At 32.8% G+C, this 72,089-nt stretch overlaps 1 protein-coding gene across 2 annotated transcripts; it reads right to left on the bottom strand.

Moving 5' to 3' along the window:
• Nucleotides 1-24,225: 24,225 nt before the first annotated feature.
• Nucleotides 24,226-70,117, bottom strand: LOC129942750 (homeobox protein vnd). Of its 2 annotated transcripts, none has more exons than XM_056051808.1 (3): nt 69,652-70,117; nt 34,416-34,933; nt 24,226-25,102 (listed from the first exon to the last, which is right to left on the bottom strand). In XM_056051808.1, exons 1-3 carry the CDS (start codon nt 69,771-69,773, stop codon nt 24,360-24,362), a joined length of 1,383 nt encoding a protein of 460 aa, XP_055907783.1. In that variant the 5' UTR covers nt 69,774-70,117; the 3' UTR covers nt 24,226-24,359. The 2 variants fall into 2 exon arrangements, with proteins under 2 accessions (XP_055907783.1, XP_055907782.1); XM_056051807.1 differs by lacking the exon at nt 69,652-70,117 and adding an exon at nt 39,791-40,390.
• Nucleotides 70,118-72,089: the final 1,972 nt, after the last annotated feature.

The following is a 72,089-nucleotide window of genomic DNA, read 5'->3' as shown; positions in this document are numbered from 1 at the left end:
GTTTCCTCACTGACCACTGGGCACTCGCTTGGACCTAATGGTTTGTATCTTCATTCATATCCTTTTCGCTGACACATTGTTTTTAGTCCTGTACATATGACGATGCTTTATATGAATTTATACCTATAGTAAATATTATTTCTATATAAATCATATTAGATATCGTCCTCTCCCTCTCGCACAATCAAAAGTTATATTTTTTCTTGTGTATCTTTAGGTTTTTATCTATACTTTCCACTTAGATGGGCACACACGTACATAAGTACGTCACTATTGTGTAGGATGGGAATATAGTGTGGTCATAAATTGATACAAAGAGTTGTCAACACTAACATGTGCTATAGAGGTAAATCCATAGATTGCTTTTGAGCTCATCGAAGACCATCAGGATTTTAGGACTTTATTTGATGATCGGATCCGGAAGTATAATATTCAACCCCATATTCAACCAATAGAGCGTGAAAACATAAATCATAATTCGAAAGAGAAAGAGATTCTGGAATCGATATAAAGAGGTTAGAATGTGTGATTTGTTTTTATGGACATTAGCATCTTGACCAAATGATGTGTTAACTTTGAACATATACTTATACAGGCACTTTGAGATACCGATTTCATTGAAATTTCTATGGAACAAGATAACTTGAACGAAAAAGACCTTTAAAATTTAAAAGACCAAAGGCAAAAATGCCCTCTTGAAATGATAAGAAAACATACATATTTTGGTATAGAATTTACATTAATTATGTTAACTTTTCATACAATCTTGTATGCATTTAAAATGTCCATTGCACTAAATGGTACTCATTATCTGAGAGCAAGTTCTTGCCGTCATGTACATGATGGACTTCTACACGATACAAGATTATGACTAGGACTAAGACTAAGACTAAGACTAAGACTAAGACTAAGACTAAGACTAAGACTGAGACTGAGACTAAGACTAAGACTAAGACTAAGACTAAGACTAAGACTAAGACTAAGACTAAGACTAAGACTAAGACTAAGACTAAGACTAAGACTAAGACTAAGACTAAGACTAAGACTAAGACTAAGACTAAGACTAAGACTAAGACTAAGACTAAGACTAAGACTAAGACTAAGACTAAGACTAAGACTAAGACTAAGACTAAGACTAAGACTAAGACTAAGACTAAGACTAAGACTAAGACTAAGACTAAGACTAAGACTAAGACTAAGACTAAGACTAAGACTAAGACTAAGACTAAGACTAAGACTAAGACTAAGACTAAGACTAAGACTAAGACTAAGACTAAGACTAAGACTAAGACTAAGACTAAGACTAAGACTAAGACTAAGACTAAGACTAAGACTAAGACTAAGACTAAGACTAAGACTAAGACTAAGACTAAGACTAAGACTAAGACTAAGACTAAGACTAAGACTAAGACTAAGACTAAGACTAAGACTAAGACTAAGACTAAGACTAAGACTAAGACTAAGACTAAGACTAAGACTAAGACTAAGACTAAGACTAAGACTAAGACTAAGACTAAGACTAAGACTAAGACTAAGACTAAGACTAAGACTAAGACTAAGACTAAGACTAAGACTAAGACTAAGACTAAGACTAAGACTAAGACTAAGACTAAGACTAAGACTAAGACTAAGACTAAGACTAAGACTAAGACTAAGACTAAGACTAAGACTAAGACTAAGACTAAGACTAAGACTAAGACTAAGACTAAGACTAAGACTAAGACTAAGACTAAGACTAAGACTAAGACTAAGACTAAGACTAAGACTAAGACTAAGACTAAGACTAAGACTAAGACTAAGACTAAGACTAAGACTAAGACTAAGACTAAGACTAAGACTAAGACTAAGACTAAGACTAAGACTAAGACTAAGACTAAGACTAAGACTAAGACTAAGACTAAGACTAAGACTAAGACTAAGACTAAGACTAAGACTAAGACTAAGACTAAGACTAAGACTAAGACTAAGACTAAGACTAAGACTAAGACTAAGACTAAGACTAAGACTAAGACTAAGACTAAGACTAAGACTAAGACTAAGACTAAGACTAAGACTAAGACTAAGACTAAGACTAAGACTAAGACTAAGACTAAGACTAAGAATAAGACTAAGACTAAGACTAAGACTAAGAAATTTATTTATTTTATGTCTAATTTTTGGAAAAAATATTGAATTTAAAAAAAATAACATTATTTCATAAATCCAAATAAAAAATGTTGCATTTTTGATCATCAAATATTATTCAGACTATATAAGAGCTTGTGCATAAAATTATTATAATTTGTTCTTAAGTCCCTGAAAAAATGTAAAAACAAAATAAGGGTTCTATGGAGTCGTCGTTGACCTTAAGAAAATTAAAAAAAAAGACTAATGCAAATCAGCTTCGGCCACCAATTTTTTGGACTTCTTTAACATCGTAATATTGTGTTAGATTAAAATCTAGAGTTCGAAATTTTGTATAATTGGAAAACTTGCAATACACAGTGATGGACAAAATAACAACAACATTCGCATTTAGAGGAGTGCTTCGGGTCATGATCCTGTATGAACTCCCATTTAATTGGCACCTCCTCTTCAGGTAATAGTAGCATAACTGAATTTTAGATGTGGGCATAATTTACAGCGCACATCTTATCTGAGGCTGAAAAGTGAGAATTGCAATTAAAGAAAAAAATTAAAAAAATATACAAACAATTTTATTTTAACTTTTTATAAAAACTTGAGTTTTTTTATGCACCAGCACATTGAGAGGTCCCTTGATTTTTACTTTTTTGTACTGCCTAGAAGCTAAAATGGAAGACGTAATTGCAATGAAACTTGACCGAGAAAAAACGGAAATGCAAAATGTCTGCATCTTGTGTTTTCACATTGTTTTCTTAATATTGAGCTTAAGGTTTTGATAGATAACATTTAGCTTTGCATATGAATGCTTTTTTTAAGGAGTGTGCACATCCACTACACTAGCTGTCACTGGTCAGTTTTATTCATATTTGAGTTTAGTTTATCTTTTTCTTTACTTTATTTTTTCTTTTGAGCTTGAATGTAGAGCTTTATTTTCTTTTTCTTCGGTCAGTTAAAGGTTTTTGCAACTTCAACCATCATTTTTTCAGCTTGTTTAAGTTGTTTCAACACTTTGCGTTTAAAATGAGTATAATGTTATCCAAGACCCATATTTATTAAAATTATAGATAACTTAAAAATCTGATTTAATATCGAATATAAAACATCTGAGAAACAAACAAACTTAAAACGCCTATTTGCATCCAAAAAAGTTGATCAATATACGTTAGAATAATAGTTAAAGAAGCTTGTTTCTATTATTTTTTACAGGTGAAATCTTCATTACCCGTGTTTTGTTGGAAAAACTATCAATAGTATAGTAAGATTTACATGAATAACAAACAACCGCAGTACGAAAACTACCGATAAAAGTTAAAGTAGAATCTTACTACGGATGGGTTTTTGACATTTTTACGAGTCTCGAATGGATCTTATGTGTTTTCGTTTTTAAATGTTAGTAAGATTGATATTGCATTTGTATCTCGATGGCTATGTTAGTTAAGCAGTTGTGCATTTGGAATCATGTATTTTCCAGTAGAAAATTATTATAATTAAGTTTTGCTATTTTTCCACTAAAGGTTTATCTCAGTTTAGATTCTATAAATCTTTTTGGTTTCACCGCACAAGAAGATTTAAATATGATTAAGTTTGACAGCACTTTCTAAAATGCAAATGGTGTTTTAATGTTTTAGTGCGAGTGAGATAGTTTGATTCGTGTTAAACAATGAAGAACTGGTTAGTTCAGCACCATATAAAAATATGTTACCGACTCTGATCCCCGACCGGAATCGAGTAGAATCAAGCTCATTCCAACTCGATTCAGGTATATAAAGAATTGTCTACTAACAAACATCCTTGAAGCAATTCTTAAATTAACTTTTTTTTTTTATAGAATCTCAACTTCCTGATGTTTTCTTACCATTTCTTCTTGAAAACTGTCTTCTTTCAGTGGTACCAATTTTTAAATACGAAAGTGTGGCTACTGCCGATGGTTTTTTGGAATTTTCTACTATACTATTAATGGAATGCCAAAAAAACACGGTTATTGCCTCAATCTTTTAATCGTAAATTGAAGACAAAAAGTTGTTTTTTGTTGAGAGAATTTTTGTGAAAATCCTTTTCCGAAATATGTCGCAAGTAAAACATAAATTGTTCAGACAAAACAACTTTCAATGCCCTCATCGGTAGCAGGTATTATAATAGTTTGTTTGGCCTACAGAGCATAAGCAAATAAAAACAATTAGTTGCTTCTTTCATATTGTGTTTTCTTTTTTGGCATGAAGCTAAAAATAAAATATTTCCTTTTAACCCTCATACTCAGCACATGCTCCAGCTACAGCTACAGCTCCACTGCCAGCACCCAGACAAGGGCCAACAAAGAAATCAAATAATCTTTTTCAACTCGCATCCGTACACCAACCTATATTACGGTACGACATCATGCATCTGAATGTACACTGATGATTTCCATGGACAAGGCACAAGGATTCAGACCATTAAATTCCGGAAGCGTCTAGAAAAACTTCAGTTATTTTCGTTTGTGTGTCCATAACAACAATTTTAACGTACTCACAAATAACAAGATTTCCATAGAGCAATGACATGGTCGTTTGCCTTAACCGATGTCAAAACGGGCAAGCAGCCATCATCAACCCTTCCGCCCAATAAATTAACGATTTTAACAAACTGTTTATTTTTTAACTTTAAAATTTACGTTATCCCACCCACAGCCGCATATAATCTGGGGTTTTTTCAAGTGCGCCCTAATTTTCTTGGCTTCCGTTTGTCATTTATTCGATTTTGTCATCCACCCCTTTCTCCAACTGCTAAAAAGTTCTAAGTTGGTTTTGAAATATTTAAAATTCCGGAACTCACGAATCGGATGATGGGCAATTTAAAATCGTTGATTTTAAAATTTTGCGTGCGAGTATTGTGATTTCCGATGGGCTCTTGAATCCTTTTTTTCTATTGAAAATTTCATTAACTAAAGTGATGGTTGGCAGAGGGTTTATCATGTTATTTTTATTTTATTTTTTACCATTCAAATGGAGGGTGATTGTTCTCCTTTTTATTCTTGTCAATTGATTCTGATTTCTTACAGAAGGGGATTAATATGGGATGAGCCATCATAGGAGGAGATATCGTTCGATATCTTTGGAATATTCAATCTTCCGCACCAAAGGATTTTGCTGTCGTCAAAAATCCAGTTTGCAAATTGTTGGTACGTTTTCTTTGTGATTTATTGAATTAAGAATACAAAAAAACACATGAAAAGCATTTTTATTTGCATGAATATTTATGTGCGGGTACATATGTTTTCAGATGTACTTTGTTCTTTTAAATGACTAATTAGATTAAAAATTCAAAGTAAATTGAATTGATACGTACATGAAAATTATGCAATAAAAATGTGCTGACGAATGTATTGGTTTTTTATAAAACGAGGGATTTTCAAAAGCTATTGGAAATTAAAGAAGAGGCTGGGATGCGACCCACACTGATTACTTCCCATCCCGTCTGTCGATTTGAATTGCTTAAAAAGTTTGTAGTTTTTCGTGTTGTGTTAAAAAAGTTATCAGTTGAATTTTTCTTAAAGATTTTTTAAATTATCAACAATATTTTTCATATATAGAAATAGTTTAGTTTCAAAATCTAGTTTTGTTAAATAGATTTTTAGACAAAAACAAATGTTTACCAATTTTAGTAGCATTTCTAAACCTTTTTAATTTTTTATGAATGAAATTAATTTGAGAGATATCAAGAACCGAACATCAATTTTTACCAAATTTTGGTACTATTTTTTGTACATTTTATTTTTTTTTATACAAAACCGGACTGTTCGATTTTATTTAAACAATATTTCTTAGAAGATAAAATTAGTTTGAAGCCAAAAAAACTCAAAGTTTTGAAAAGATATTTAACCTCAAAATGTTACCACATGTTAAATCCGTTATTTTTCGTTCTACAAAGCTATTTTGGGGATGAAATTATTTTGTATTTGTAAAATTTTCGAGTTTTTTTGATTTGGAAGTCAATATGTATAAGTTCAAACCATTAATGAGTTGATGAAGAACTTCACTTGAGCGTAGACAAGACGATACGTCGTTAATAGACAGTATGAATATAAAAGGGCCAAGATGGCTTCCTTAAAATTTAAATTAAATTATTCCGTGGCTAAGTTGGTCAAAGGCTTTAGAAAAGTCAGTGTATACACAGTCATATTCATAACCTTGTTTTGAAGCGTATGTTTGTAATACAAGAAAGCTTTGCAATGGGCCTGTAGTTTGTCATATCCACCCTGTTACCTTTCTTGAAAATTTGTGTTAGAAATTACTTCTTCCATACACTGGGAAATTTGCTTGTTATTAGAGAAAGTTTGAATAAGAACGTAAGTGGTTCAAGTAAGGCATTCTTACACTTTTTTTATACTATCGGGAGAATACCTTCGGGACTGGCTGAACTGATCACTCAACGCGGATAAAAGATCAAGGACCGTACCTACTCTGTAGCACAGGGATGTGACAACAGCTAGTTTGCTAAAATGAGATGTTCGTGCCCACGAAAATTTATCGCCTGTTATAGTGGGAAAAAAGTAAATATGTAGAAGCTTAAACTCGAGTCTTAGCATTTTCAAGATGTTCAAGATGCATTCTTTGTCCTGTTGAACTTGTTAAAACGACGAAGATTCCTTTTTTATTTGTCGCTTCCGTGTCTCTATTACTTCAGAATTTGTCGTTGGTTCCTTTGGAAGTCTTCGTAGCTTGTTGTAGTGTCTCACTACTTGAAATTACAATTTCTTTATCGTTATCGCTACGATGTTCAATTGTGCCCGTTGGTGTTTCATCGGAAAAGTCGTTAAAGTTGCAGTGTTCGTCAATGAATTGCGGATGATCAGTGGCCGGAGGATACTCTATAATAAAAGTAATATCTACAACTGAAAACACGGCATCACTATCTATACAAATTTTACCAAAAGCAACATGATATAACAATTTTTGACTATATGTCTGTATAAAATATACATACACATATGTTTTTCACTCATTTTTTCCAAAACTGTCAACTGTAAGAAAAAAGGTAATCTTTTTTGTGAAAAATAACATGACCAATAAAGTGTGAATCCAACTTAAAAAAACGGTGCTCCAAACCTCTAAATTTATAAATAAGATCTCAGATAAATGTTGACTGTCGGAATTTCTTCGAAATTAATTATTTTCCTGGCCTATAGAAAAAACTTTGTGGTTGGATTAAAAAAAAAAAGTAGATCAAATCTAATATTGACAATAGTACGCTTTGCAACTTAAGTGACACTTTCGTTTGTTTTTTAATTTATTTTATTTGGCTACAGAAACAACACCTTTTGATAATTTTCAAAATACGTTTCCAACGTATCTGTAACAATGGTTTGAGAACCAAAAATGGCTGAAGTTTGTTCAAGATTCTAAAGACATACATATGTATGTACATACATACATGTGTACATACATATGTACATAAATTATATTTCAGAACGAATTTCACTGCAAAATTCTTAAACGACACTTAGATGGCTAAAATCTTCTTTTCCTAAAAGCTCCTATTTCCAGACCATAAGTAAACGGTGATTTTTTAAGAGCTTGAAAACTTAAAAAAAAAAAACGCATAAAATTTGCAAAATCTCATCGATTCTTTATTTGAAACTTTAGATTGGTCCATGACATTTATTTTTTGAAGATAATTTCATTTAAATGTTGACCGCGGCTGCGTCTTAGGTGGTCCATTCGGAAAGTCCAATTTTGGGTAACTTTTTCGAGCATTTCGGCTGGAATAGCCCGAATTTCTTCGGAAATGTTGTCTTCCAAAGCTGGAATAGTTGCTGGCTTATTTGTGTAGACTTTAGACTTGACGTAGCCCCACAAAAAATAGTCTAAAGGCGTCAAATCGCATGATCTTGGTGGCCAACTTACCGGTCCATTCCTTGAGATGAATTGTTCTCCGAAGTTTTCCCTCAAAATGGCCATAGAATCGCGAGCTGTGTGGCATGTAGCGCCATCTTGTTGAAACCACATGTCAACCAAGTTCAGTTCTTCCATTTTTGGCAACAAAAAGTTTGTTAGCATTGAACGATAGCGATCGCCATTCACCGTAACGTTGCATCCAACAGCATCTTTGAAAAAATACGGTCCAATGATTCCACCAGCGTACAAACCACACCAAACAGTGCATTTTTCGGGATGCATGGGCAGTTCTTGAACGGCTTCTGGTTGCTCTTCACTCCAAATGCGGCAATTTTGCTTATTTACGTAGCCATTCAACCAGAAATGAGCCTCATCGCTGAACAAAATTTGTCGATAAAAAAGCGGATTTTCTGCCAACTTTTCTAGGGCCCATTCACTGAAAATTCGACGTTGTGGCAGATCGTTCGGCTTCAGTTCTTGCACGAGCTGTATTTTATACGGTTTTACACCAAGATCTTTGCGTAAAATCTTCCATGTGATCGAATAACACAAACCCAATTGCTGCGAACGGCGACGAATTGACATTTCACGGTCTTCAGCAACACTCTCAGAAACAGACGCAATATTCTCTTCTGTACGCACTGTACGCATCCGTGTGGTTGGTTTCATGTCCAATAAAGTAAACTGAGTGCGAAACTTGGTCACAATCGCATTAATTGTTTGCTCACTTGGTCGATTATGTAGACCATAAATCGGACGTAAAGCGCGAACCGAACACTGATTTTGGTAATAAAATTCAATGATTTGCAAGCGTTGCTCGTTAGTAAGTCTATTCATGATGAAATGTCAAAGCATACTGAGCATCTTTCTCTTTGACACCATGTCTGAAATCCCGCGTGATCTGTCAAATACTAATGCATGAAAATCCTAACCTCAAAAAAATCACCCTTTATATACGCCATTTTAAAATACGTTGTGAAATAATTCCTTGTACAGAATTTAAATCTTAATTTTAAGCACATTTTTATTTACAATTTTGAATTTCATATTATATTTTTTTTCAGACTTAAGGCAGCTTTTCATTTGAATGGGGACCTTTACCAAAGTGATTACATACATATGTTTAGATCCGTTCAACTTTTATTAATATTGAATGGAACAGATTTTCATTAATTTGAGCGTTAACCATTTACCTGCGGTGAGTTACATATTTTAAAGTTTTGTTATTGTTGATTTGACGGATAGATTTCTAAAACGTTTGGTTTTCAATCTGGCAATACTTTTTTAGTGTTATCCTTTTTGACAGCTGTCACCTAATTTATACATACTTTGGTTTGCAATTTCGTAATAAATGGACTTTCTCCCAAACAACGTTTGCAATTGATGCATCAAAGTGGTCGAAAAGATGGCAATCGGTTGGGATATATTCGAGCCAACTGCAAAATCATAATGTAAAACCTTTATCTTTATAATGAAGCTAAATTCTTGGCGATAACATTAAACTATATGCAATTTATTTCTCCTTATTAGTAACACATCTACAAAAATAAACATTTATTTCATGTGAGAAAATGTGGTTGAACCAAAAAAAGGGCTGTGAAAGACTTCAAAACACACACATGCTTAAAGTATTTAAGCAGTTTTCATAGCTGCTATCAATGAAGTTTTATTTTGTTAACTTTTGACATTTCTCGACGTTTCAAGGTCCCTAGAGGCGAAATAAAAGATTTTTACAAAGATGTCTGTGCGTGCGTGTGTACGTACGTTCGTACTTTCATACGTTCGCAACGTTTTTTCGTCGTCTATAGCTCAAGAACCAGTAGAAATATCGACTTCAGATAAATTTTGTTATACAGATAATAAGACAGAAAGATGCAGAAGGGGCTCTCCAAAAAATTGCGTGGGTGGTTTTTTTTTTTTAAATATCTCACGAACCAACGACGCTACAGACTTTCATTAAATTTTACATAACATATTGAATGTTATACCAAAACAGTATATTTTTGAAAAAAATCCAATTAATGTTTTTTTATAAATCAACAAAAACTAAAAAAAAATTGTCACCTCGAAAATTTTACGGATAAAAAATGATTTCATCTCCAAAACAATTTTGTAAAAAAAATACCAAAGTTGGTAAAAATTGAGTTTCGACTCAAATATCTTTTCAAAAACTTGAGATTATGGTTTCAAACTTATATTTATTTTATCTTATAAGAAATATTGTTTTCAACATTCGGTACAATTTTGAGAAAAATCTAATTGACAGTTTTCTTACAAATAAAAACTTGAAAGAAAATTTAACAAAAGTTGGTAAAAATTGATTTACGACTTAAAAGGAAATAAAATCTACAAGAAAAAGTACGCAAATTTGGTATAAATTGATATCCGGTTCTTGATATCTCTCAAATTAATTTTATTCATCCAATTTGTGAAAATTTAAGGAATGCTTCTAAAATTGGTAAAAATTTGTTTTCGACTAAAAATCTATTTAAAAAACTAGATTTTTAAACTAAATTATTTCTTTTATTTTTGTTATTAATTTAAATTTTTTTTAAGAATAATTCAACTGGCAATTTTCTTAACACAACACGAAAACCTAAAAACTTTTAAGCAAGACAAATTGACAGACGGGATGGAAAGTTATCAGTGTGGGTCGCATCACGGCCTCGTTTTTTAAATTAAATTCATGATGATTTTCCAAAACTACAATAACTTATTTTAATATTCCTTTTAAATATTTTTTAGTTTCTTATTTATTTTTCAAAAAATCCTAAAATAATATTGTAAGTCTTCACCTGTCCTACATAAACTACGCAGGTTTTTAACATAAAAATGCAAAATGGTATAATAGCAACAGTTGTTCTTAATTTGAATTCTTAATCCTAAGGTTAACCCTCTGTGGTCACACGGGTGCAAATCGGCCAGGCCAAAAAAATTAAAACACAAGCACTCTAAACACAAGCACTTAAGCCTGGTTTTTACTTTTTAAAAATATGCATATTTCAAAAAATAGTAAAATTGCCCTAATCAAAAAAACCTTTTTCTCATTTTTTTCTACAACTTTTTAACTGCAAAAAAACCAAATTTTAAAGCCCTATATATATGCATATATTTTTTGTATGCTTATATTCGTAAAACGAGATCATAAAATGAATTTTTAGAATATTCTGCTTTGAACCATTGGATTCCTGAGAAAATTTCCCATGAAAAACACTGGTTTTTAATCAAAATAAATTAAAATGAATAGGAGTTATAAAATGCCAAAAGTACGGGATCCCAATTTGCACCCGTGTGACATTTAAGTTTTTGGAAGGAGGTGTGACCACAGAGGGTTAATATCACCAAGTTTTTGAAATACAAATTGAACGAAATATAAAAAATTTGTTGAAAACGGGTATTTTAGAATTTGAGGACGACGTTTAGTATCAAGAGTTTGGATTGGGAACTATTCAAAAAAATGCAAGGTTTTTCAAAACTTTAGAAACGATATAAATCTAGATGATACTTGTACTTTGCAAATTTAGTATTCATCTTATTGTTAAAGGATATGTTGTGTTTTAACTTAATCTTAAAATATCCGTTTTTGATACTTTTTTAGCATTTTGCCAACAAAAAGTTTAAAGGCAAAATTCTAATTTATGACATGTACATCCTTTAAAGAGGTACTACTTTGTTTGGGTAACATTAAAATAGAAAACAAAACTTTGTTGACCAGTGCAATATTTAAATAACCTTTTACATTTGATAGTGTGGCAACCCTGAGTTCTTCTAAGTACCATGTTTGAATTTGCCTTCTTTTCTTTTGTTTTGAGAATTGTTATTGTATTTACATTTCTTAGCTCGAAAGTCTTATTTTTAAGTTCTGATATTAAACACAGTCTGTTTAAAATCAAGTCTTATTCATTTTATTATTTTTGTACCCATCTTCCATCACTTCCCATCGCTTGTACTTTTTTGCCTTTTTATTAATATAATGAAAAAAAAAAACATCAAACACTCTTAATTTGCTGACTTAAGTCCTTTAGACCCATACCACTATCATCATAGGACATAAAACACATTTATATAGTTACAACAAAAAAAGATAGAATTGATTTTGAAAGATTTATTACCCTTTAGGGCTAATTCCGTGCGATGATGACCATATCCTCCGTACAAACACACAACGAGAGGTTAATCGTCTTTGCGCAGTAAAATATTTTATTTTTTGTTTGTATATTCTTCCAGTATGCTGGCAATCCTCGCCCCATCGATTGTATAGATACTCTAGTCCAAAAGATACACTGCAACTATCTTCCCATAAGAGTTCCTTTATTGTGTATGCCATATTACTCGAAGATACAATAGAGCTTGGGATGTCATTGATTGACTTTGAGCCTAGTTGTCGTATCATGTACATACGAATATCCTTCGTATGGCAGCAGAGCATCAGAGTCAATGTCCAAGGAAAGGAGTCATCAGTAGAACGGAGGAGCGGCGATGGTGGTGGCGGAAAAGCAAGAAAAGTAAAACTCTTATTATAGTTACATTTGTTAGGATTTTCTTTTTTTTTTATTTCCACTTCCTTTATTCCATTGTAAATAATTTTATATAGATATTTATTTTCTTTTTTATAAAAATTCTGGTACCGGAAAATCATCAAACAATAACGAAAGGAATAATTCGATTCTTCTTTTTAAGAGTTGTTGTTATTTTTTGTCGGTCAGCTAGATCCGGAAGTTGTAAATAAATTTTGTATGTTATGAGAAAATGGTAATAAAAAAATCAACTTACGCTATTGCGTTATTGTATGTAAGAATAACTTAAATCAGACTAAAAGGCTGCTTGTCAAAGTGTACATGAGACGATGAAGTTTCGTTTGTCTTGTTTTTTTTTTGAGAGGATTTGACGTTTTGACGTTTTCTTGGTGAAAGGCAAACAAGGAACTTATAATGCTGAAAGGAAACAATCAGGCACCTGAGGGATTAAATTCAATAAAGTTGTTATTTGTATGTTTTTGTGTGTTTCGATAAAGTTAAGGTTAGGTTTTGAGCTACCAGCTATGCGGACATGTTTCTTATTTTAAGTTAAGATTTGAACCAATTTGAATAAAGAAACCGATAATGAATCTTGATATCATCAACTTTATCAATCTTTTCATAATACATATGTGTTTTCTCATTTTCGGCCAAATTCCATTTAAATTAAAAATTCCATTTAAATCCAAAAAGAATTTTGGAAAATTTGGGCCAAGAACAAAATTAAATATTTTTCAGGTACATGGTTAGGCGTAATAAAAAGCATTAACATAAGCAATATATGTAAATGCACTGAGATAGCCAAAATTTCTGTACATATTTTCGAGCATATCACAAATATTGTTTTTAAGATGATGAAGAGTTTTTAGACGATCCATGAATACCAAACATTTGAGGCAGCTTCAAAGAAAAAATCAAACTAGGATAAATCTGGCGATCGTGCTGGCCATTGACTTTAAAAGAAATGAGCCATTCGAGGAAGTGTTAACGCAAGAGATTCATTGACCTCCTTGTCGTATGAGACGTGGCCGTGGCGCCATGCCATCCTGTTTAAGGCCACTCCGTGCAGTCATTTCTTTGAGTTTGGGCACAAAAAGGTTCTCTATCATGCCGATGAAACGGTCATGTCCTGGCGTCCTAATTTGGAAGTCTAAATCAAACAAACGCAGTGCCGATTCCTGCTCATAATCTCAGGGTCAGCTACAATTTTCTAGAAGTTGAACATAAGTTTTCATAATAATAATATGAGTACTAATTCATTTTACTCATTTCTGCAGTTCGCCCTAAACTTACATCGATAAACGCAGCAAATTAATGTAAGACAAAGCTCTAGCTGTCTGATTCTATCGGAAATGTGATCGCCTAAAACGGCAGCAATAGTGTTAATGAAATTATTTTAAGTAGCCATTGAAAACCTTTGAAAAACTGTTGCCATTGTAAGGTGTTGTGATAAGTGATTAAATTCACATTGTTTCAGTAAATTCAGTAGTTCAATATTATTGCCTCGGCTTAATGATAAACTTCATGTTACATTTAATAGAAGTATTAAAACCGCCTGATATTTTTTTAAGTGAATGTAATGTTAGAAACTTAAAGCTTCGTCTTTCCTAGTCTGATCAAAGGTAGCTAGTTTAATTACATATTACAAATGGGAGGCGCTTAGCTTGTGTTTTCTTTGAAGTGTGGTTAGAGTGTTTATATTGTTTACATCCGAGGAACTCCATTCGGAAAAGAAGTAAACAAGACCAACAAAACAATTTCTTTTTATTCTCTCGACCAAATAGCTGTTGGTAATATTTTATATTAAATATTGATTTGCGCTAAAGGTTCAAGTATATTCTCTGTTTTGATTTTAGATCTGTAGGACGCCCATTATTAACTATATTAATAATTTCTCCGAAAACAATATTGCTCAAAATGTTTTTACAAAAAATTCTTCAATTATCGTCTTTGCTTGAGAAGCATTGCAGATTCCATTTTAATACCTACCAAAATAAAAGTAACTATTGTTAGACCAAGATCATGAAAATAAAGTATCTATTTTTAAGCAAACAAAGAAGTCTCTGTTAACAAAGACTTATCTCATAGCCTAAAACCTAATTCTTAGCTGGTCATAGAATTATGCAGTTCCAAGACTTCGAAGTTAAATTGAAAAAAAGAATATAAAGTTGTTATGTTTTTTTTTGCTCTGGTAGCTTTCAGTTTTTTTAGAATTAATAATTATAACGACTTCTGAATGAAAAAATATATCAACTTTATAAATTTTTTGAAAAATAACACTTCAAACTGATTTTTTGATCAAATATTTGTTTTTTTCGAATTATTTATAATTTAATTTTTATTTTTTGGAAATACCTTTTTTTGTGAGTTACGAAGATCGAACAGCTGAAATAAAAGTAGGCCTCCACGGCAAAACGTGCTTTTGAATGCACCATGCAACAGACATGGCCCTCATACGGCCAATGATCGTTTATGGTTGTCCTGTGTGGTTCAACGTTGCCCCTTCCCAGATGGAGAAGTTTCGGGTGTTCGAACGGCAGTGTTTACGACGCTGTACAGGCTTATATCGAACAGCCGAGTCTTCTTATGTGCATTACTTTTCATCGAGGTCCTATTCAACGGGGCTCGAATCAACAGAATTGACAATTTCGTGATAAAACTCGTTCGAGGTCACATTGCAAGAGCTTTGTCTTCGACCAACAATTTAATTTTCGGGGCTTTCTATCCGAACGACTAGTATTTTGAAAGTGCACGCTTGAGCGGCTTCATTCCACCAGAGGCATTCCTCTTTTTAGACAAATGCGGTCTGATACAGGATAGATTGGCAGTTCCGTTAATCTACCACGTCAGACGAAGAACCGTGGATAGGACTCCTGTACAATCGGGATGTCATGGCACAAGGCGGAGCAGAGCTCCTTCGGTTCAGTAGGGCTGTGTCCGAACGGGACCGAACTGATAGGGTGAAGCAGGAGAACCAGTTTTGGTGGCTTCAATCGGCACTTAATAGTGGGTAGTCGGGATGGGCCTTAAGCCTTGGCCGGCTTACATACTTGTTTATAGTTTTAAGGTTTAGTTTTAAGTAGAATAGGCATGGTGGCACTAAAAAAAAAATACAAAAATAAAAATAATAAAAAACTAAAGAAATTAAAAAAAAAAAAAAACAAAAAAAAAAGTGGCACCATGCAACAGCATTCTATTATTAACAACCCCTCATTAATGAAAGTTTCAGATAAAAAAGTAACCACGCCCACCTTGTACTTACTCGACTGGAATCACAGTGGACATTATGTCAATTCTATTTTCCAACACTGTGCCTCAAGTGTTACTTCGATGATATTATCTTCAGTGCTTGAATGAGTGCTTGAACAATGGTACCTCACAGTCAAGATTGCAATAGTGTCAAATCGTAACTCTTAGGCAGTCAATTGATATTGCCAAGAAGACTGGTTTCACGATTTGGTCGAACCTCTAATATAAATGTTGGTACAATTGTTGGTAGTATACCAAGGTTCGTAAAGTATGATACGTATTTTGCTGCTTACGCCTTGCACTGTTTTCTGCATTTTTTTAAGATTTTATGTTTTATCTGTAACCAAATTAACGTGAAAGAGGTGCATTTTGTATCATGTTGATGTCATAGAAAGCTGTGTAATCTCTCCTAAGCCAACGAGTTTGCAAACGACAACATAAGGGATTTTCCTCTCTTAATTTGACTTACCCATGGTTTCATGAGTGTTCGCACGCTAACGCAACAAAAATGCATGTTTTCCATTTTTATACCAACTGAAGTACGTCAATCTTTCAGAATACAGCTTAAAAAGGCACCTTGAGGTACGAAAATTCAAATCTCACTTCTCATTCTGGTTTTCATCGTCTTAGCTTAAGACATATAAGCTGTAATATTTGTTTGTTATTTTGCAAAAAGTTAGTGTCAACAAATATAGCGCCATCTGTTCTACGCGAAGATATACATACGCTCTGAAAGACCATAATCTACGAACGAACCCCTTTCCTTCAGTTCTTATTTTATTCAGCTTCAATTTACACAATCAAAAAACATGAAAACCAAATTAAATACAAATTATTCCTGATATTTTTCTAACATATCCTCTTGAAAATCTGTCGTTTTTTTAAATTTCTTAGTTGTGGTCTGAATTTCGCTAAATTTTGTAATTAATTATTCTGACAAACGTTCAATTGTTTCAACTTTCAAATATAAAAGTCGAACTACCGCGGATTGTTTTTTTGGCAATTCTCACTGTAAATATATTGAATCCCAAAAAAAAAACACTTTTGTCGTCAGAGAAGATAATTCTTTTCACAATTCTTTGTCTAATTCAACCGAATAATCCGAGATCATCATGAATTAAGTCTTACATTCCCGTCTATATCACCCAAATTTTCGACGGCTGAGACGAAGACTAACAGATCTCAAATTGTAGACGAAGGATCTCGCAAACTAACACTTTGTCGGATTCAAAGCGAAGTCTAACACGATTTTATTTAGTCAAAATATTCATTTACCTCAAATAAAAATCAAGCGATTTATAAATCATTTCGTAATCTGTTAGTTTTTGACTAGAAATGTAAAATATAATAGTTTTTGTCTCGAAAGCGAAATCTGGTAGTCTTCGTCTTAAAATTGAAATCTGTCAGTTTTCTTCTTTTGTTCCTCACCACACTCAATATTTCCCAATGCATTGAAGCTTACAGCTACTCATTTCGTCCCGAAAAGGTATGATAATGAGCTTCTATCAAGATTTAAAGAGTGGAGGCACATTTTATGGCATAACCTAAAGCCCATGTTAATTCAAATTTGAGTTACTTCCAAACTATATAGACAAATTTTGAAAAAAGAAACAGTTAAGTCCCTATTTAGTACTCAAGAAGGTAATATCAATCGTACTGATAAGGCAAGTTACCAAATTTCTTTCCTCATCGCTAAATCGGGGAAAAGTCATACCATGGTAGAGAATTTAATCAAACCATCAACATCAACATTTTTTTTTAAAAAAAATGACAAAGACGTTCAAAATTTGCGACCAAATAACAATACTGTTTGCAGAAGAATAGACGCAATGAGTGAGGTTATTGAAATGCAACTCGTTGAAAAACTAAAAACAAGAAGTTTGTCGTTGCAAATGGATGAATCCACTCTAAGATAGAGTGAGGCTGTACTTTCTACTTATGTAAGATATGTTGACAAATGTGATTTTCATGAAGAAATGCTGTTCTGCAAATCTTTAGAAAGCGCCACTACTGCCAAAGATACATTTAGTGGGCTTAAACATTACTTAGAATTCAATAATATACCGTTGAAAAATATATCATTTTACGCTCATGATGGTGCTCCTAATATGATGGGAAAGAAAAATGGTTGCTTGAACTTGATGAAAGATGAGAACCCAAAAATGCTTTATGTCCATTGTGTTACTCACAGGGAAAACTTGACCAAAAACATTTCGCCTGTTCTGAATGAAGTTCTAAATTCTGTTATAAAGTGCATCAATTCTATTAAAGCTAGTGCTTAAACTTTTTTGTAAAGAACAAAATGAGGATTATGTAAGACTTATACTTAACACTGAAGTAAAAGATTTATGGAACTTTTTGATACTCTAAGTGATTTTTTAAGCGACAAACCAGAAATGAAATATCTGATGACGATTGATGGTAAAGCATTTGTGAGTTATAAAGCTGATATATTCGAAAACTTTAATACATTAAATAAGCAACTTCAAGAAAAAAATAGAACTCTCGTTGAAGCAAAAACAAAGATATTTGGGTTCGTTACCTTTATTGAATTCTGTTTGACACATATTTACAACAAAAATTTTATAAAGTTTCCTTGGCTCCAAAAATGTGAAATAACCGATACCGCTAAAAATGTAAGTGTCGATCATCTGAAAAATGTATCGGCTGATTTAAAAGAAAGATTTTTTGATTTGAAAGAAATTGATTTCCCAACTTAGATGATGCAACCAATGTTAGTGAATCTTTCTGATATTCCAAATGCACAATATCGAAAAGAACTCCCTGAAATACAAAATGATGAGTCAAGTAAACCTTTATTCGACATAAAAGGAGCCATGGCATGGCTTTCTAAAGAAACCGAAATTAATTACCCAAATACAACCAAATATGCAAGAGACCTGTGATTACCTTTTCCATCTTCATATTTATCAGAATGCAGATTTAGTGCAATAAATGTCTTGATGATAAAAAAGTAAGAAATCGTCTTGATATAACAAAACGAGGAGACTTGAGACTGAAGCTGTCTAAACTTGAACCTAATATAAAATCCATTTGCAGGAGGCATGAAGCGCAATGATATCACTAAATTTAAACAATACATTGCTATTAAATTATTTTTTACAACTTGAATTTCATATTTAGATTATATGTTTTGAAAACAATCTTACTGTATTTACTTATTTTCTATGAATTTTGGAAAAGTTCCGGTGGTACATAGCAGACAAAATTTTGGGAAACACTGCTCTATATCAATGCGTAAATCATCTCTAATAGTTTTATTTATCCAAGTGCACAAACTTATGACGTCTTATTCAACTGGTTCCCATTTTTATCATCAAACCAAATTCAAAGACTCCTCCCATTCAAATTGAATCTATGCCCTACCCATTTCCAGATATCTTCGAATTGATTATTATCAAGACATATTTCTTGAGGTACTCCAATAATAAAGAAACAATCACTTAAGTGGGTTGGGTATGTACCTACTTAAAATATAAAAAATAAAACAAAACATTTTTATAGAACACAATCAATATAAAAATGAGCATTATCAAGCAACCTGCAGAAGTACCCAGATAGAGCCATAAGATACAAATTAATCAGATAACGATTGTTATCGACTTGTAATAGCTATTTGTTTATTAAAGCCTACATACATATCCTTTTGATAACCTAATATATCATTATTAATGATAAATGAGTATTATTTCGTATGAGATATGCAACTCAACACGGCTGGAATAAAATATCATTGATTTATTTCTAGCTCTTTCAAAACATAGTTAAATTATATTCATATTTAATTCCAAAAACTCAGTAGATTTAAGCATTTTAAGGCATAAATATGTACTTGTTTTGTAAAGTTATTGTTTTCTTTATTTTTATTTACTGTGCACTTAAAAATTTATGAGTACATTATATTGAATATTTTATAAGTATATCACGTTTTAAGATCATAATATTTCACATGTGATACCAATAAATTGTATTCGTCACTTTATTGAATGAAGTTCAAAGTTTAGTAGATATAATCTGAAAAATGATTTTGTCGATATTTTTAATATCAGTTAATTGATTCTATTTTTGTTTAAGTCTGCGAGATAGAAAAAATTATCAATAATATCTTTTTAATTAAAACCATTTATACGTTTGAATTTAAACAAAATTTAAAAATAAATGTGATGATGCTCGTCGATTTTCTTGATTTCCCTTGGCATGAAAGCTGAAAATTTTAGATACCAAAACTCGGTTTTGATGTAATCCCATCGAACAAGTTGGTGATTCTATGGGACCAATTTTTTTATAGCATTCGTAATTTCAACATATTATACTCCTCAGGTCTCGTTCCGAGCAGTTGGAAAACCGCATTTTTCCTGTTCCCAAAAAAGGCGAATCTTCATCACTGTCTAACAACCGACGGATTGCACTTACGTCCCTTCTTTCCAAGGTCATGGAAACGCTGATTAATTATCAACTCAAAAAATATCACAAAGATCGAAAGCTTCTTAATGACAGACAATACGGCTTTCGTAGCAAAAGGTGCACTGGTAATCTCATAGTTCATCTCACCGAACAGTATAGCAAATCTTTACATCGTTTTGAAAAAAGTAAGATTATTACACTTGATATTTCAAAGGCGTTTAGTAGAATTTGGCACCAAGTTCTCTTATCGAAAATGCGTACTTCCGGTTTTCATGATTCCCTCCTTAATTGGATTAGTAATTACCTTTCGAATCGTTCAATACAAGTTGTACTGGATGGATTCAAGTCTGAAAAACGCAAAATAAATGCTGGTGTGCCCCAGGGATCTGTTTTATCCCCAACACATTTTCTCATTTTTGTTTATGATCTCTTGTTTGCAACTTCTAATCTAATACATTGTTTCGCTGAAGATAGTACTCTTAGCTTTTCATATTCGTTTTCAGATCTAAAAGGTTGTTGCGACTGATGGAGCTGCTTAATTGTTTTTGCATTATCCTTTCACAGACTTTAGATAGAAAAGAAAGTATTGAAATCTGTCTAAATTCAATACAATGCGAGTTTTTGGGGACAGGAATTATTTTTGCTTTTTTCCATTGATGCAGGAAAATGCCAGTGGTAAGGATTGTATTTACTACATGTGTAAAGTAGGGTAGAAGCAATGGACGAATAGCTTTAATGAAAATTTGATTTAAATCATCAGCACCAGTGGCATTGGACTTTATACTCATGCAACTTTCAACTATGTCTAAGAAATTCACACAATCAAAACTGAACAAAGTGCCTGTAGAAGATGGTGGTATGGTATTGAGAGATACATGATCTTTTGGAGTTATTAAAGGTGTAGAAGCAAATTTACTGTTTACCTCATTTATATTCATTGCAGCTGGAAAATTATTTCTTTGTTTACCTATTGCTAGCTGGCGGCGGTTGTTTCATAGTTTACGACCATCGTATCTTAAATCTAGATGGTTAGAGTAGAATTGTACTTTTGCGTGTTTAACCTCTTGAACTACTTTATTTCGTAATGATTTGTACAACTCACTGAGCTCATTAACACAAAAACGTTTCCAGCGTCGACCTGCTTGATCACGAGGATTTATAAGGTCTTAAATTCTACTAGTAAACCATCGTTTATTTTTGCGAATCCTAGTTTGTGTTTGCAATGGAACGTGCTGATTCAATAAAATACTAAGTTTGAGTTTAAAAACTCGACTTGGTCATCTGATGAGGGCGTAAGGAAAATATCATTCCATGGAATCATATTTAAATCATTTTCAAGATGTCTTTTATTAATAAATCTCTAAACTGAATTCTATAAATCACTTAGATGTGGTTTTCCTACCTATTTGAATTTTAAAAAAAGGAGGACTTTGATTTAATTTTTTTTTTCGAAAAAATTGCCACTACGTGCAACGAAGGTTACCTGCAACTTTAATATCAACTAGTTTCCTTTCACGTCAAAAATTTGCCCTCAGCAGCTAACGGTTTAGCATTATATTGTTTGATGTTCTAACCTTATTTTCATTTTGGTTTCTCCGATAAAAATTGATTCTTTAAGAAGAACAGTATTCTTAAATTGACCATACATTACAAAAACATAAATATCTTTAGGTAAATGGATCAAACAAGTCTTAAGCGTTCCTAGAACTAAATCCAAACATTAAACTATGCTTCAAAATGGCGTAGTCAATGTGGTAAGAAAAAGAGATTTTTAAATTCAAGATCGCATCCAAATTATTTTTCATTTTAAAAACAGCATACTATGACATTTGGAAACATTCAAAGGTAGATTGTTATTAGTACATCACACAAATAAGCTTTGAAAATCTTTCTGCAGGTTAGTGCATTTCGAAAAAGTTTTTATACGTAAGAAAAGTTTTAAAACTATTATTAATAGCACTCGGAATATCATCGATAAATAAGATTCAAAGAAGAGGTCCTAGATGACTTCCTTGTGTAACCCCGAAGGTTTCCACAACCGGGTTCGAAAGGTGTCAATTTGGATGTGTTGACTTCTAACACACTAAGATAGGATTTTGATGTTTTAAGATTCTGAACAGTGATAATATTTATTTTCAATACATCAAACATATAAATTAGTAGATACAACTTGATAACGTTAAAATAAACTAAGTATTTAAAAACAAAGTATCAAATCTCAACTTTCAACAGATTTCAATCTTAAAACCCTGTCATACGCTTTAAAAAAGTTAGCGTATATAACAACACATTGATGCCCTTGTTTAAGTGCACCTAATACAAAAATGCTTAGAATCATAAGATTGGTCGAGGTTATATCATTTCTGAGAAAACAAGCTTAATAATAATTATTTTTTTAAATAGTCTATTAATAACATACATTTTACAAATGGAGCGATAGTTTGTAACTTTGTTTTTACATAATAGCAATCCCTGCCGAAACGTTGGAAAAGTTAATGTAACTTAACTGTTTCATTGCAAAAATTAAAACGACCAAAAAAGCCAACGGAAAACTATATTTCCACTAATCACAATTTATTTTTACATCTATATTTAAAAACAATTTGATTGTTTTAAGAAATAACCAACTCTACGACTCACGAAAGAACTCTAAGCATATAGTTAAATTCCCAACCATATAGAATAAGGTATTTATTACACCAGTCTTTCAAAAAGAGTTCCAACTCTTGCATTAGTATAAGTACAGATCTTTATACTGCCTTGTATTCCGAAGCTTTTCGAACAAGTTATTTGTAATAATTAATATTTTAACTGCAAGAATTAAATATGTAATCAAAAAAATAGTCTTATGCGAAAATGCCCAACAATACCCTAGAATTCGGTCAAGATTATTTTAAAGATTTTGGTCAACTTTTTCATGATATCATTACATTTAAGCTAAAGACAACCCAATTGTCTATTGTCCTCCTCAATTCATCACATATACATATGTCTTATCAAGTAAAAGTTTTAGAAGCTCTTTCTCCAACCCTTTTATTGCCATATCAGGACTTCTCAAGGGTAGCCATTTAGGACCACTACTCATTATCTTAGCTATTAATGATATACCCCTTTGTGTAGGAAACATTAACACCTTGAGCTCTTCAAATGATATGAAAATTTTCAAAACTATAAAATCTCTAAACGATAGGCTACAACTCCCAGAGGATATTAACAGTTTTGTTATTTGGCCTTACCCTAATTCGATTTAATGCCAGGCAATGACTTTTTCTAAGAAACGTACCCAAAGTTCGATTGAATATAAAATATCAGAGCACATTGTAAATTGCTGTTTTTTAATCTCGATATCCGTCGTCGGTAAAACAGTGTAAGTACAAGAAAATAAACGTGTTCCTTGTTTTTTTTTTAACTCTTTCCGAAAATAATAAAACGATTTTTGTATTTTTTTAAAATAAATTATCTATAGCTCATTTTTATTAATTTTAAATTTCCTTTTACACAATTTTCAATTACTAATTAGTTATATAATATTTTATTAGTCTAATTTTATTAAATTGGTGGTTTTTGTCTTTGAAAATAATAATTTTTACATTCTTTGTACAATTATAAATATAAAATAAAAAAAGAAACTAAATATTTTAGTTTACAAAAAACCATAATTTTGTTTTTAATTTGTACAATCTAAACCTATAAATTATTTTATTTATTAAGTTTTTTTTTATGAATATGAACAAATTTATTATTTTTATTTACAAAATAGATGTTTTATTTGTGTTTTGTTGAATTACATTAGAGACTTGGTAAATATTTACAAAAGACAACAATTTTAGAATTAATAAATATATTTATATATTTTTGTTTTTTTTTGTAGGAAGTTTATGTACTTTTAAGTTTGTGTCTATAATTTTTGGAGCCTAACCAGCGGCTTCCATCATATTTGCAGTGCATTTAGGAGCGTTTTTTGTTTTTTTATTTTTTAGCTTTGATTTGTATTATTTTTATTTTAATCTACTTTATTGCACCAAATTCACAAATCATTTTGGATTTCTGTTTTTTTGTTTTGTTTTTCTATTTAACTTTATTGTCCAATATTCGAGTCGCACTACTTGTGTACTGTGTTTTAGCTTTGTCTGTTTTTTCCGCAATCGATGAAACGATTGTTCTAGAACCATTAAGGCCACCATCCGCGATTTGGGTGACCCGGCGGCGGAAGGAGACCATGTTGGTAGGCGCCATTTGCAGAAAGGACCAAATGATGATGGGATTGCATGGAAGAGCTTATGCAGTCCTGTGGCTTGCCATCGAGGCATGATTTTCCATTCCTTACCAGCACGGGAACAGCAACTCGTCGCGGAGATGGAAGCGCCGACGGATGATGCGGATGAGGGTGCATTGAGCCGTTCATGTCATACACACCCTTCTCATTTTGGGCGCGTTTTGTCTTGTATCGATGATTTTGAAACCAGATTTTCACCTGTGTTGGAGTTAATCGTATCAAGCTGGCCAAGTGTTCCCGCTCGGGAGCAGTGAGGTACTTTTGCTGTCGGAATCTTCGCTCCAACTCATAGGTTTGTGATTTGGTAAATAGAACTCTACGTTTTCGTTTTTTATGGGGTATCGATGGATCTTGGCCGGTACCTCCTGAAGAATCCTGATCGTTCTCATCGTCGATTATTTCCTCATCAATTCCGTCTTCAATGATACTATCGTCGCTGTTGTTCTTATTGATTGAAGCGTTCGGATTGGAGAGGTTTTGAAGTTGATCCGCAGACTCGTCCGCCGATCGACTGTAGGTTTTATAGTCCGATGAGAGCGCTGGTGATGTTTGGCAGTTGGAATTGGAACCGATATAGGTGTAGGAGACCTCCGAAGTGACTGGTGATGTGCTGTCTGGACTGGCTGTTTGTTGTATACCTAAAGTTAAAAAAGAAGAGTTTATTATCAATTGTATACAAAAACATTATGAAAATAAGAAATTAGTTAGAAGAAAAACAAATTAACTAAAGAAGCGATAGATGATGAGGAGCTATTAAAGGCTATAGCCCCTCTTCGTAATTAAAGCTGTGTAGAATAACAGGAAAACGACCTTTGATTTCTTGTAGAACTTTAAGCACATTTTGTATTCATGGGGATAAACTTATTAAGGACATTACAGTATAGACTCTTATACATTTAGATGATAACGTTTATGATCGCTGAAGAAATTGATTTAGGGTTAACTTCAAGTAGAAGTAAGAATCTACATTTGTCTTAAATTTCTACACAGATGGTGTAAAGAAAATCAGATGAAGGATTTTTAAATATTGGGATACCGAAATAATACCAAAGTTAAAAATTTCCAAAAACAAAATCTCCACACTTTAAAAAATTCACAAATTCATTATCCCCAAGTACGCCGTAAATGACTGTTGGTTGGTTGGGGATTTTTCGTTGGGGCTAGGGTACCCAACCCGTAAATATTATCTATGTTAAGGATGCTTTTTGAAACGTGGGTGGCTCCATCAGGGAGGCCCAATTTTCGACCACATTTTGCAGCATTTATGGCTGTATGTGAGCAAAAACACGTTCAATATTTTCTTCTAAATCGAATCTTCAATCGTCTCGGGCTTATTTGGATAGACAAGCGAGCTCACAAAGCACCCAAAAAATAGTCCAGTGGTGCTTAAACGCACAATCTTGGACGCCACGCAGAGATAAAGCACTCCCAAATCATTGTTTTGGTAATAAAGACTTGCAAACTATATTCAGGATTAAGTCTGTTATCTATGAAATGTCAAACCAAAATCAAGTGACAGCTGTCAAAAGGACAAACTCCGAAAAAAGTATTGCCAGATTCAAAACAATGCGCCCAGCGAGCGTTTGCTTTCTAGCGTTTCTAAAACTGTATGATTTGGACACTGACATTTGTTACTATTCTTTGTTCTTAAAAAAGATCTCAATGTAGAGAATTCTACCACATGCTCTATGTTTCGTTCAATGTGTGTTCTGTTTTCTTAGCCACATACCAAACGAATGTGAAAAGTGTCAGCTAGCCTAATGAGTTATTTTGTTTTTCACTCTTAATTTTTGCTGAGGGAGTCTTTATTCAGTTACAGTCTATTTATTTATTCCTGCCAAGACACAAGATACAAATCTCATTCCAATAAAAGGTTTTAATTTGAATGCTCCCCTTTTTGATCAATTTTCACTTTTGATGCTGTCATCTTTTGACAGTTTAATCCCATTCCGCCATTTTATCGAAAGCGACGTTTTTAATAAAAAAAGAATACCAAACTATCAATATTTTCTAAGAACTCATGAAGCTTTTGCGTCTTTTGTCATTTAAGAACTTTCAATATTGACCGACCTTAGGAGAAAGTGTTTTCATGGACCCGCGGTAACTTTTTAATTTGTCATTTAGGATAAATTTTATTTTGGCCCCGACGATAATTTGAAAGAAAAGGCCTCGACGTTTCAATTAAAAAATACGCCATTAGGTTCTAAATGTTAAAAGGACGAATAAAGCTAATTTCTTAACAATCATATTCTCGAGAACCACAACCAAGTCCACAATACTTTTTAATCTGTGACTAACCGTTTAAGGTAAATCACCATTAAAAAAAACGTCTAATGACAAAAGTGTCGATTTAATTTACTGCGATTTTAAGTTTTATATGAAAAACTAAATTGTTGTTTTAAAACGCAACTACTTACTCACATTAATAAAACAAAAATTAGGTATTTAAGAAAGAAAATTTTTATTGGAGGGTTGTTTTAAATTACCGTTATATTTCGTTAAACGTTGTCAATTATTGTCGTTGAGGTATCTATATGATACAGAGGTACAGCACCTACCCGATATTATAATAAATCTTAACATTACCCATATCCATACCCATACGACCCATACCCATAAAAGAAACAACAAACTCTAGACCGGAAGGATGGCATATTAGATCACACCTCTATTTGAGGTTGACACCAGAGGGGTTCGTCCGGAATGCCATATAGATACATGGTATTGTGTCATTGTTATTTCATTGTATCATATCGTGTTGTGTCCTTGTACCCTAAACGAGATCGAGGGTTGTTCTTATGCTGCTATTATTATTATTTTAACTGCTGTGTTTTCGAACCAGAGTTATACAATTCAAAGGTAAACGAAAGTGACAAATCACAATGTAAAGAACAACACACAAACAAAAAAAAAATACACGCACGCAACGGTTTCCACTCTCATTCGCATCAACAATGCGACGCAAACAAAAAGAAATATCGAATTGGAAAATTAGGGATGAAAAGCATTTTAACAACATTTAAAGGTGTAAACGGAAACATCCCAGAAACAAAATTTGCTTTTTGGCCTCAAATTATACGACCTATCTATTTTTTGACATACGATAGAAAAATAGGAAATAAATCGAGTCTTTATAAATCGTTAAATGATTGAGGAATAATTTTATAAGGGTGTGTATACCTTAACCGAACGAGGAGGAACAAAACCCCAAAACAATTTTCCATATTAACCCATACCGGGACGTTTGTCTGTTCATCTCATTAATCGTCAGTTAAAAAGTTATAAAGGAGTGAAATATTTGTTTGGTTTTGGTATCGATCTGATTTGTTGTATGAATGAAGGCTTGAGTTGATATTGAGCAGATGTTATGTTTTTTTTTGTTTTAATGTTGGTATCCTTGCGATTTTTTAAGGCATTTTTGTCATTTAACTTTGTAATAAATAAATAATTATGATGAAAATATTAAGATTTTTGCTTTTGGTATGTAAAAATGATTAAGCACCTTTTTTGAGATGAAACTTTTTCAAGTAGGATATATGGCATTATTTTTATTGAAAAAGTAAAAGAACGATTTAATAAGATTTCGAAAATTAGCGCGTTTATATAATCGGAGATAGACAAACTCGGTTTCGACAGTTTGGTCGGTTAGTTGTGTACATTTCTGTACTATTTAGTGAAAAGATCGGTAAAGTTAAATTCGCGAGTAGGTTAGGTTAGGTTAGGTTAGGTTAAAATGGCAGTCCATGATGGAAACGGACACACTTGGGACAGTTTAATGGCCCATTATGATACCACATGAATCTTGAGGCTTCCATCTAAGCTCAATGGAACCAGTTTGAGTCCCTTTAGAAACGTGAGAGGCTGATTATGCTAATATGGTTTAGATCATTAAAGAAGAATTCTCCTAAGTAATTCTTGCGTTTTTGAGCTAAAGCAGGGCATGTACAGCGAAGGTGAAAAACTGCAATAGTCATTTGAGAATAAGCTTAACCGCGTGGCGTGCTATCCTATAGTGTCCGGTTATGACACCTATTATGGAGCTTATATGATCTGCTTAGAGATAGCAAGCACCTTGTACGTTTTAAATCTAGTGTTGGCCAGAGGTTTTTTGTGACCTGACACGTGGTGATGTTGTTCCACTTGGTGTTTGCCTTCTTTATAACGTCTTGCCTAAGCAACAATTTACAAGTAGCGATAGGTAGGCCAGTGTGTGCCAAACGTGGTAGGATGGGCTGCACTGTACCGTTCCAGGCTATCTGAGAAAATACGGGTATCAGATGTTGATATCACGTTTTCTTTAAGCCAGGACATAACTTCTTTTATCGCCAAAAGTTTCGCCTGGAACACGCTACAATGATTGGGAAGGCGGAATGAGAGACTTAATTTCAGTCGTTCATAGTACACATCTCCACCGACCGGACCCCTTGTTTTGGTTTTGACCATCTGTATAAAAATGGATTGACACGTCTTCCAGGAAGGCCCTATATTATTATATATTTGTCGCGGTTAATTCGAGACTTAGTTAGACTAACATATGAACTATAGACTTCAACTTTCCACAATTTATTTTCTTTAATTTAATTTCCTGAGTTACAAGTCAACGGAAAAAGTTGTAGAGAATAATTTTTTGACTTTAGGCCTGGGAAGTCATTCCGTAATTTTCAAAACGATTATCATTAACGATATTGTCAGCAAATTTTCTTCATATAACTTTGTCACTATTATCTCGTCTATCATTTTCAGTATAAGATAATTGGAATGTCAAAATAAACTCAACGAAACATAATGCTTGTTCGATAACTTGAAAATGTTATTAAACTTGGTTTTTGTCTCTGGGAAGTTATACAAATTTGCAACAAATTGCTTTTAACCAAATTTACCAACTATTTTGTGGTGTTTATTGTTACTGTTGCTGTTTTTATTTTTTGCCACTGACGATGTGAGTATTATTTCAACATCTAAGTTATTTATGTCTGATATTATTGAAATTATAAAGGCTTGTTTTGAAAAATGTTGAACAAAACTATAATGGTTTAGATTATTTTACAACAAGTGAGAAAGAAAAGACAAAATTGGTGGGAAGAAAAAAGGGTCTGATTTATCTCTTAATTCTCTGAGTTTTCACTTTGTAACAAAAATCAATTATCTAAGCCGAAACATTTTTATTCCAATTTGCTTAGTCAGTTTTTCAATGACAGACGATGCCTGTTTAGCAATCGAGCATACGCCATCGTTTTGGCGATATCACTTTCATGATTATCATCTTACGTGAAGTGAGACTATCGTCAAAACGCTATCATTTGACGATAATTGTTTTACGGAATGACCCCCCTGAATTAAAGTCATGGAACTGTTAACAAAGTCCTAATTGAACTTCAGAACTTAATATCAAACCAGATATGCAATTTTTCTGAATTATTGTCTTAAGACTTAACTGATACGATAGTTAACAGTTTTGCTAGACTATAGTTGTTAAAAAACAAAATCCTTTACAAAGGCGAAAACTAAAATACAATTTTTTGGCTTAAGATCTTTTGAACTATCGCCAAAGAATTATAAAAACAGGTGTTTGGGTGTGTTTCAAAAGAAATAAAAGGTGTGGTTTTTTTCTGGCAAAACACACACTTTTTACTGCAGATAAAAGTAAATGTAGGATGTAGGATGTGGTACCCGTGGCATGATGGTTAGTGCGTTGGACTGTCATGCTAGAGGTCTTGGGTTCAATTTCTGCCTATGCCATCTAAAGTCTTTTCACGGGTACTGCTTCTTGCGAGGAATTGACAAATTCTCCAAGAGTAACTATTGTCATGAAAAAGTGCTTTCTCAAAATTAGCCGTTCGGAGTCGGCATATAAACTGTAGGTCCCCTCCATTCCTGATCCTGACAACATTACTCGCACACAGGAATGGTTGAGAGTTGTAAGTCACTAGGCCTTGGTTCTCAATGGACTGTCGCGCCACCCAATTTATTTATTTATTTTTAGGATGCAACTACGAATAGAATTTAAGTTTGATGTTTGTTGGAATCTCGAATATAAATTTTGGTTTGATTGATAACTCTTGTGCATCTCAAAGGCTTGTTTGTAGAGCATTTTTCCCTAGAAAGCTTACTCCTTTTACTGTTTGTTGCACTTTTTGAGATTTCATTTTTTATTTGCATCCAAACATGACTAAAACCAAACAGGAGACAAAATTAAAAACTCTATCTACAGGCTTTTTATAAGAAAAAAAGTGCGTTTTGTATTGTTTTGGTGTCGTAGAAAGTTGTGTAATCTCTCCAAGATTTTGAAGCAACAACATACGGTCCCTAAGCTGTCTAGTTTCAGTAACCCATGTTTTCATCAATAAGGCGACAAAAATGCACATTTTCAAACATTTCATACATTTACAAAATTGAGTGCTGAATCAGTATCACGTGTATGTGTAATAGGCTGCATTTTAGATTAAAAAAATAATCTCTGTTGTAATCTAAATAAAAATATAGTTTTGTTTTTGAAAGCTTGTTTTATTGTTCGGAAATAGACATAAGCTGATGTAATATGTGTTTGTTATTTTGCAAAACGTTAGCGCAACTAAATATAGCGCCATCTATTCTGAGCGAAAATCTTAACATAGTTAGACCATAATATACGAGCGAACGCCTTTTTTTCAGTTCTTATTTCATTTAGCTTCAATTTATAAAATGAAAAAACGTAAACAAAACGAATTAAACATAAATTAATCCTTTTATTTTCTTAACATACCCTCCTTTAAATTATGCGTATTATAAAATTAAAATTAGTTTTGGTGTGAATTTCGCTATAATTTTGTTACAATTTTTGAATAAACTTTTCTGACAAATGTTAAATAGAAAACTTTCAAATACATCCAAAAACCAGACGACTGCGGATCGTTTTATTGGCAGTTTTTCACTTTACTATCTTGAAAAGTTTTAAAATGAGTCAATTATCATATCCGACATCAGTTTTTTTGTCGTATACATCTTTTTGATTATAAATCGATTTTTTTTTTAAATAACTTATTTCATTTATAAACTAAAGATACTATGTATATCAGCAATAAAAGAATTTACTTAGATCTGATTACTTCAGTTTTCACTATTATGATTTATGATGTGTTTGTTTTTATTTAAAGAATAATGATCTATTTACAATGAATTCAAAACAATGGGAATTACCTACAGCTTATTTTCAAAGATTGAAAAAGTTATCTAAGTATTTAAAATTTGTGGAGTTCTTATGTTTGTGAAATCTAAAAAAGTTAGATATTAAAATTGATATTTACAATTATCTATTCTATGTTTTAATTGTTTGTACCTTTGGACCGATTTTAGAATTATGTATCTTGAATAATAAAGCTAAGATAATTTTATATCAATCAATGACGATTATCATTAAAGAGATTTTATTGGATTAAGGTTAATTAATTAAAAAAATACGAATTTGCGAATTTTCGGCATACATATAAACTACCTATACAAATTTTAACTGTTTAAATTGTATTATTCTATTATTTATCTTGCAAAGAAACTTCTTTCTAAGTTTCAGATAAGTGAATAATCTCATAAATCTTTAATTTAATGTGAAAAAACTTTTAGACATGTTGATTCGCTTGCTTAGTTTTTGTTACATAAAAAGTAAGGATGGAAAGATTTGATTACTACTTAATTACGTATTTATTGCAGCGAGTTTTTTAAGGTTTAAATTTGTTTGAAATGTCAAAAATGTCAACAGTTCAGTGGTTTCCTATAATATTATCTATCTCCTCTTGTACGGGCTTTTTAAACTATTTTTTGTCACTAAACTCTTGCATTTCTTCTATGACATTTCAGAAATGATGGGACCTAAAGAAAATAAAACAATTGTAAATTTTTAAGGGAAATAATTTTTCTACAAAAAGAAGCCCAAGGGCCTGATTATGGGATTCTCGGCGAATCGTTTTGCTAGCGACTTTGCCATTTTTCAATTATTGCTTTCGCTTTCGACTTCTTCGTTTTGAATTCGACCAAATAACGAATTCGAATGCGAATTTGAAATGTCATAATGTTTGTTGGTGAGTTGAAATCCAAAACCTTTTTTTTTGCGGATTCACTGACGGAAGAATATTTATTATTATTCACTCTTCGATTTCGTGGATTCTTTTTTCATTTTAATTATATTAAAATGTGTGCAAGCCTTATTTAAATTTGCTTTTAATTTATCCACAATTAAATATAAAATTTTAAAATTCATTCAAGGAACAATAAAAACAAGCAAACAAATCGACATCAATTTTTGGCTCCCGTCGACCGATGAGTGCAATGGGAGCACTCATCGGTCCTAAATATCGGGTTAAAACAAGTTTAGTATTAAATATTTAATACTGTTTTTTGAATAAATCACCGCAAATTTCACAAATTCAATAAAAACAAAATGAAATTTGAGGAAAACTGTCAAAACACTAGAATATTGGAAGAAAAGTCAAACCAAAAGTGTCAAATCACTGGAATATGCTAAGGACTATTTTCGCTTCGAGTCGAATTTGAAAGTTCGAATTAAAACGATCCGCCGCGAACCTCATAATCAGGCCTCTGAGCTACATACCGGTAAAATGTATAGTTTTCGAGATGTTAGCCGTTGTAGTTTTAGTTTATAGATATAGTTCGAAAATGTTTAGAAGTTCAATGCTTCTCAAACTTCAACAACTTAATATCTCGTACGCTATAAATCTTAGAGTATGGTCCTGGAGAAATCCTTTGTAGGAAATTGTATTTTCCTTGTTAAATTATTTTCATTTTCTAGCACTTAAACTTCTTGTTTCAATAATGTTCCAGTAGTTAAAAATCCTTAACGAAAAAAAATTGGTACAAATATTCATTCCTAACAATAAAACAAAAATGGGGCTTGTAAAAACGATAAACTCTGACCTCAATTTAAAAAATAAATACTAGCCGTGTTTGATCCCCGACCGGAATCAAGTTGAATCAAGCTCATTTCAACTCGATTCAGGTATTTAAAGAACAGAGACGAACTTCAAGTTCGCTTTAACACCACATGTTGATGTAGTAGTCTACGAACAAACCCCATTCTTAAAGTTTTTATTTTATGTCAAAGCTGTAATTGTTAAATGAACTTTTTTTTTATAGAATCTCAATTTCCAGATGTTTTCTTACAATTTCTTCTTGAAAATTGTCCATTTTATTAGTTTTTTTTGCTGAAGTTAATTTTGACTCTTGATTTTCACAAAACGTTCTTCTATTTGTGTTTTTTTTTTTAAATTATGATTCTCACAGGATTTCTTTCATTTGTACCAAATTTTAAATACAAAAATCTGGCTACTGTCGATGGGGTTTCATATGAATTTTCTACTATGCTTTTTATAGAATGCCAAAAAACACGGGTATTTTCGCCAATAATTCAAATTTACAAATCTAGAAATGTTCGTCGTCTAACTTCGGTCTTATTTTAAAACAATTTTGGATAGGGAACTAGCTATTGTAGATAGGAAAACAAAGTTTCTGCAATTTGAAAGCAATTAAAAAAAGAATATACTGACTAAACTTATTTTGTTGTTATTACTTAAAACATTGTCCACTAACTTCAGACTTATGAATATTAGTGAAATAAAATGAATTCTGCTTTGCTCAAGAAAAAAGCTACAGCTTTGCGTTTATTTCAAAAATGGTCAAAAGTTGTTTTCTCCTTTCAAAGACGAGAGGGCCAACATCTGAATTTGACAACCGGGTGTATCCACTTAAGGTGAAGTGCCGAAAGGCGTTCGCATTTTAAACTATTCCAAGCCTCCAACCCCTAACTCTAAATATTTGTATTCCAATCTTATACTTTATACGTATATCTTCTGCTAGGTTAAGTTACTAAAGAAAAATTGACACAAAATATTTTGCTTTCAAAACGCTTACAATATCAAGAATGTTAAGACTATAAAACTTATGTGAACATTTGTATGAACTTACCATAAAGATCATTTTCCTTCATCCACGGTCGCCCCGGATGCAGCATTGGATGAGTCATAGGATACGCTGCCATATCCTCATTGAAACTCCCACTACCCGTAAGGTATTGTCCGGCAACATTATGACCGCCACTGGCTCCGATCAAATGCGCAGCAGCCGCCGCAACCGCTGCCCCATGAATCTGATGAGTGCTTCCGTTCACCTCATGGCTGATGCCGTCGGTATTGGTCTTATTGTTGTTATTGTTATTATTGCTTTGCGTGTCGGCGGAATCACTGCCATCCGTGGAATTTTGATTCAAACTGTTATTGTTATTGCTCGTACTATTATTATTGTTATTATTTACAATTACGGGGGCTGGGATGGGTTCGGTTGGCTGCGCTGCTGCAACAACACCTGCCGCTTCACTTACGGTGCCTCCGCCGTTAACTTTCAGATCAGCACCGTCCAAATTCAAAATATCCGATATGTGAAATCCGGATGAACGCTGCGAAGGTGGTACTTTAGCATCAAAGAGGCTGTAAATGTAGAAAATAAATAAAATTTAAAATTTAATAGATAATAGGGAAATACATAGAGTACGATTGTATAAAAAGACTCAAAGCCACTTAAATTATTTTCCAGATGTGCTTTGCGAGCGATCTGGTGTTTGCAAAAGGGAATTCCCATATCGTTCTCATCGCCTTATCGTCCAAGTGCACAATAAACAAAATAGAAAAAAAAGAATGCGTGAGCATTTTCTAACTCTGGGCGATGGCTTCCAAGAAGCCAAACATTCTTGAGATCAATTTCTTTACAGGATTTTCGCGTTTATCTTCATAAAAACAAATAAATTTTGTGGATGATATGGCGGCAGTTCGGCACAACCTGGCGATCTGAAACTGGGGAATTCTAGAATTTCCAACAGACACAGAAATCCTCGATGGAAAATTGACTGAAAAACCCGCAGCAATCTAAAACATGTGTTTTGTATTTCACGCATTCTATGCGGCCGGCAACGATGTGTATCTTTTATCTATATGATGAGGTGCAAAAGGTGTCAATGTCCAGGTATAACTACATTATGCGATGAGCATAAATGTATCTTTTTCTATAATATCCTTATTTGAGGATTTTCCCATATATACTATATCTACATATGTAAGGTATTTACCTATTTGTATATATAGATTTTTTTTAATTAAATTTTTGTATGTTTAAAGGTTTGAGGTCGGATTTTAAGGGGATTACTCGCACTTGATGCCTTGGAGATTGCAAAACAAAAAATAGGAAAATGTTATGTTATCCTTAACTGACAAACATTTAAGATGATCTTATGATTTACATAAACAAACGAAATAAATCTTACAGAAGTTAATTTCAATTATATTTAAGATGAAGGTATTTGGTATGGCTTTTCACAGGTTTTGACAAATTTAATCGGATCGAAATAAGGAAACTTATTAAATGTTTCCGGATGTAGATAATATTGTTTTTGAGAAAAAAATTAAACATGACGTAGGGTATTCGGAAATGTTTTTGAAAAAGATATAGCTTACAATTTTGTAGGGTTTTATGTTTTCAAATTTGTTCTTAAGAAGGAAGGGACGAAATAAGTTCATCGGCTGAAGATATTTTAATTAGGTGCGTTTGAAATACTTGTTTGTTCGGCTGCCAGTAGACGACTTTGATATAAACCGAATTTTTAGTTGCCAATAACAAACCTAAGTATAGTAGCCGTGGCATGATGGTTGTGCGTTGGACTCTCATGCCAGAGGTGTTAGGTTCGATTAATGCCTATGCCATCTAAAAGTTTTTTTTAACTGCCTTTTGCGAAGAATTGACAAATTCTCCAAGAGTAATTCTTGTCATGAACAGAGCTTTCTCAAGTTAGCTGTTCGGATTCGGCATATAAACTGTAGGCCCCTTCAATCCCTGACAACAGTACTTGCACGCAGGAATGATTAAGAGTTATTATTATTTATTAATAAGAAACCTAAAATAAGTATTTTCTTTACTCTTGTAAGGTTTTCTGTGATTTTTTTTGTATGCTGTCCAATCATGTATTCAAATACTGCGATTAGTAGTTTATTTTGTTTATGAATTTGAAATTTTCAAATTTTGTCAAATTCTAGCAACAAACATTTCCGGAAAGTTTTGCAGAATTAATTTCAAAAAAACGAATGCAATTGGAAAAACAGTCAGTATTTCATATGTCATATTAATAATAAAAAGAACTATCAAAAATTATTACAAATAACTTCAGTTACAATTACTTGTAATTGAAATCTCCATACCTTTTTTTTTAATTACTTTAAAGTGTAATTGAAGAATTTCAATTACTAATTACATGTAGTTGAAAAGAATCAATTACTTGCAGTTAAATTATATTAATTTAAAGTCATTTTAAAGTAATGATTCGAAAAACAATAATGATTACTTTGTCGTAATCGTAATCGTTACAAACAAACGTAATTTCATATTATTTTAGCCGAAAACATTTAAAGCGATATTGCAAAATGAATTCCTGAAATTCTGATTTCTTTCATGTGTGTTGTTTTGAATTGTTAAATAAGGAAATCAATTACATTAACTTAAATAAACAATTTTCCATTACATGTAATTAGTAAGTACATTATTTCAATTACAATCAAAAGTAATTGAAATGCATGTTTTTTTAATTACAATTAGAAATAATTAAAATATATATTTTTTCAAATAGAATTACTTGTTATTTTAATGAAAAAAATGAACAGTTAATATTAATTACGAAAAGTAACCATTATTTCCCAACACTGATACGGTCTAACTTTCCTATAACGAAAATCTCTCTTTTACGAATTGATATTGAGTACACATCTTTTTGGTTACCTTTTTGGTGTGTTTTGATCTCCTTATAACGAATTTCCATAAAGCGAATTTTTCTGTACAACGAACAAATTTTGTTGCTGGAAATCCAAATCTCATACGTTTTTGTTTCCACATAACGAAATTTTTCAAACAATTTTCTGTTAAAAACAACAGCATGCAAAGAAAGAATAAAACCTTTGTAGGAGGGTTTCCCCAAGATTTTAAATCCAAGCATTCTATGTCCAGGCATCAGTGAATAAAATTGAAAATGTCTCAAAGTAGCATTTCTCTTGAGAAAAAGTTGTTGATAATTAACAAAATTGCAAAACGATTGACTCAAAAAACAGATATTGCTATTGACGTGTTTCAAACCTTTCTGGAGATGAAGAGTAAGGTACCGACTAATTCATTTGAATCTCTCAATTTATTAGACGATTTTGTTAAAAAAGAAAAATTGAAGAATGTTATCCAAACTAAAATCACGGACTTCTTTAAATAAAAGTAAAAACAAAACTTTTCTGTATAACGAATTTTCTCTAGAACGAAATAATTTCCTCCTCTTGTGCAAATTTGCTATAGGGACGTTTGACTGTATATAGTTTCAACGTATTCAAAAATCTTAAATAAAATTGAGAATTCATTTTAAGAATATTATTTGTATTCCTTAGTTAGTCTGATAATCTGTGTACCTAGATTGGTATTGATAAAAACTATTCACCCATGTTTAAACAAATTGGAAATATTAAATACCAAAGCTTTCAATATACTTCAAGCCTTAATATTCGAGTTCTAAAATGTAATTTTTGTTCTCTCATTTGGCGGGTTTTGCTGTGATGATTTTGAATTCTTAAAGCTTCTTAATCACGTTTTAGTAAATATGGAGTTCGGACGGATTTGAATTCAGAGTATCTTAAACCTCTATAAGGATTTATGGTTCACATATTTTTGTGATGAGACTGGTTAAAGTCACCTCTTTACTTTTAGTCTAGTAAAATACGGGTTTTACCTCTGATTGAAAGATAGTAAGCCGAAAATTTTGCTTACACCATTCTATAGGTGTATTTAATATTGTGTAAGAAGTCTCATTAAAACTCGTGTTCGCGTCGTAAGTTACAGGCCGTCGCGAAAACCTTAATATACCAATGTCAAAATTATCAAGCATACAATTGTTTTATTTGTTTGTTACTACCATTTTTTCAAACACTAAAAATGCGGACCGCTAAGCATAAAGTTAGAGCGCAAGAAAAGAACTATTTCTTTAAAATGCGTAAGATTAATCTGAACCGATTTAGAAGTCCAGTGATGGAGCTAGGTGCTTAAGAACTGATTTCTGGAGCCAATTACAAAAATGTTAATAAAATCTCAAAAATATTATTAAAACCTTAATATGAATTACTTAAAATAATTTCGTGTAATTCGAATAATACTTGTGGTAACGCTGTGGTTGTAGAAAAAATGCGTTGCAATGGACATTTGACCTTTAGGAATTCGTTGTGAAGCAATCCCAACTGTTCCTGAGGGTCCAAATCATTTCCTCACCATTCATGTTTTGAAAAATTGAAACGCTGATATAAAATATTTATTTTATGCTGTACTTTTTGTAGATAAAAGCTTAGATAAAAGAAAATATATTAATTTTTCATAAACTTTAATTTTTTACGAAGATTTTCATTTAAAAAAGTGTTGAATTTTTGAATATTGAGGTCGTTTTAACCTCTTCCTCTGAAGTGGTTGAGGGAAACATAGAAGAACACTGTGTGCTTTACAATTTTTTAAAGGGTGGCGACTAAAACCATTGAACATATAGAAATGGAAATGATCACCAAAAAGCTCGAAAATAGCGGTCTTTGACTTACGATACGGGGACATTGGACTTTGAGAGACTTTTTACACAATGTTTTGAACACTAAAAAAAAGGTTAACACACATTTTCGGCTAACTGTCTCTCATACCGAGTTTGACCTCTTTTTTATTTTACTGGGCTATTAAAAAATATCGGTGTATTTATATTTATTTGATTGAAACTGAAAAAATCTATTATTTTCGAGTCAAAAGCATATTTCAGTTGCTTTATTTCCTGCAATCAAGGACAACACAAAAGTTGGATGTACTTTGCTGAATTGTCGCCCTGTATTTCTTCAAAAATTACACCAGAACGGAAGCTGGAATGGAGCGAAAGACGGACAAGACTTCACTTGAAAATATAGCACTTGGTATCAAATTATTTTAGCCAACATTTCTATCTATGCTCTTTGATCGTTAAGTCTTTAGCTTGAAGTAAGCGTTTATTCCTTCGATTCGGAGAAGAAATGTGTACTTAAAAAAAGTGTGTTTGGATGACCTTATTCCATTTAACTCATTTCCACAATCCACATCGTTAATGTGATATTAAAAAACAGGATGCTGACTACAGCATCAGATATAGGTAAAAAAATCGTCTTTAAGAATTACTCGATAACAAGATCTAAGTTTCGTATATTTTGCACATTACATAAAAGTATCCAAAAGTTTTTAAAAATGTTTAGATATAGTGGTGTGTGCCTTACCCTGGTAAAGCATTCCTCAGTGCGGCTGGGTAAAAAGCTGCTGGCAGCAAAGCATGTCCCCACGGAGGCAGCAATATAGGTGACCAGGTTAGAAATGGAGCTGCTGCTGCTGCAGCTGCCGCAGGATGATGATGCATAAGACTTCCCATAGCGTGTCCAAACGACGGTATTCTTAGCTCTTCCTTAACACTGATTGTCTCGATCGGCGACCTTGAAGTCGACGGAGACCTTTTACGTTTCTCAGCCACTTTGAATGTTGCAATATACTCGTACAAATTCCAATTCAAAAATCACATTCACTGTTGCAACAACGTATCCTTTTGATGCAACCCAATTAGGCAAAATGTTGTGGTGTGTCACTTTCAAATAAAAACTGTTTGTAGTTTTATAGATAAGCAGGATATCTATGTTAAGGTGTGTAAATTATTTCACCGGAAATCCAAAAAACATAAAATTTAAGATATTTGAATTTTACGCGAATGAACGGAATAATTTATATAATTTATTGCGTGATGATGCTCAACGAACTCGCCCGACGACGCACGGCACGAGAAGATAAATATTTTCCGCTTTCAAACGATCTGAAGTGTCATCAAGAACTAAAACAGTCCACGTTAAGTGGCTTCTTCTCATGTCCTCTTGGCGGCCTCTCGAATGTCCTCCTCTTAACACTAACACACACATATTTAACCATCATGGCATACACTCATATAAAACATTATTTATTTTTTGTGTTGAGTATTATACGAGTCTTCAATAGCATAACATAGCAAAGCATAGCATAGAACTCGAATCGACTCGACTCAACCCTCAAACCCTCAACGATGAGCAGGCCACTTATGACGACGGTGGAAAGTGGAAAGTGGTTAGCCTCTCATACGAACAAGGACGATGGAACAGAGCCAGCAGGCAAAGCGACTGACAATAATAACAGACTCATATATATTTAGTTAGCTAACCAGCCAACCAACAGAACATAGCATAACCTCCGTCCCCGGTCATTGTCTGGAGGCCTGTTTAGGTACTCAGGGATTACAAGGGAAGATGAGCCCTGAGCCAATCACAGTGGTCCGCTCTGAAGTGGTGTGTGAAGAGGTTTTTTCGTTTGAGTGTATTCGTATCGTAGGCAAGCGCATAAATGAACTTGAGTGCGAAGCGATACTTTTGAAGAGTCCTTTTTCCCTCTATACAGAATACAGATACACAGAAGACACGCGAAATAAGCGAAAAGCTACCAGAGGCTAGAGTCTTGATATACTTGAGTGAGGTGAGGTGAGTATTGAGTTGAGGGTTGGTTTGGTTTGGTTTGGTTATGGTTGTAGAATGTAGATTTTGTAGAGTTTGAGGCCATTGTTACATAAGAAGGTACTTTCGGCACTTCACAGACCTAGCGATGTGGGCACGCCCCTTATTCTGAAATCCTGTATCCTGTGATTTTGTTTTTTTTTTACTCTGATGCTTGGTACTTGTTGTAGTTGTTGTTTGTGTTGAATTGTGTTTTATATTATTTTGTATAGATGGCATTATAGGCTCCAGCTTTATTATTATTATTGCTGGAGTGAATCCTTTTATTTCTGCTGCTGCCGGTTCCGTGTAGAAGGACGTTTTTTTATTGTTATTAAGGAGGGTTATCTATCGAATGAGCAGATGTAGTTGTTGGATACTTTTATTCTTTTCAATGGCAGAAATAAATTTAATCCTTAGAGTTGGTATATACCTACGAATCGGAGGTTTCTAATATGGGAAATGGAAGAGGAATGTAATTTATTTATTCCTAAAGCACGAGTGCTATTCGAAATAGTTAGTGGTTCGGTTATTATTATCATTCTTATTTTTGTTGTATCCTGCCTTTCGCTCTCTTCTCTAGCACTATAGCAAACTCAAGCACGACTTTTTTAAGTATCTCAGGTAAAGTAGGTAAGGGTGTCTAGAGACAGAGTGGGTCTATAGGAGGTAGACGGCGTATAGAACTTAATAAACAGTAATTTGTGTGTAATGCATGCATTTTGTTGACAGGGTGTGTGGGTTTTTGTCTTTAGAGTAGCAGTGATTAGGATTAGATATTGGAAGATTGCTGTTGGACACGATATACATTTTTGTACAAAGCCTGTTATCGATGTTTGGGTATTTAAATTCAGAAAAAAAAAACAAAAAAACATAAACAGATAGCATTGGACAAAGATTATGATATTGACATAATCTAGTTATCAGTTTGTATATAGGTAGATGATAGAGACATCAATGTGACTTACTAAGAAGGTACCTTTTATGAAACAGGATCTTAGGATAACCTACACAATTTGTACTAAACTCCTCTTGAACTTTGAAGTAGGTATAATTTATATGTTGTAATTGAATTAGTTTAACAAAAAAAATACTTGTAAAAAAAGGGTATTAGAAGATCCAGCTTGGTCTACTTTCCTGGCCTATTTTGTCAAACTGAGTGGCTTTATGACAGTTATAAGATCTATTAGTAGATAGGCAAATGGTATTTTTTTTTTAACTTTCATAAAGTTTTTTCACGGAATTAATATATTCCTTTGGTCTGAAGTTCATTTAAATTATTAAAACGTAATAATTATCAATGCGTCAATAAATTCCTATAAAGTTAAAGTAAGAATGGTTTCGATTAAATTTTGGTTTTGTAAGTTTTAACAAGCCTTTAAGAAAATGGCATTTTGTGTGATAGTTTTGTAGTCCTTTTTTCGGAGTTGGCTTTTTGACAATTGAAACTTGATTTATGCTCTGTTTGGTTTGCCATTTCATAATTACTCCTGATGAAATACATTTGCTGCGCATAAGGCGCGCTGTGTCCAACATACGCCCTGAAAATCTTCAGTCCGGGCCGAACCTGGGCCTCAACCAACATGCGTCTCCAACCAGCTCGCAAATTGTCCCTAACTAGCTGTCTCCAGTTTCGCACGCCAAGTTGGTTGATGTCTTCACCCACCTGAGTCGCGGTCTTCCTCTGTCGCTGTACAGCCCGTACAGTTCGTCGTTATATCTTCTCCTCCATTCTCCATCTCTCGAACCATCCTAAGACGGTCTCATCTTTCTTTGAGAGGTCCAGGCCTCAGCGCCATAAATGAGACCCGGGATAATGAGTGTCTTATAGATGGTAATTGTTCTTGCCTCATTGACCACTAAACCCATCTCCTTCGCTACCGTCGCAATGCTCAAAAACGCTCCACTGACATCACCCTTTGATCTTCCAATTATGTCAATGTCATATGCGTATCCAAGTAATTGGATGGACCCTTGAAAGATTGTGCCTCTGATTTTGACGGTTGAGTTTAGCCCAATTCTTTCCAGAACGATATTAAACCTTTTTTGACATCAAATGTATCGGTGAGCTCTTTTCCAGCCTTGATAGAGCAGCGTGCATTCTCCATCGTCATTCTGCACAAAAGGATGAGTTTGACAGGGATGCAAAAACTAGACATTGCTCTTTAGAGCTTTATCCTATAAATACTGTCATACGTGGCTTTAAAATTGATAAAATATAGGTGGGTATCGATTTAAAGTTCCTGGTTTCTTTTTTAAGATATGCCGTAGTGAGAATGTTTGGTCGATAGTGGATTTACCTGGTCTGAAGCCACACTGATAAGGACCAATCAGGTTGTTGACGAATGGCTTCAGACGTTCACATAATACTGCAGAGAAGATCTTATATGCAATTTTAAGGAGACTGATGCCTCTGTACTTGGAGCAATTTAGATGGTCTCCTTTTTTTGTATCGCGCAAACTATACTGAGATTCCACTTATCGGGCATGCTTTCTTCCAACCATATTTTTCAGTAAGTTTGCATGTTTGTGTACACAAAATATAGTTTTGTTTTAATCAAAAAAAAAATCATATTCTTATATGATGCTGAACTAATCAGTTCTTCATTTTTTAACACGATTCAAACTATCTCACTTGCACTTCATAAGAAACATCGAAACACCATTTGCATTTTAGAAAGTGCTGTCAAACTAAATCATTTTTAAATCTTCTTGTGCAGTGGAACAGATTTATTAAATCTAAACTGAGATAAACCTTTGGTGGAAACATACCAACACTTAGTTATCTTTTCTATTGTTTTCTTTTGCAAAATAAACCCAGTTAGTCCATTTTCATTAACAAAACTAAATAATATCAAGAGTACCAGATTGATTTTGCTCCCCAATGGAAAACACATGATTCCAAATGCACAACTGCTCAAAGAACACAGCAATATCAATCGTACCAACATTTGAGAACGAAATCACTAAGATCCATTCAAGACTCGTATAAATGTCAAAATCCCATCCGTAGTAAGATTCTACTTTGACTTTTATCGGTAGTGTTTGTTTTGATAAAATATTGTTTTGAATGCTTTATCGGCTTCCTCAGATACTGCACCATTTTTCGTAACAGGTCTATTTCGAAAACTAGCTAAGCTTCATTTTCTATGATTGTAATCATTTCTTTTGTCAAAATCAAATCACAACGACTTAATGTATGCAAATTGAAATCTCTTGTAAATCGCAAATATCGAAATCTAATACACGGAAATTCACTTCATTTTAACTTCGAAAAAAAGTGAATTTAAAACTACTATTTTAATATTAAATGGGCTTCAGTTTAATTTCGCTTGAAATCGAAACTAAAATGCAAAACGTAAAAAGGTTTTATAATGAAAAGGGTATTTTTTCACTTCTTACCAGAGCTCTGTCGTTAAAATCCTACTCACTATCCACGTTGAACAGTTTTTGTAAATAATTATAAATACTAATTAATAGATAACATTTGATTTTAAAATTATTCAAATCCATCGGAGTTATCATAATTATGAATAAATTGATAATAATATGAGATTGACTTTATCTTTCCGTAATTTTATATGATAATTAAAATAATAATTAATATGCAAATTCAAATTTTTAACAATCTTTATTAAAAGATAGAAGTCTCACACAATGCTATCTGCAGTATAGAATCATTTAAATGTTTTATTGAAAAGTATACAAAAATTAAATAAAATGGAACATATTCATAGTCATATTTTAAACCCGAGTTTTGCAGCTTTGTTTAGTTAGAAAAAACTTTAAGGAAGACTGAAAGATCATTTGCGCCCCAAAAAAAGATTCTTACAATTCTTCTAGGGAAATAAAAAACAAACTATACCTTTCAATAACTTCCAAAATTGTTCGTAGAAGACTTGTTGAAGCTAACTTGTTGAGAAGGATCGCAAGAATGGTGCACTTTCTAAGGAAAAAAATTCATATTCAAAAATTTTGCTTTACGGTTAAAAATCTTCATTTTTTATTGAATCCTTGTACCAATTTGATTTGAGAGATTTTGGATATTGAACTAGTTTTAGTACACTGGTACACTTTTAGGTCTTATACGGACATATCTTTATTTTGGAACATATTTGTATGAATCTTTAGAACAATTTGATCTGATTGATTGTGCGTATACAAATATTGTTTTAATGTGGGTTTTGTAAAAGGGGGGCTGGGGATATTTTTTTGAATATAGAGTCGGAATCTAAAAGGCCTTTTGGTTTTGCTGAAAGAATACGGCTTTGGCTTAACATTTAAATCCTTTCAAGGGGGGGCACTATTTATTTATTTTTTTATTCGCCTTCAGGTATATTTTCCAATAGTTTAAGACGAAATTTGGACACGAATTGGGGGAAATTTAACTTGGAGCATTTTTGGAATTCTTGATTTCTCAAAAAGGAGAGCTAAAAAAATGTTTACAAAATAAAACGACATCGAGATTATTTCTGAAAGTTAGATAATTAGCGTAAATAATAGTTTATAAGACAAGTTTTGGTTCCTGTACAAGTGCTTATTCATGTTTAATTAAAATATAGGCTTTAAAAAAAAGAGACGTATTTTGCATTAAAAAAAAAATCGGGGGATATATCTTTTAAAATACACATTTCACGACTTTTAGTTTTTGGAACAATGGTAATAACACTTTTTAGAATCTAAAAAAATATACTACATATCGCCTTTTTAAAAAAAAAATTAAAGTTAACAAAACTTTTTGGAATTTTTTTAAATTTCGAAAAATGTAGTGCTAACTTGACAGTCGTTATCAATTTTCAAATCCAAAATAGCTTTGCATTTAATTTAATTTCTTTAAATCTGTGTATCTATTTGAATGTGTACGAAATTTGTTTCTTTTTTTACATTAACGAATTTTAAATATTTTAAACTATAATTTTATTATAAATAATAGATAATTTTAGTTTTAAAGAAAAAAATAAGAAAATAAAGAGCAACTTAAAAAAAAATGTTTTTTTTTAATTTTTAAAACACTGTTTGGTGTTTCTATTTTAATGTAATGCTTAAGTCTTTTGATATTTTAATTTTTTAATTAATTTTTTTTTCATTTACAAATAATATGCCTCCTAACGTAATTTTCTCAATCATTTTGTTAATTTTTACAGTTTTATAGATTTAAAAAAAGGTTAAAGAATGGTTCCGTCGTGTTTACTTTCTTAAACTAACAGAAACTAACGTTTAGTTAAGCAAAGACAAAATCAGAAATTATCAAAAAACTATAAATATGGCCCAATGTCATTTGTTCACAAAACGGAAATAAATTTTTTCATAGTACGTTCAGCCATTTTTTAGTAATTTTTGTTTTAATCCAGTAAACTTAAATGAAATAATATTACACGACCTTTAATCGTTAACGAATTAGAAACATTGCCAAATCGAGTTCTAATAACCTAGGCTTCCAAATTTGAGAGTATAATAAACTACTTCTAATGCATGACAACTTGATGAAGAAATGGGTTACAACTTAATCGAGTTTTAATTTTTCAATTAATCTCGTTTTAGGGACTAGAACTTTGTCAGGAATTCGTTTGAAGATTTTTGTTTAAAAGACGAATTCGTTCCAAAAACATACTTTTTTAATTTGTCCATATCGTTTTGAAGAGTTAAGTGAGTTAGAAACATTTATTATTTTAAACATTTTTAACTTCATATATTTCAGATACTTTTGTTTATAACATCGTTAAAACGTAGCGTCTTTTTATTTCAGACATGAAGAATTTTACTGAACGTTGAAAATATTATTTATGAGTGACTTCAAAAACAAAACTAAGGTAGAGCTAAGCGACGAAGTTTATTTCATATGAAAGAGGTCTTCACATTAATTTTACGTTAGACTATACTGAATCAATATTGATAACGTGGATATAACCTTAGTTTCGACATCCAATATGGTATACACGGAAACTGGCCTCTTACTTGGTAAGTAGCATAAAGCAAATTTTTTTAAAGAAACAAATGTGTTCATTTTGTAAAACGTATGCCGCGACTTAAAACACAGCTAAATTACAACCGATTTCGATAACATTTGCAAACCTGTTTTTTATAAGTACTCTAAGTTAAATTAAATTAAATTATAATCTTTTTCATATCCGACAAAAAAAACTATCAAGAGCAAATGCTTGAAAGAATGTAATCTTTTATGAGTTCAATACAAAGATTGCATTCATTGATTTCATGCAATCAAATAATTGCATCACTTGAAGTCTTTGCATTCTTAACATTCTTAAGTGAAATTGCTCTTCAAAGAATATTTTAAAGTTGTCCATTCACCTCGATCACCAATTTTCGGTGTCAAGAGATTAAAATCCAAAATTAAAAGGTGTGTAGTAAAATTTAAGTTAAGAATACAAGTGATTGCAAAGACTTGAAGTGAATGAAAAGACTTCAAGTGAATGTAAAGAATACATATGTTTGCAATTAATGCTGTCAATTGATTGCAGTCAAATGATTGATGTGAAATTAATAAATGCAATCTTAATTCAATAAGTGAATGTATAATAATTGCATTTCCAAAAGATTGAATTCTCTTACAATCCTGAACGAGAACCACAACAAAAAAGGGCTTTTCTTGTACTTTCGCTTTAGTTTTTGCATTATTTACAACAAACTAACTATGTTTCTACTATACAATACAGACTTAAATAAGTTGGGTTCGATATCAAGCATATTAAAAATCCCGATCAATAACAATTCCACTTTTTAATATCCCGTAAAATTCAGACAATCCCGTTTTTGCTTAATACGTGCATTAAATTTAATAACAATAAGAGTCAAAGGCTTGAATGTTAACCTACTTACTTCAAAAAATCGATATTTTAGAAGACGGGATTTTAAATTTTTTTTAGGGATTTTTTAAAAACGGGTTTTTAAAAAGCGGAATTCCGATAAGCTCCCGACTTAAATATAAAAGGGTTTTCAATTGGGGCTGGAAAATTTGGGTGCTCAGTTGCTGCCATTTTTTTTGGTGACATCTGTCAAATCTTTTGTTTATTATTCAGTTGTTTATACCAATTAATCTTTGCAAGTCACACGATTGAACAGCACGTTCAAATGATAAAAAAACTTTATTATCAAGATGAGTGTTTGTTAACGCAACGTTGCGCGCATTGCGCCCTTCAAAATCGACTCTTTAACGTTTGGTGGACAAATTTGAGACGACCGGTTCACTGAACAATCAGCCAACACCCGTACTTTCAAGGAACACAAGAACGGCGGAGAACATCGCCGCGGTCCGTGAAAGTGTACAGCAGAACCCGGGGCAGTCTATTCCTCGGTGCACAAGAACTCGGCGTTTCGCAGACTTTAACTTGGCCAATTTTGCATCGGGACTTGGGCCTACACCCGACCTGTACAAGACCATAGACTTCACTCTTTGTTCGCTGACTGGGCTTCGAATCGTTTTGCAGAGGACCCCAATTCTGTCTGAAAAATTATTGCCGTATATGGGAGGACACCAACCCACGTGACGTTCATCAGGTGATAATGCATCCTCAAAAAGTTACCGTTTGGTGTGGATTTTTGGCATTCAGCGTAATTGGTCCGTACTTTTTTGAAAACGCCGTTAATGAGGCGGTCACCGTCAACAACTAATAAAAATAACAATAACTAATTTCCTATGGCCCAAATTGAACCAAATGGACCTAGACGAAATGTGGTTCCAGCAGGACGGTGCTACGTGCCACACATCTACTTGCCCTTATTGAAAAACCCTTTATATTTTCAAAGAATAATTTAAGGCTTATTTATAGAATTTAAGGTCAATCAATGTAAACAATCAATCTTTTGCACCTACATATGTAAGTACCTATATATCTCAAGAACCAAGTTTATCATAAAAGTCCCATAAGTACTATAATAAAGTTAGCGATTTAGATCAAAACCTCTCTGATGATGATGATTTATACGAGTACACCAAACTGGGAAAACTCTTACGAAATCAAACTGGGCAATACCTATACACCTATAGAATACTGTACATATTTTCTGACAAGAGTTTGTTTTGTGTTTTATGATATTTGCGATAAGATTTATTCAGGAAAAAATAAATCAACAATTACACCATACCTTACTCTTGTTAAAAAGTCTCGATTATAATAATATTTATATTTATACTTATGATTTTGAGTAGACTTATCTACTCTGGAATACAAAACAAACAAAAGAAAAATTGAAAAATTAGTAAGAGGTTTGACCAATTGTTTTAATTAAGCTCTTATCTCGTTATCGATTAATTGAAAAAATATAACATTTAACTATTTTTATGTTGATTTAATAAATACGTACGATCTCGAGTGTTATCAAATAAATATACAAAAAAGAAACAAGTATTTCCCTAGAGAGATTAGTAATACGTTTTTTTTGTATTCAAAAACTTTATAATTCCTTCGATTAAACCATGTAGGTTGTTGTTTTTTTGTTGATTATAACTTTTGTTTTGATCATAAATATAACTTTAAAGAAGAAGGCAAAAGTATGGAAACACATACTTTTATAGGTTTAAATAAAATGACCATGAACTACACTTAAGGGTCATTATTTTTCGTTTTGAAACTATCGCAAAATTTATTGATTAATCAACATTTCCTAAACAATTATGATTTTTTCGATTAACCCTTTCAAAAGTTGTTTTAATCAATCAGCAGTTTGCTTTGGGAGATTCTGGGAATATTTTTGCGAATATTCTGAAATGTAATGATTTGCCATCAAGTCATTAAAAACAGTACTAAAAATTTAAGAATTATTGGTTTTTACTGACGCAATTCAAAATTGGGTTATCTACAAAGTTTTGCCAATTTTAGCCAAACTGATAATTACCAACGAAGATTTTCTATTCTTTTTAAATTAAGTTAAAAATGTTATAGGTAACAAAATAAAGAATTATCTTAACTAGGTAGCATGAAGCGTTGTACTGACTTATCATAAACGTCACTTTTTTATATCATTGCCTTTTGTAGAATTCGACTATGATAAAAAATATATCAGCAAAACCGGTGGGAGAATGTTTTTTTTTATTCTACAGTGAGTTACAGCTTATCTAAAACACTTGTTTGTGCTGTGCCAAAAACTTTATTATGATTTCAAATTCTCTCCTTTTGCGGTGAAACTTCTGCACTCATACTTACCTAATCGACAACAATTATCATTAAATCTGACAACTTCATTTCTGACAGTCCCAGCAGGGATCCCTCAGGGTTCTATTCTTGGACCTCTATTATTTTCACTTAACGTTAATGAGCTTGCTCGACTGGTTAAACCGGGTATTCAACAACGAAGAAATACCAAAGAATTTCAAAGATCCTAATCTCCCAGAGGTACCTCTGTTCTCAATTCACTACGAAAACTGTTTACTTAGATGCTATATCTTAGACTTGTATTTTGGGTTGAAAGAAACAAGAAAATAAGTTGTTTTCAGGCTGGGTTTCAAGCCAACCTCTCTACAGTTAATCACATTTTTACTCTAACTAATGTCGCTACCATTTTTTTTGGATAAGAAAACTAATCTCTATGCTTTTTTTTGTAGATTTTTAAGCTGCCTTTGAAACTATAAACAGAAAACTATTACTTTTCAAACTAGCAGGTGTTGGATTATCAAAACATTTTTTAAGAATATATGAGGAACTTCTTTCAAATACAACAGCGCAGCAATTTAAGACAGAAGTGGGTGTCCCGCAAGGTTGCATTTTGAGTCCTTTGCTCTTCTCACTTTTCATTAAAGACATTGGAGACAGTGTCCCAAGGGGTGTATATCATGGTGATTTGCTTATTAAGGTGAGAATGATATGCGGATGACCTTGTCATTCTTACTGATAATCCGGTAACTCTACAACTGCAAATTAACAAACTTAACCAGTATTGTAACTCTTGGGATCTTTAAATAAATACTTCAAAGTCGAAGATTATGGTTTTTAGATCTCATAATCATAATGTCAAAAACGATCGTTCTTGGAAACTTAATGGTGAAAGAACAGAGGTAGTTAAAACATTTAAATACTTAGGTTTTACAATAATACAAAATTTGAACATCTGACCTCATAAAAGATTAAAAATCAGTTGTGAAATCAGCCATTAACTGCATTTGGTCAAGTTGTTTTTAATAATGTATCGAACCGATGGTAAAATTCAAAGTATTTGATGCAACAACTAAAAGTTGACTCTGTTATGCTAATGAAGTGTATGGTTACGAATTATGTGATAAGTATTTTCAGTTATCCAAGATATTTCCTTAAACGAAAGATTTATTCGACATTGGCATCCACAAAAAAGGAAGCTGGTCTGAAATGTGGAACTATCGAGGAATATTCTTTTTAAATTTTTGTAATAAAATATTTACAGTTGTTCTTCAAACACGGCTCAATAAATTATTTGAAGAAAATAAGCTGTTGGAAGAATCTCAGGCAGGCTTTAGATCCGGTTCCTCAACAATCGATCATATCTTTGTTCTGAAAAGCATTGCGGATTCATTTATAAGAAGAAGTTATACGCGTTTTTCGTGGACTTGAAGTCTGCATTTGACACGACGAATAGGCAAGCTCTTTTCTATAAGCTCTTTGGTATGGGAATGTCGTTAAAATTTGGAGAGTCCTGTAAAACCTGTGTGTGGATACTAATGCAGTAGTTTGGAATGTTACAGAAAGGTCGGATTGGTTTAGAACTGAATCAGTCGTTAGATTAGTTTGTACGATGAGTCCAATTAGTAAAAAATGAAACTACAATGGTGAAATATAGAGATTGCCAAAGAGTTAAAATACCTTGGAGTGATTTTGACAACAAATTTAAATATGGAAAAGCATCTGAGAGGAAAGCTTACAAGTGCAAAAGCCGCCATCAGCGTATCTTGAAGTAGGTGTTTCTGAAACAGAAATATATAATAAGCTCAAGTGTGGGGAGCAAAGCAATATGAAGATGTGGAAAAATTGTTACGATTCTACGTTAAAAGGATCTTCCGGCTGCCAACAAATACACTGAACTGTATAGTTATGTTGGAAACAGGACTGCAGCCACTCTTTGTACGAACACTTCGAAAACAGATTGATTATGTGCTCAAAATATCATAAATATCAATAATTACCGGTTCCCGAAGATAGTGGCACTTTAAACGATTCGAGAGGTCGGGTGGTATGCAGAATGGATGAAACTTGATAGAGAGAGTGACATGGATCTTAACATAAATAACTTTGATTTGAATCAATGGAAAGAATCACTGTACCACCTAATTGCAAAATTGGATGATATGTTATGGGAGAAATGCCTTAATGAAGCAACTGGGTCTCAATCACAATTTGGAGGCGAAGAACTATTTTCGGGATGAATACAGCGTAGATAAAATTTCGATGATAGTAAAGTTGCGTGGTGAGCTCGTACCTCTTAACTTAACCAATATTATGCTCCTAATGTAATCTACAAGTGAGAGAAGATGTATTTCACTTCATGGGTAAATGTCCAATTCTTAAAGACATCAGAAGAAATGTACTTGGAACGGGTTTTTTAACGAAAATAAAATTGTATCATTGTTCAACAAAGTCGACGTAAGAAAACTGTATATGTACTGCAAACTGGCTCTAAATTATAGGGGGAGAATTGTTAATGAAAGTTTCTGAAGATAATATTTAATTTCAATAGTAAAATATTCAAAAAAAAAACTTTTTAAATCATGTACCTAATTCCTTTATTTATAAATTATATTTCATAAAAAATAAGTTTTCAATTTATGTTTTGTCAACTAGGCAGACGGCACAATGCCATGTTTTTTTTATTTTTGTAAACAGTGTAAATTATTAAAGACCAGCAATAAAAATGTTTTTATCTATTTCTTGAAACGTGTTTTTTAGGTCCCTTTAAATACACCTAACAATGCAATATATGTCGTATCTACCTCCAGTTTTCTTATAAGAAAACCTTGAGACAAATGCGGACTATATTGTCAAAGTTTAAAGGAGATGTGATAATAAACGTCAAAGAAAAGTACTCATGATTGCATTCCACCGTTGTTACACGTCGTTCAAAGATTGGAAAGCAGTGGCGGCTAAATATAATACGACATTGATAGTTCATGGAAGGATAAATTCTATGACTGCATCTCAGCAATTGACGAAAACATATTTCAAAATTCCTGAACCGCGCTAAAGAGTCGATGTCAAGGACGATATAGAGCAATCTGAATCACTCTTTGGCGGAATCTAAATACTTTCGAAAAGAATTCACAGTTAACGAGATGAGTTTAATATTTAAGATCCTAACTGAAATGCAGAACTTATAGGGTTTATATAAATCATAACTATAATCTTTGGAACCTTAATCAAATCGAAAACGTTTATCACTTCCTAGCAAGATATACAATACTCCGAGAAATTTCTAAACGGACTGTTGCGCCACCCAATTTATTTAAGTTACACGAACGAGCAACGTCCGAAAATTTTAAAAAGTGTCTACCAAAATTCGGAGTCGCTGAACACAACTTTAAGAGTGTTAACTCCAGTTTTCGGTTGTAATATCTGCTTTAGTAAACAGGCAATAACAAGTTTAATGGACAGAATTTAAGTTGATCAAAGCGTTTAAATGTCAGATCTCATTATGGCGTAATTGCGTAAAGATCAAGCTGACGCCAGAATTGAACTACTCGTATTTGAGAAAATGCTCTAAGAAGATGAATATTATCGGAAAATTATCTTCATTCAAGAAACATATTTTTAGCTCAATTGTTTCTACAATTAACAAAATCTTCGTTATTGGTTGGATGAAAATCCATATTTGTCAAGAATCAACAAATCATCCACGAAAATAAATGTTTCGTGTGGTTATTTGGAAATATTTTTCGCCTACAATAACGATAGTCATGTTCCTGTGAACTGCTATCAGCGTTATCGCGTCTGATTGCTGACTTGGATGACATGTGGTTTCAACAACAAGGGAAAGTTAAATGATGAGCGTGTTATCTCAAGAAATTGAGTGGCCGCCTCATTTGTTCGACTTAGCGCTTCTTTACTATTTTCTTTGCAACCACGTTAAGTCATTGGTTTATTCCAACAAGCATACATGTTTTGATTGTACTTTAGCTATTAGTAAAGTTTTTAAAATATTTCAAATGTTTTGCGTTTTATTTTAAAAAAATGTGACGTCTCTATTTTCCAAGACGTTCACTTGTGTATTTATGTTTCTGGCTTTTTATCCCGGTGGTGCTACAGTCCGGGGCGTACATGTGCCTCAAACGGCATCCGTCTCCAACCAGCTCGCTCACTAAGAACCTCTCTCTACTTTATCTGCGTGCGCCACCTAAGTCGCGTTCTTCCTCTACTGCACCATCTCTCTGGATTTAAAGAATTTCAAGGCTGAAGCGCTCTAAATGACTCAACGATATGAGTTTTATAAGTGTCGTAGTCTGTCGTTGTATATTTTTCTCCCCTCTCCATCTATGCAAAAGCGACTACAAATTTTCTCTCGACGCATCCTAGGACGCTCTCATCTTGCCTTAACAAGGTTCAAGTCTCAAGAGACATTAATAAGTTGATTTAGAGAGGACTTTATTACTCGATTGTCAAGAGTAAAGAAGCAGCGATTATCAAGAGATATTTTCGGTTTGATTTCAGCGCTATTATTGTTGTTTAAATAAATATCTTTACCTGTAGACAAAGACCTCAACTACCTTAAAGATATAGCTGTCAATTTTGACGTTTTGTCTTAGATGTGTCGTTCAATGTCTTTTCATGATAATAGCATATATACTTGGTCTTATCCTCATTGACCCATCTTCTACAATTCAATATAGCAATACTCCAAAACGCGTCTCTGCCATCAAGCTTTGATCTTCCAATTATGTCAATATTATCGACTTATCCGAGTGATTGGACGAGTCTTTTAAAGATGAAAAAGTGTTGACGATTGAGTTCTACACTGTTATTTAAAGAACGATGTTAAAGAGGTGGCACGACTGCCTTAAACACTTTTCGACAACAAAACCATTGTTGAGATCATTTGCGACCTTGATAGATGAATGTTAATTAACTACCAGATTGGCTTCAGAACAGGAAAGTCCGCCATTGAAGAAATATTCACATTACGACAGATCTTGGCAAAACCCACCAACTTCAAATCTGTGCCCACTATCTGTTCATCTATTAGATTTCAAGGACGCGTATACGGCAGTAGCTATAGAGAAAGACCTAAGAGAGTAATGTGTTTTGGCATCAATGTCAAACTTGTCCGTTTGTGCAGAAGGACGCTGGACAGTTGTCATCAGCATAGTGAATAGAACTCGGTTCATCCGATGTGGGATATGAAAGAGAGAAATCATACAAAAAGATATTAAACAAAAGTGGGCCTAAGCTAGACCCTTTAGCGACGCCTGTATTAATGCGAGAAAAAAGGGTGTGTTCAGAACCTATGTATTTGTATATATATTGCAGAAGTTCTGTTCGTGAAAAAGTTTTATTTCAACTTAATGAGCCAATTCGGAAAATTCAGTAGGATGAGTTTAATAATTAGACCAAAGTGCCAAAGCAAATCGAACGTTTTTTCAAGGTCAATATTCAAGCACACTGTACACGTTTTATTCCTAAGATTGTGAACTACTTTATCTTGGAAAAGAAGCAATGCATCTTCAGTGAATTTACCTTCTTTAAAACCAAATTGGTTTCTTGAAGTGATGTCTTTATCTTCACAGAACGTGTTTAAGGGATAAGCCAGCACCCGTTTAAAAAGCTTACCGATGTTTGAGAGAAGCGAGATCTGTCGAAAGCTGTCAATCTCTCGACTTACCTTTATCTTTGATATTGGTAAGATATTTGCCTGTTTCCATGATTTCGGAAAGTAACCATTATTAATGCACTTGTTAAAAACAATTGGCAACACAGTGTCCAGAGAGAACGGGCATTTTTTAAAAATAAAATTGAAAATATTATCATTGCCTGATGACTTTTTCCAGAAGAACGAGCGATGATATTTGATGAAAATGTTGTCTAAGTTTCAGAATTGGTTTCTCTAAAAAAAAAAAAAGGTGGAGATCACTAAATTTTCAAAATAAGGTCATCTGTTGCTATTTCGGAATAATTAGTGGTGTAAAAGTCCTTAAATGCACTTAACTTGGACTGTGTGTCGACAAGTTCTTCCCCTTTGTATAGAAGATTCTGATATCTATCCCGAAAAATTGGCGACCCTTTCAATTTCTTTAAGTTTAAGTTTACATTTTCCTTAATAATTTTACTTATGCACTGGATATTTGACTGGAGTTCACAATATTCAGTATACCCTCTATTGAGATAACGATGGTAAAGTCTTTTGAGTTGTCTAAGCCATAATTTAGGTAGATCAATAAGTTTCCTTGTAAGTTCTTAAATACATTCAAATTTATGGTTATTGGTGTTTATTAGTTGAGAACGACACTTGACATAATTGTTGCATTTAGAGTGTTGATAATAGAGTCAATCTCTAAATTTGATACGGTTTGCTCGTTTGGCAGAATGAGAGAAGACAGTGAGTCGCGTGAAGACTAATTTGGACTAACTTGGTCTGCAATTAAGGTAGAAGCTAGTTCTTCTAATTATACTCGCACTTATTCTGCACTTCATAATTATACTGCATTGCTTTTTATACATTTAACAAACAAAAAAAAGCTAACTATAACATTCCATTTGAGAGTGCTCTTTATTGAGAAGTGCGGTAGCATGTTACTAAGAAGTACCACCACTTGAACCGGATACAAAACCATTTCGAAGTCAAACACTTTTCCTGATGAGTAACCCTTATTGCCATTTATAGGCATGAACGTAAACGTAAACGTGAACTTGTATATATAAAATAAAAGAAGAGCTAAATTTGTATTTGAATGTTTGTTGTTATATTATTGAACAAATATCAATTTTCGCTTCTTATGATTTTTATGCGCCGATGTCACGATAACCACTCAAAAAAAATTTACTTTATAAGACCCCAAAATTGTCCTTCCACGAGTGCTTCTATATCGCAGGTTTGCATGTTTGTGGCGCATCTTGATTTTTTTAACGTGTTTCCCCCCAAAAGAAAAAAAATCGAAAAATCATGCCATTGCCATTTGCAAAAGTTCCCATCATTTGAAGTACACATCGCATCGACTTCAGTACTGTGCCACCATAACCCCCACTACTATCGCCACCTGCTTTATCGGAACGACTACTGCCACCATATTTGGGTTTATAAAAGCCACTAACAAAAAAATTATGCTGACTTCTTCATATTCATATATCAACTCACAACTTTCAAATATAACCAAGACGAAGAAGACCCCTTAATGATAGTAACTGGAGCGGGTGAAAGAGTCACTTTAACTATAGAAGCACTATACTCGTCCTCCGTCCTCGTACTACTTGTAAACGGCAATAAAAATAATAAACATAAAAAGAAAAGAAATTAGTTGGATATATACCTGCTGCGGTCTCCCAGGATCTTCCTGGTTTAGCCCAGGCTGCAGCGGTGCTATATCTTCTATACCTTCTCCTCTTTTGTCGCGCCTTGCTTCCGTCGCTCGCTCGAACCGTACCACCAGGAGTTAAACACGGAAATTCCCTTCTTCAACCAAAACATATGTGAGCTAAGAGCTCGTTCTATATTGTGTGTGTTTTCCATCAAACAAAAACACAGCTTAAGAGTATTTCTATAATTGACATCCTATTTTTGCAAAACAGCTCAGCTCAGTCTCAAACTCAGGTATTTTTGCACCTTGTCTGATATTTTGATAATGGGTAATTTTTTCCTCAACGAAACGAAAAAAAGTGGGAAAACATTTTCGTAAATTCCATTATGGAAACTGTATTAGATGAGGATTATCCGAGGGTATGATTTGAAACCAATTACAAGCGATCGATTGTTTGTGAGACCGTTTTGTGGATGATCCACCTTTTTTGGTCTTTGGTGTTTTGGTGTTTGATCCGAATTTGTATACATTTGTTCCTACCTACCTTCCTACCTTCTAGATGCAACTGATCCTTATCCTCATCTTTATCCTTATCCATAAGCAAATTGGAAAGAATGCCAAAAGGTGACAGAGTGGAAATAATTTTTCCTTCTCTCAATTTATTTTTATCAATGAACTCTTAAAGAAATGCTGACGGTGAGGGGTCATCAGCATCACATCACCTCAGAGCGGTAACGATTAATGCGTGTGCGGCTTTGACATTATATTGAATGGAGAAAATTAAATTTTGACAAAAGTGAACACAATTCTGATGAATTGAAGTAAAAAGTAGTTTTGACAAGTTCTTACAATTATTATATTTTGTTTGGTAGTTTTTTGAATTGTAAGTTGATGTTTATTCAGGATTTTGTAATTAAGGATTATTATTGGTGTGTATTATTTTGCAAACCCAAAATTAAATTAGTCGTATTTGAAGATTCAGTGATTGAAAATTGCATGAATGGAGGCTTAAGGTAACAAAGAACAACAACCTGCAAAAATACTCCAATACTCAATACTCATTTTAACATTTTGAAAAATTTGTGATTTTGGAACATTTGAGAATTTGTTATGCTGGTGTATATTGTAAAAACAAATAGGCTTTGATTTTTTTGTTAAAACGACCTTTTCGTCACATTATCTTATAACCATACATTAATTTACCAATGAAAAAATGAGACCAGGAATTATAAAGTAGTGTCAGTACAGAATTTTTACGTTTTTGGCGAGATTTCACCCTTCAGATGCCGTGATTCTTCTGATATTTAAGCAACTGTTAATCGACGATTTTGGAGCAACAATTCTTTGAACATTTCGGAAACAGAAAATTCAATCCATACACGAAGTTGAATGGAACAGGAACTGTACTTAAAAATCTGTGTTCAAAAAATATAATGAATCATTAGACTTTTAATAAGGCTCATAATTCATTAATTTCCATACGAATGTGCATATCAGGACTTGGATATTTTATTTAATTGTAATCGGTCCGATTTGTCGAATTGAACATTTTTACATTTCTAGATTTTTGAAGTTTTCTTTTTTCCTATTGTCGAAATAAATTTTTTGTAGAGAGATGTCCGTGCGTACGTGCTTACGTACGTAAACCAGTTGAGATATCGACTTCAAATAAATTTTGTTATAAATATAATACAAAAAGATGCAGAAAGGACTCTCAAAAAAATTTAGTGAGTGTTTTTTTTTACCATAGCAGTTTTAAAAAAAGGTGAAAATTTTTGGCTAACTCTAAATTTTTGGTTATCTAAAGAGCTAGAGACTTGAATTAAATTTTATATTATATATTGTAACGCAGTACCAAACGAATATGTTTTTGGAAATAATTCCAATTAACGGTATTTTCTAAAATATTTGTCACCTAGAAGATTTTATAAACTAAAAACGAATTCACATCCGAAACAATTTTGTGCCACAAATAATAACGTTTTTAACATCTGGTAAAATTTTGAGAAAAATCGAATTGACAGGCTTTTTTTTATGAAAAATAAAACTTAAAAACGCAATACTAAAACTTGGTAAAAATTACTTTCGACTCAAATAGCTTTTCAAAAATTAAAAATATTAGCCTCAAACACATTTACCTCACATAATATATTTTTGTTGACAATCAGTAAAGTTTTTATAAAATACCAATAGTCCGTTTTTTCATAAAGTAAAAAAAGTACTCAAATTTGATAAAAATTGATTCCTTTTTTTATTTTGTCTAAGAAATGCTACTCAAATTGGTAAAAATTGTTTCTCGACTAAAAACCTCGTTAATAAAATAGATTTCGATATGCAAAATATTTATTATATGCAAAATTTTATTGGTAATTTTAAAATTTTTAAGAATAATTCAACTGACAACTTTTTAAAAAAACACGAAAACCTACAAAACTTTTAAGCGATTCAAATCGACAGAAGGGATAGGAAGTTATCAGTGTGGGTCGCATCCCAGCCCCTTTTTTTTTGAAATTTGAATTCTCTTGTATACATGCATTCCGATACATTTGCTTTTTTGTACTACATAAGAAAAAAATTGTTGAAAGGTTCTGGACGTTAAAAAATTTCATTTTTGTTTGGCAATTACATTTTGTTTATTACATATTTTTTTAAAAGTCAAGAACTAAAAAAATCTTTAATATTCGGGTTAGGTTGACTTTTGGTTACAAAAAACATCTTTTATTTATTATATAAAGTTTAAGTTCTAAAGGCTTTTCCAATAGGTTTGGGTTAATTTGACAGCTAGTGGCCGTATTGCTTTTTTTATTTTTTGTCAAAATATCTTCTTTTAATCAATCACGTTCGCGTTCGTTGCGCCCTTTGGTGACCAAATTGGAGTCCATGTCAGCATGTCAGCGAAACGCTCGATCTGCCAGAAAAATGCATATCCGAGGCACTCAATTTCGCGTCGCTTACAAGAACTTGGCCTTTCGCAGACCACAACTTGGCGAATTTTTCGTCGTAACTTGGGCCTGCCATACAAAATCTAACTGATCTAGGAGCTGAAACCAAACGACATCGTTTGTTTGTAAAGTGGATTTTGGGGCGTTTGGAATAAGTTGATCCCAAATTTAGACAAAAAATTATCTTTAGTGACGGTGCCCATTTTTGGTGAAAAGGGTACTTGAATAAGCAAAATTGTTGGATTTGGGATGACACTAATCTACGCGCGATTCAGGAAGTGCAAATGGATCCAAATATAGTTACTGTTTGACGTGAATAATAGGCTCGAGATATCATCGGCCCGTACTTCTTTAAAAAATTGTGCTGGCCAGGGCATATTCCTCAACGACAATCGCTTTAAGTCGCTGATCAACTTCTTTCATATTCTGCGCGAGCGGTTTCATGGCATAAATTGGCTACCGAAATCGTGCGGTTTGATAACTATAGACGGCCTTCAAAGACATCATAATCGACGCCATGGTCAAATTCACAAAGCAAATAACCTACTGACAGAATAGTAAATAAATGATTAATGGTGAGATAAGTCGCTTAAACATACTTGTCAAAACCAAATTATCGATACGTGGAAAATCTCTTCTATGTATATGACGACAAGTCGCCGACTTGGTTATACAACAATGCATTATGCATATAAAGGGAGATTTTTGAGTTATTATCTTTTTGGCAACACTAGTTTAAACCGCTGACGCATGTTTTATTTCACTGTCAAACATCTATAGTTTGGTCTAATGTTAAACCATGGATCGTCTTACAAACGAACAACTCTTGCAAATTATTGAATTTTATTATCAAAATCCGTGCTCTGTTAAGAAAGCTCATAGCGCTTCTTTCATTTTATGGTCATTTTAATCGAACACTGAAGCGGCTATTCGGGCTATAGTGACTAGATTTAGCACCAAATTTACATTGTTGGTCATTAAACCACCAACACGCTTATACGACGAGTGCGAGCTGAAAAAATATCGCAGCTGTATCGGCCAGTGTTAATGATGGCCATCCATTATCGATTTGTCGCCGTTCTCAGCAATTAGGCCTCTGTTACTCAACATCGTGGAAAATTTCGAGGAAGGATTTAGGTGTGATGCCTTTCAAAATACAGCTGGTGCAAGCCAAACGAACTACTGCAACGTAAAATTTTTGGTGAATGTGCTCTTAGAAATTTGGCTGAAGATCCACTTCTTTACCGAAAAAATGTGTTCAGCGACGAAGCTCATTTTTGTTTCAATAGGTACATAAATAACCAGAAGTATTGCAAGAGCTACCAATTCATCCAGAAAAGTGACAGTTTGGTGCGGTTTATGAGCTGGTAGCATCATTTGACCGTAATTCTTCAAAGATGATGCGAATCGTAACGTAACTGTGAATGGTGAGCGCTACCGTAAGATAATATCCAATTTTTGGTGACACATGACACAGCACGCGCAACAATGGACTTATTGAGAGGCGAGATCGATGAACATTTAATTTCACGTTCGGGACCGGTCAATTGGCCGCCTAGATCGTGCGATTTAACTCCTTTAAAGTATATTGTGTGGGTCTATGTTAAAACTGATGTCTATATAGACAAGCCCGCTTTAACTGACGCATTTGAAGACAACATTGTAGCATTTATTTGTGAGATACCAGCCGAAGTGTTCGAAAGAGTATGCCAAAATTGGACTAAGCGGATGGACCATTTAAGGCGCAGTCAAGGTCAATATTTGCATGAAAAAATCTTCAAATATTAAATTATATGGACCGTACTATGGATTCAAATAAAGTTTCTATGCATTTTTCTGAATTGTATGTAGCTTTTTAAAATCGCCTTTTGCTTTTTACTTGAATGAAAAAAAAAATCAAAACGGCTCTGACAAGGCTTATAAAATTTAATTATCGATAGCACACGAAATTATCATCATCCGTGTAAGATTCCTTGCTTCAAAATTTCAATACGGCCTTTTCTCCCGTCTATAAATCGTAGTCTATCTCCAATATCTTGAGTGATTTACATTTTCATAAATGTAGCCTCCAAACAATTCTGCCACAATACTTGCAGTTCCAGGATCGCCCATAAGTTTATCCTAAGATCATTTTTAGACGTATGGTCTATTTTTTTTATTCTACTCTCGACCTCCTATCATTTTAATTTTAAAAACTTTAAGACCAAAGTGCATCGGTTTTTGCTCTTAAATCTTTTCCTATTTACCTAAAGCTCGCACTGTGTTTAAACTTTAGAGCGTGGTATTTTCTTTCTTCCTTAAAGGGAATATGATATTTTTGCTGACGCTTTTTAGAACAACGCCACTCGAACTCAAAAATTCAGTTCTTATTAGCTCTTCAAGAAAGGCGTTCATTGCGGTTTAGAACAATTCATAAGGTATCCGCTCTTCGCCCGGCGGCGGTTTTCGTTAGAACGATCTATGATTCTGGATACTAGTAATTTGGAGACTTGTTGGTCGAAAATACATTTGGCTATGTATGGTTCTGCCGATTAATTGTCTATTGAAGATATTTGTAAAGTACTAGAATATCATCAAGTATGTGACAGCAAATTGTTTTTAAAATGATAGAACTCTGTTATCTGTCCTTAACTCTTTACTATGGTAATTGGTTTTAAGTACCGTATTCTTCCATTATAATTTTTAATCTCATCAAACCTGTTTCAATGAATACATTTTTGAAATTTGCTTTTCTAAAATTTGTTTTTCTTTCTCTCCAATTTTATTTGCCAAGCTAATTCCCACCACCAAAAACCATACCATCCCACTGCACTCTGCGAACATCCCCTCAATTCCTTTGGTGCCTGATGCGTTATGAAAACATTTATATACCTATGTACAATGCATTGTAAAAGGTGTCAAGGGTATAATATAATGAAATTAGGAAAAACTCTAAATAGGCAATTACTCACTGTGGTGCTTAATGTTTCTGAATTCTAAAGCCAAATCACACATCGCATCGGTTAGGCTCAATTCCTCTATAAGGAGCACCACAATATACGAGTATTCTTTCACAGCTATCTTTACCTTTATTCGAAATAAATTGCAATCGAAAGGTATCGAAAAAAAAAATAAAGTATAAAAGATTCTAAAACACCAAAAACCCATTTGTCAAGATTCAATTGCTATTGCTGTCCGGTACTTTTAAAATTGTTTCGAAAATTCAATTTTTTTTTACTTAGCTCATTCATTTTTTGAGGATTGTTAGGAAGTTACATCCGGTCATAGAGGAAATAAAGCAAACACAAAGGTCGCCTTGCTGTCTCCCTCGGAAGAGTCTATATATGTAAGGATGATAAAGGCGTACATAAAACGAGGGTATACGAGAATGTATCGCATCCCAACCCTGACCTTTTAGGATAGGACTCTGGCAAATGGATAAAATGTTTTTCAGTCATCAAGATACATTTAGGTACAATACCACAATGGAATTTACTTATTGTTTAGCTCTCTGTGACTTCCAGCACTTATTGGAAGCAGTCACAGGAAGGTGCAGGTAAAGGTGTAAAAAAACAACAAGATCGATTGAGGGCCTGGCTGGAGATTCATTCACAAATCACAAGCCAAGATGCCGATACGATATAACGATGGCGATGTGTATGAACAGCTTTTGTAAATAATGCATTTAGAACGCATTCGATTCGCATATAGTCTTTCGGATGTACATGGAAGTTGATAATGCGAGTGTACATCTTTACACTGAAGCCGGTATAGATGGCATTGTGCAGCGTGATTTTGTTCCGGCTTGTATAGGTATAAGATACCTTCTTACGGAAATGAGCCTAATTGTTTTCTAGTTAATAAACATGGAATGACAATTGAATAACATTGATCTATACAAATGAACTATGTTTTTTCTAGAAATCAAAGGAAGAAGTGGGTTTTCCGTGTTGGACTTGAAGATCACAAACAGCGTACAGTACGTCACCTGGTCATACTTGACTTTATAAGCATCTGCTTCTTGTTGGTGGTAGAAAATTTTAACGCAGGCTTCATAATTTTGTATGCAATATCCGTGCTCAGAGTTTAACTGATTTTCAACAAGCTACTGTAAAGTCTTGAATTAACCAGTTAAAGTCGGAATGTTTTGTTTATTACAATTTACTCCCAACATTTTCTGTTATGTAGTGATCTGAATCTGAAGACATTCTAGGGTTCCTAAATTGTTTTAATCTCAAATTTGCTAGAATTTTTTCAGCTAGGTTTTTGTTCTACATAAATTAAAAGCCGGTATTGAAGAAACATTGATATGGAACCAAAGTGCCGTCGGCATTTCAAAGTTGACCAAAGGTGGTTATTTTATCATAGTGATCACACTGGTCGACAAGGTTTCGTTCCTGGCAATTAAATTGTACTTTTGAAGGCCTTTTTTCAAAGTCAACTTTAAAATTACTCTATCACGTAAGATTTTTAAGGTAGTACTTTTTAAAGTTTAAAAAAAAATGTTTGTAAAATATTTATATGTGGTTACATTATACGTGTCTAAAATTATCTTTAAGGTAAGGATAAACTATTTATACTTAAGCCTTTTTGCAATCGAAAAAGACAAAAAGGATTGAAAGTAATTTTTGTTCTTGTAAGAATACCGTCGCCTAAACAACTGTATCATATCAAGATTTTGACATACATATATTAAAAAACATACAAATAATATTAAAAACGCGTATATTTAAAACTAAATGACATATTTAAAGTCAGAGTTTGAATTCAAAATCAGGACTAAATATTAACTCTAAAACTTAATTTTCAAAAATATGAAAGTATTCCATGTTTGCTTAAAACTTCATACAGAGACAAAATTAAAACTTTATAACCAGGGATAGGATTTTATTAACTTTGCCTTTTTTTGGTTAACGGGAAGATGAAATCGGCTTTCGACAAACATGTTTCAAGCCCTGGTGATTGCAAATATATGTATATATGTATTTTAATTACTTTTTTATTAAATTTGGTTAAGAAATATCTCATAATTGGTTCTTATCTTTCACGTGGCCCCAAAGACCCAATTGTTAAAGATTCCATTTTGCCGGTGAACAACCGGCTGGAGTTCTTTTGTCAACTTAATACTTAAAATTGTTAGACCTAAAAAATAATATCTTTTGTGGAGTGCCGAATTCCAAATATCACCCAACAAACCTGGGTTTTCTCAGTTGAACTTGAACGACGCACACGTTTTTGATTCTTTGCATCACTGACTAATTTTTACTATTTCCGGTCAACAGTTGTATTTAGTTTCACATATGTAGTTTTCTTGCCGAATGTCAATAGGTGAGAGCTTGGAAAACGACAACAGCTCCACTAGTGGGCTATTCAAAATGAAACATCTTATTAGCAAATCTTAAGTAAGTTTTTAGGCTCTAGGTTAAGTGATGGACAACATTTGTTCAAATATTAAACCGAGGCTGTTTTCGTTTCAACCATTACAAAATTAAACTTACTTTCATGCTCACTTTTAGAGTGTAAGTTTTTTGATCGGTCTTGAATTCAATTTTGAAGTTTATCCGAGAATATCAAATTTTCTTGAAATCTTCTTTAATGAAAAAACCATTTTACGGGTATTGTTTAAAATTTGTCAAACAAACACAGTCTGTCGAGTAAGAGCGTGGTCGACTTTACCGACAGTTAATGAAAGATTTCGCTCTAATTCCTAAGCGAACTGAAAGAGACAAGCATTGTCCTTGATGCATTGTCAACAAAGGTTCAGTTGTCGTTGATCTTTTGAAAGAGAATAACGTCAAACGCCATGAGTGCTAAGTACGAAAGGTCCCAAAATGTCGCAATCAGCGGCTGCTAAATATATAAGAAAGTCGAAGGCATTTGTACAGAAGTGGATATAGCGATATAAAGTGGCTAAAAATGTCGATGATGTCGATGTTGCTCACAGCGCCATCTCTATAACCTTGCAGTGTTTCAAAGACGAAAGATGCAATATTGTTTTCAGTACTATACGTAGTACTTTACGAACCACCATCACCATTGAGAACTGGCCTGCCAAATAGTGGATGTTTGCAGCTTTTTTCGCCATAGTGGCTCGTAGGCTTTTTAATCCTTTCAGGCGTGATTTTGATTACATATTGGGGTAATTTTTACCTGAATGGTAAATAAACAAGATCTTCATTCACTTCGGCCAATATTTCAAAAGTTATATTAAGGAAAGAGTTTCCCACAATAAATTTAGTTTGTGGAATATAAAATATAAGAAAAACTCAGCACTGCAATTTTAATAATCTTGTCTTTATTTTTGTAAAAAACCCTTTTTATGAATCAAGAATTAAACGGAAGTGTCAATGGTTCATATATTTAACCTCCATCTAACATTCTTTCATTGAACTGGTATAACAGCCAAAAGTATTGGTTCAGAAGTTGGACTTTTAAATTGGACATAATATTGATGGTGAGTAGTTGACATCCACATTATGACAGCATCATAATTTCGTGTTACGTTTGTGTTAATATATAGAATATTATTGTATTCATCTAAATGACAGTATTTTCAAAACACACAAATTTAAAAAATAAATGTATACATTAACAAAACAAAAATTATGATTTTTGTATAAAATTGTAAATGTTGATAATTTAAACTTACCAGGTTTTATTTTTAGTAAGAAATATAATTGGAATCAACATTGTATATATCTTAAAAAGGCCATAGCTTCAAGAACTAACATTATTAAATATCTAGGTAGTACAAAAAGTAGTACACATTTTAACACCTTATCATCAATCACAAAAATGTTAGTCTTAAGCAAAATAGCTTATGGTTTATTTATACATGGTTGGTTAATGCCAAAAAGAACTCTAAATACTATCAAACCAACGTATCACGAAACTGCGAGGAGAAGCATCAACGCCTTTCCTACAACTGCGATAAAAAATCATCTTAGCAGTAGCAGGACATCCCACCATTAAAAAAAAGAAGAGACACAATTACATTGAGGCTAACGGCCAAGTTGGCTTTTTCGAAAAACTCGGTAATTGATAAATACATCAGACAATCTTAATCCCATGAATTAAAAGTTCACCAGCATTTCCTCCGACCTGCGATCGGATGGATGGAACCTTATATTTACCGATCCATCCTTTGCTTTGGAAGGCTTCCTGAATTCGTATTTCGTATCCATCTTTACAGCCGAAGCTTTTGCAATATCACAAGCTGTAAAACAAGCCCTGATTCGTCATGGAAAACATATAATTTTCTCCGATAGTAACTCTGTCCTTAAAAATGTCAATTACCCTAACAACAACACCGAACTCATAGTCGACATCCGAAACAATTTGGGTCTCCTGCATTCAAGGAAATGAATACGTCGAACTCTTACCACCACCATTACAGTAAGATTAACTTTGATAGATACCCCCCAAAGTATCCCACCAACTTCTCAAAAATTAAGATTTCAAACTTTGTTCGACTTTGTCTTGGCCACGTCAATGCTACCCACCAACATCTCTTAAAAAAAATTACAAACCGATTTGTCCTACGTAAGATTGGACCTACCACATATCCTCGAAAATTGTGCCTCAACTAAACCTATCGTTCTCAAAATATTTAAAAACACAAATATTTACGATATACTAAAAAATCCAAATTGTAATAATATAGAAAAAATAAACCAATTTCTATCAATTACGAGGACAAGAACGCAAAATATTAAATGATCTGGTAAAATTTTAGCGATTTTATTGAGCGTGTGAGCTAAAACGATGATTTTTCTAATTTAAAATGATTAAAGCATCTCTTCATTCCTTCATAAAGATTTTAAATCAATTTAAAACTCGACCTAATAACTATCGATTTATTTTTGAAACCATGTTTAAAAAATGTTAAGTACTCGAGCATTTCTTCAATTTCTACAATTTCCTTAAAACTCGGTGTGAATTTATAACTAAGTTTCAAAAACTTAATTCTCGGTTTTATAAAACGAAGTTTCAAACAAACTTACATAAGGTTCAAAAACTTGACGGAAATAATGTCCATATTTATTTTTAAACAGAAAGTATTGTAGTTTTGAAATAATGTCTATTTACACGTTTAACTGGACACAATGTCAATGGACATATATTTTAGGCTTTACAAAAATACTTAAATTGGGTGGCGCAACAGTCCGCAACTCTCTGAGCACTGTTGTCAGGAATAGAGGGGATCCATAGTTTTTAAGCCGAATCCGAACAGCTAATTTGTGAAAGCACTTTTCATGACAAAAATTACTTTTGGAGAATTTGTCAATTCCTCGCACGAGGCAGTACCAGTGAGATGAACTGTAGATAGCATAGGCACGGATCGAACCCAAGACCTCTTACATGACAGTCCGGCGCACTTACCATCATGCCACAGGTGCTAGCCTTTAGAGTTTGAATTTCATCCATCGACATTATTCCCATTTTATTATATCCATTTTGCAGACTTATCTTAAAAACGTTGGATATTAGGTAATTTACCATTAGACAGACAGCAACATATTTATGTATGCCATATGCAGTCAAAAACAGCCAACAGCTTTTGTAATCCATAACATGGTGTCGAATCTTATGTTCTCCAAAAATCAATTCGTTCGAAGAAATAAAGGTTTTGTTTAACCAAGTTCGCAAATTTCCAAACCCCCAAATTTGAGAGTCTAATAAATCAAAGTTATACCTTAAACAAAATTATAGTTCCAACGCTTAAGAAATTTAGAGTTATGATTTAAAAAAAAAAAAAACTGTTTTAAAGTATAAAAATTTGTGGAGAAATTAGTGGTTAAAATGTTGATTAAAATTTAATCCGACAATGACTTCTTTCACTTATATAGTGGCTTCCGTGTTTCTTACTTTTCACATGAATGCGTCCTTTCCTAAGATTTACGTTAACTTGCTTCGTTTTTCTCTGTCTCGAGACGATGTTTGGGACATGTTCAGATGAGACGGGATAATTATTTTAGTAGCTTGCAAGGGATTAAAATCTTGGAATAGCTGGTAAAGTATTAAATATTTAGAAGATCTCAACAGAGGGTCGTTTTAAATTAAACGCTATGATATTTCAAGGATATTATCTAATATTAACTTTTTTCTATTTTATTTAAGGTTTTGTTTATGAGACTGAAGCTCAATTTTAATCGTTGCTATTGATTTCAGATTCATGAAATGACAGGTACTTAATAACTTAAATACAAAAAAGTAAAAGGGCTTCAGAAACTTACTCGTATTTATTGTATTCATATTCCGCTTGTATATGGTACTCCTGCGGGTAAACATTAGTATAATTATTGTAAGCACTATATTCATCATAATATCCACAACTTGATGGATTATAATGCGCCATTTCTGCATAAATTTATCAACAACAAAAACCAAAAAAAACTCAATTCTTTTCCAAAAAATTGCTTTTTTTCAAACACAAAAATATTTTTAATCCTCCAATTTTTTTTTTGATTATTATAAATTATTCAAAAGTAATTAAAAAACACTCATTGGCGATCGCGTTTCAATCTTATTTATGTAGACAAAACAAAAAAATTCAAAAATAATGAATAAAGGTAAATAATTCTTTTTAATACTCTTAGCAATTATAAACTTTATAGGGAATCTCAATATTAAGACGATCAACGCGTGTGATATCGGACTTCTATAACAAGTTCCACCAAACTGATCCTAACATTTTGAGTATTGAAGTCATAAAGTATTAATAACGATTGATTGATACCTGTGATAGGAAGGACGTCGACGAAAACGACGACGCTGATAATAAACATAACACATTATCAATATATCTATACACATATTTATATATTTATAGGCATATAGATATAAAATCAAAATCAAACATACAAACAGTATGCGCAGTAAGTTATCAGACACAGGTAAAACTTTGTCTTATCTCTCCAACAAAACGTCGTTTATTTTTTATTTTATTTTTATAAATAATACTTTTATATTTACCTATTCTTATTTTTTTATGAATAAAACTTAATAAACATTGTTGTTGGTCGATGGATGGCTGCATGATTATTGGGGAACGATTTGTTGTTGGTTGTTTTTTTATTTTGTATATATGTATATGTTATAATGACAAGAAGCAAGCTCTACTTATTTTTTGATTATTATCAGAGGTGGATTTAAGATATTTAAAGTACAAGGCTCATGCATGAGATTAGAAGCTTTATGTTCATTAAAGTGGTTAAATTGTTGATGTGATAGAGCAGTAGTGGTCTTTCAGCGAGTTCTAAAATGCAACCTTATGTTATGTTATCGCAGTAAATAATAGAAGAAATTATTGTACCCTTCTGCCCTCAAGCGTAACGTTTCAAGTCACGATCTACAGCGTATAGCTTAACTTTTGTCGGACTTATTTCATAGTAACTTCAATGGTAATATACTTTCAACTTTGATACTCTAAGCTAGCGGTTCCCAATCTTTTTTTAGTCGCGGAGCACTTTTTGCGTTAGAAATTTCACGCGGAGCACTTCGATGCACGTATGCCATTTTTCGTAGTTACATGTAGCAATTAAATTACTTTTTTTCAAATTTCGTTTACTTTATTGAATTCAGGAAACAGTTTCTACAACGAAAAAAACAAGAACAATGATAATAAGGAATTACATTGTTATATTTTATACATTATAATATATGGAGTTTCTTTTTAGTGGGAATAATGTGCCTGCTTATATTTGCATAAAGCTGAAATATCTGGTTGAATTTTGACAAATGCAACCGGGCTCTGCATCGAGACGGGATCTAAATTTTGTTTTTGTTCCAACATATTCATGTAGTTGCAAACTTCAGAAAAATTATTTTAGCTTTCTCTGATAGTAAACTGAACTCGTCTTTCAACATACACCAGAATTCTGATAAAGACGTCTTTGTTGCAAACAATTTTTTTATCAAAGAATCTGGTGTCAGGTCAATCAAGCACTCAAACTGCAGCGATGTGGGGGATGGTGGTTTTTCCAACTCGGCACAGTACGGGTTTATTACCCATACGTTTTCCTTATTGTTCAGGTGGAATTCGTCTTCAAAATAGTGGAGGAAGCTATCCAGCAAACCTTCTAGGTTGATATGAAACTCATTTAAAATATCATCGGGAATGTCAAAATCTGTTTCTTCTTAATATTCTTTGAGCATTGGGAAGCTATTCAGGTTTCGATTTTATATAGATTCAGTCCAAAACTGGATTTTATTTTTAAATGCTTCTATTTTGTTACTGGCATCGAAAACAGTTATTGACTTTTTTTCTGACTTTTCCCTGAAGTGATACACTCAAATCATTTATTTTTTTAAATATATCTGACAGATACGGCAATTTCAATAACCAACGCTCATTACACAAAATTTCCAATTTCAATGGGGAAGGTTCTAACTTTAGCTCTCATTTCGAAAAGCCCCGTCAGTGTTTTAAGGCCAGAAAGCCACCTTCTTCCACGTGAAGAAGTAAAGACGTATGTGGACTAACCATGTCATCACACAATATTTTAATTTATATATATGATAAGTTCCGAGCAATCGATTCTGTGCCAACCTTCTGGCTTACTCCTTACACAGTCCAAATTCCAAATTTGAATGAACTCCAGGAGCACTGATTCATTTATTTATACTAATTCTGAACGACATTTCATACAAATATTATTGAGCGTTCGTACGA

The sequence above is a fragment of the Eupeodes corollae genome, chromosome 1, assembly GCF_945859685.1.
Source record: "Eupeodes corollae chromosome 1, idEupCoro1.1, whole genome shotgun sequence".
Classification (NCBI taxonomy): Eukaryota; Metazoa; Arthropoda; class Insecta; order Diptera; family Syrphidae; genus Eupeodes; species Eupeodes corollae.
The sequence above is the reverse complement of the archived record's forward strand: the minus strand, read 5'-3'. Positions and strand labels throughout refer to the sequence as shown.

What these genes read in the sequence shown, in the direction of transcription:
- LOC129942750 (XM_056051807.1), bottom strand. Translation starts at nt 39,939, where the DNA reads ATGGGAAGTCTTATGCATCATCATCCTGCGGCAGCTGCAGCAGCAGCA. An exon ending in CTGAGGAATGCTTTACCAGG is followed by an intron (nt 34,934 to 39,790) that starts GTAAGGCACACA and finishes CTACATTTACAG; the next exon opens with CCTCTTTGATGCTAAAGTAC. An exon ending in GAAGGAAAATGATCTTTATG is followed by an intron (nt 25,103 to 34,415) that starts GTAAGTTCATAC and finishes TTTTAACTTTAG; the next exon opens with GTATACAACAAACAGCCAGT.